Source organism: Sphaerodactylus townsendi, linkage group LG08 (assembly GCF_021028975.2).
Source record: "Sphaerodactylus townsendi isolate TG3544 linkage group LG08, MPM_Stown_v2.3, whole genome shotgun sequence".
NCBI classification, from domain to species: domain Eukaryota; kingdom Metazoa; phylum Chordata; class Lepidosauria; order Squamata; family Sphaerodactylidae; genus Sphaerodactylus; species Sphaerodactylus townsendi.
Genome location: NC_059432.1, coordinates 33966448 through 34020680, shown reverse-complemented (window position 1 = coordinate 34020680; position 54233 = coordinate 33966448). Strand labels below are relative to the sequence as shown.

The window sequence follows — 54233 nt, the reverse complement described above, 5'->3', positions numbered from 1 at the left end:
TGGCTGCACTCTTGGTTTTTTTAAACTTTCTGCATTTTACCAGTACTCACAAGTGCATTGATAAAACACAACAAAGAACCAGTTTTCATGTGGCTATATGTACTATTTCACCAAGACATTCAGGATGTGCTTTTAATGCGATCACTGTTATTTTTAAGTTGCTCAATTATCTGAATTTTTTTTTTGGCAGGCTGGGTTTTCTAATTAATATCTTTTTATGAATTTGGTTCTATTTGATAAGCTGCTTCAGACAGGTTCCCTGGAGAGGAGACATACAAATTTTCTAAATAAATAAATATGCATTCTCCCAATTTTTTCTTAGTGGTAAATTCTCTCCATTGTTTCCTATTAGAAAATAGGCAGATTAGTCAAATAAGCAAGGGGCTTGTTAACTGCAAGCAAGCCCAAGGAACAAGCTACCTTCAAAGCGCTTAGTTGCATGCTTAATCAAACAATTTTTGTGTTTTAAATTCCAGGGGCATAGTTCCACTGGAAGTTCTCTGGGGCAAGCCCCATCGAAAAGAATGGGGGAATACTCAGTAGAATATGAGGGCCTTGTTGCCCTACCCTTCATACCCCTCTTTATTGAAATATGTACTAGCACAAAGAACCTGGAGAACTCCCTGATACCAGACTTTACATTTCCTTTGCCTCTAGATACTATCTTCTTAACAATAGATCCTTTCCTAATGACAAACACCTCAGCCAAATTTGAATACATGGGCATAGACTCCAAAGAGTAACTCTGTATAGAGTCATTCAAGACTAACACTGATACAATCAAGAAACAATTGGCTCTATTATCGCAACCCTTAGAAACAATAGGTGAGCCATTGATTAGCTCAAGCCAGCAATCCCAGCATGGGAAACCCCAAAAGATCCAGGAAAACGAAAACAAAACTTACTAGCTCCCACCCCTACCCGCGCAGAAGGGTATAAAAATACAGTGCACCCTAGACTCAGCGCTCCTTACTGGCGAAACCTCTCTTGGTATAGTTGGTTTGAGACACAATATATCGTCCTTTGCTTTGTTCCCATGCTGGCATAGGGATCCTTACCTTCTCCCAGACTTCTTCAGCTGAACTTAGGTTAACGTATAAGCCCCCTGCTCCCCCTCCTAATCTATCATCCAAACTATCTTTTCCTCACTGCTTATATCACTTGGGAACTGTGTGTATGCTTCTTAACATCTCACTGTATGATTGTTTTGCAACAAAAACTTATAAAAATATTTAAACTACAATTTGGTCTCTTTTGCATTCTCTGTAGAATGGTTCAAAAGCCGTTTCTGGTATAGCTGTCTAAAAGATCCCACCTAGCCTGCCTCTCGCACTGCCAAGCTGAGTTATTTCCCCCATTGCTACTTCAAAAAATATATTCCAACTGTTAAGCTAGGTAACAGCCTCTTGGATTATTCTTTCCTTGCAAAATGTGTTGGATCCAAAATCTACCATTTTTTCAGGAAGGTACATTTTTACACTGGTAAACTAGAAAGGCCTTATAATATAGGTGTAATATTTCAAAGATGTGGAAATTAGAAACCTGGAACACCCTACAGATGGCCATAAGTTGGCTGTGACTTGAAAGGTACTTTCCACCCCCAAAATATTTTCTGCAGTTACATGCTCTTGTCCCTAGATGGCCTCATAGTTCACCCCTTAATTTCTATAAGATCACAAAAAGTGTAATGGAGTTTGACAAAAAAAACCTGATGGGTTTAGCAGGCAACCATCTGTTTTATCATAAATAAATGATACATGATATTTATACTGTGTGATGAGGATTATTTTGTGATGTGTTTTACTGATATGCACACATGCTCTTGGGCATTTGTAAATCATCATAAAAACTCTTAATCCATACATTCATGTAAAGATTCCTTTTTTGTAGTATTCCTGTGCATACATCTTTGTGAAATACTGCAGATAGAAGAACGTTGATGCAATCTTGTCTTTTGTTTGCTGTGCTTTATCAACAAACTGAAACAAGTGAACGCTGCAGAAATTGCATGGTCAGTGCTCTGTAGAGAATGTGGAATTAAACAGACAATTCCTATTTCATCGGTGCCCCTTCAGGACAACTGAAATGGCCAAACTGAGGGATAAAATCAAATGAAAAAATTCCTGTGATAAAATCAGTGAAATAGCTAACAGCAGAAGCAGTCTTTTCCTCATATAGCCTTCCCTTTCGCCTCCCTTCGGCTGGAAAAGCCATTTGGCTTGATGCCTGAGAATGCTCCCAGCCAATTGCTGCAATGTTAACCATAAATGTAAATGAATTTCTATCTCAAAGTGGTTTTCCCAGATCCTTGATCTTAGCCGTCAGACTTCCCTGCTCTCTGAGTGCTACACTCTCTGTTCTCCCAGTCTTTGTGTATAGTGAGTCCTGTTCAAAAGCTCTGAAGTAATTTCTGCTCGGAAATGATTTTAGGGTTGCGTAAAAAATGTCCTGTTTCTTTAATAGAAAAACTTGGAGATTTGAATGTGGAGCCTGAGATTGTTGGGTTTTAGGGAAGGAAGGGGTTGTGGTGGGTATAACGACATATATGGAATTCATAGTGCAATATATACAACAAGACCAGAGGCAGGAACAAACCAGAATCAAAAAACCATGCTGAGTATAAATCTGCAAGGCATATATTGTGTTTATATTGTATAGTAAAAAAAGTGATAATTACATTATATATCAACACAAGTAACACATACAAGAATTATTAACAAATACTTATGCACTATATATATAAAGGACAGTGGATACTATCATAAGGGGAACTACAACAAGGTCATTGTGTAACCAATGTTCAACGTGTAAAGACCGGGAGGATTCTTCATTTGTATTTTTCATATAATCAAGATTCTTAGGTTGTTTATTACAACAGTCTATAGGTTGAACTAATCATGTATTCAAGCTAGGAGCTCTCAGCCACCATATGGAGATTGGCAACTCTAATATGGGAGAATGGGTAGTTGACACTTTCCATGGCTTGGAGGTAAATAACAAGACTAGTAAATAACATTCCATTGAGCTTTTATCATTTTATTTTTGCCTTTATTTATTGTACTTCATTTGTGTGCTTTTTCTCCAATGGGAACCCGAAGTGGTTTACATCGTTTTCCTCTCCTCCAATTTATCCTCACAAAAACTCTATACAGGACTGCACCAACATGGTGTAGTGGTTGAAAGCAGGTGGACTCTAATCTGGAGAACCGGGTTTGATTCCCCCCTTTTCCACCTGAGCAACAGACTCTTATCTGGTGAACTGGATTTGTTTCCGCACTCCAACATTCCTGCTGAGTGACCTTGGGCTAGTCACTGTTCTCTTATTAGCCCTACTACTTCACAAGGTGTCTGTTGTGGGGAAAGGAAGAGAAAGAGGTTTGTAAGACGCGTTGAGACTCCCTGCAGAGAGAAATGCTGGCGATCTAAGTGGATGTGGTGGATCATTATTTTTCTTCTTTGCTGCTTCAAGACCTCCTCACCACTTAGGCGGATTCTGCACGGGCTAAAAACAGCAGTGTGAAAATGGCATTAAATGGTTTACACCATTTTCACACCACTGTTTTTGGCCCATGTGGAATCTGCCTTACTCTTTCTCAAGTGGGTCCTCATACAGTGAATGTCATGAAGTTGCCAAAGGCAATCAAAGTGAGCTAGAGTGAAAACAGTGCTTCCTGGACTCGTTACAGGAGAAATCTTAGTCATTCAGGACAACATTGCCTCTCACTTAATCAATCAGGTGAAGCTATATGTGTTTCTCTCCATGAATGGAGCCCCTTTTCCATTCACTACTCCTCTTCAGACATCACATTCACATAAACTGGGAGTCTACCAGTCATGTGTTTCTGGAGTTATGTATTCCCCATATGCACTCAGTACTTGCAGTCACTGCTTTGTGTGACTCGGCCAATGCATGGATTTCCATATACATGCAGTTTTCACATACTCTATGTACATTCATCATTTTGTATGAATTTGGTAATGCATGAATTTTCTATAAAATGTTGTTTATGCATAGAAAATGCATACACTGCCCAATCCACATAAAGCAGTGACTGTGCATATTGGGTGCATCACAAGGACTATGTGGTCCTGATATACACAACTAGCAGGTTCTCAGTTTGTGTGGATGTGATGTCTAAAAGAGGTCTCCTGTCTCTTGTGGTGAACCTTGTACCCTTTATCCTTGGCACTGTGGGAATAACATACTCTCCACTGTCCTGACTCCCTTTCTATTTACAGAGCTCAATGAAAAAGTCATTACACTTAAGAAGTTACCAAAAGAAAATGTTGGTTTTTTTTCCTTGAAGGGAGAACCTTTATGAAGTGTTGACATAGTTCTGTTGAATTTAAAGTGAAGACACATTTCTGTTACTTTCCACTTCCTGTTTTCTTCAACATGTCTAACGAAGGCTTTCGTCCTTACTGTTAGAAAGGCTGCGTACTTTGCATTTGCACTTTGCAGGCACAACGAGCACTTTGGCCACAGCAGTAAATCAAGTTATTGGAAGAGTCTCTTACTTTTGCTTTCTTTTGCAGTACTCTTGTACTGTTTCTCATAAGACAGTTTAAAAGTCTCCAGGTAAGCTTTAGTGAGGAAGATGAGTTTGGAAATCCTGCTGCTGGTTGTGAAATGAAAGATCATTTCTGATCAAAAGGGAGATGAGACCTGTTTAAAACAGCAAGGCCAGCTCATTCAGCAAGAATCCAGCTGTAAGGAGTCTCAAAACAGCTCACAAACTCCTTCACTTCCTCTACCCACAACAAACACCTTGTGAGGCAGGTGGGTCTGAGAGAGTTCTGAAAGAACTGTGACTAGTCCATGTCACCTAACAGGCTTCTAGTGTAGGAGCAGAGAAATAAATACAGTTCACCGGGCAAGAAGTGTAAAGAAGTGGGGGATCAAACCTGGTCATGTAAAGAAGTGGGGGATCAAACCTGATTTTCCAGATTAGAGGCCACCACTCTTAACCACTACGCCATGCTGATTCTTTGGGGAGGGAAGGGACCTCAGGGGTATAATGCCAAAGAGGTCCATTTTAAATTACGAGGAATTTCTAGCTGTTGTTAGGGTTTTCTACCTGCAGGGTCGCATTTTTAAGATAGTGCCGTCAAACTTGCAGGATGACTTCAGGGGAGTATCCTAATGAGACCACCCAGGTTTGGTTTGGTGAAGTTTGGTTTAGAGGGTCCAATTTTATGGACTCCCAAAGAGGTAAGGTCCACCTCTTACTGCCCCCTGAAGCAAAGTTTGGTGCTTTTATCCCAGTGGGAACTCAAATTTTATCCTCACAACAGCCCTGTGAGGTAGGTTAAAGTGTGTGGCTGACCCAAGGTCACCCAGCAAGTTTCCATGGTTCCTGTGGGAATTCAAACCTGGGTCGCCCTAATACTAGTGTGACACCTTTAACCAATAAATCACAATGGCTATTTCAATTATAATTTCAATATGACCCTTGGGGCTTCATTCACTGCTTCATGGGCCAGTCAGAGCCATTGTGGGTACTTGCACAACAAACAGGAAGCTGGAATTGCATAATCCTGAGGTACCTCAATAACTTGGAAATCTACATATATACTTTTATCCCCTGCTTCTCCGAGGAACTTGAGGCAGCACATGGTACCTCCATTTTATCCTTGAACAGTCCTGCAAGGTAGGTTAGTAGACTAAAAAAAAGATGACTGGCTAAAGATCATCCATAGCTAGATGGGGATTTGAATCTGGTTCACTGAAGTCCTAGTCCAGCACTCTAAGCACACCACCACAGAGGCTCAGAAACAGGATAGTTTTTAGAACTGTAGCGGCATGCAAAATAAAACTATCCATGCAACAGAAGGGGGGGGGGAAGCATGCCTTATCTGCCTCTCTCTGAGGGTGTCGGGTTTGCAGGCACCCCAGAACAGAGACACATTTTAGAGTGCAAAGAAACATGGGGATCAACATATGCCAGCACCATGGACAGCTTTCCTCCCTGCTGCCACTGATTCACCTGTAGATGGTGACACATTGACTTGTTTCATTTTGGCCTGCAGGAAAATGGGGACCGGGGGGGGGGGGCGGGGGGGAGGAAGCAGGTTGGAATCATGATATGTTTCTCATCCCTATGGGCATAGAGAGAAGGTAGTAGAGAGGCCAAGCATGCCCTCTTTCCACACTGGTGTGGCAAACGGCATAATCCAAGTTATGGCAAAGAACCAGAGAAACAAGTCATAATGTAATAATGTAATAATAATAAATAAATAAGTCCATGCTAGAGGAAGGGAAGCAGAAGCAGTACTGTTTTCTGGAGCAAGCCAAAGGGGAGAAACTCCTTCCCAATTGTTCAGTAATTCAGAATAGCCGCTCTTAACCCCTATCAATGCAAAGCTGAGTGACCTGAGTTAGTCAAAGCATCTAGCGGCTTTTTCCTCTCATCATTCCAGATCTGATGATTAGCCTTGTAAGGTCTAACAAGGTGCAGAATAGTACTACAGTCTGCTCAAGACTTGAGCTCGATCATGACAGAAGTCAGTTTCAGGTGGCCGACTCAAAGTTGCTTCAGCCTTCCATGGTCAGTAAAATGAGGACCCAGCTCGCTGTGGGTAAAGTGCAGATGACTGGGGAAAGCAAGGGTACGCTAACTTGAAAACATAGTCTGCTTAGTAAATGTCATGATTTGATCTCAACCCATGGGTCAGTAAATAACCTGGTGCTTGCATAGGGGATTACTTTTACCTTTTAAGGTACATCAATAACATTCCTGTCCTTTGTCAGGCAGAGGATGAGAGATTGGCAGCTTCTTAAAGAGAGTGGCAGAGAAGATGGCGCAGGGCCTGCCCAGAGACCCATTCCCCAGCAATGGAAACTCCAGCTTGATCACCATGCGCACCAGAGTTGGCAGTGACACCTGGACTTGTGTCATGTTCCCACTCTTCTGGAGAATTGTTGGCTCCAAATAAACTGATGGGCTTCAAGCCGTACCTGAGCAGTAATTGCTGAAATTGGATGGGTTCTCTAGCTGATGAAGGGGATAAATAATAACAGACTCTCCAATCCTCAAACCCTTGAGGTCTCTTTTTGGCCTTGTATGAAGTTCCCCCACCGCACTTTCAGCTCAGTCAGACAACAGTAAAAATAGCTGATGCTCTCCACAAACACACTCAAAGCCTCATTCTGTTGAGTCCATCTGTCTAGACTGGTTTTGTTTCCTGAAGAACTATGGTTCTCCAAGGCCTCAGAGTAGGAAGAGTTATTTCCCAGCACAGCAAGTTTCTCTTCCCCTCCCCCCACAAAAAGACTCAAGCTTGTGCATATTCCAACTACCAGCTATTCCATACCACAAGCACATTATCTGAAAAATTTTAGCTTTTGTCTGACAAACTCAGATTTCTAGTCCTCATGGCAAAACTCAAATTTCTAGTCATGGCAAAGTTGATTTTCTGCTTTTTTAAAAGTTTCCTTGTCTACCCTTTGTCAATTCTACAGCCACAATTTAGGGAAGACCAATGAAGCTATCCAACCTTTATCTACTGATTTATATCAAACCCAGCCTGCTTTTGTGGCTTCAAACCATGATTTTCAGTGCTCACATTTGAGGGTTAGCAAGTCACTGTGTTATCACCACCTCACTAGAAAATGTTGGCAAGACACTGTTCACAATTGTTGTCAACAAAGGAAAACAGCTTTGAAAAATAGAAAGTATCACAGCAGGCATCCAATAAAACAGACTATAGTGGGGGAAGTAAATTTTGTTTAAGATTAAAGCCCCTGTTTATTATTCCTTTAGCAAGCTAACAGGGCTACACCCCATGGAAGTTGGGCCCCTTCCGCACACGCAAAATAATGCATTTTCAAACCACTTTCACAACTGTTTGCAAGTGGATTTTGCCATTCCGCACAGCTTCAAAGAGCATTGAAAGCAGTTTGAAAGTGCATTATTCTGCATGTGCGGAATGAGCCTTAGTGAGATAACTGTAATTTACAGTTAGGGAGTACCCACCACCCTTCACCTAGAGAACTTACAGCCTCTCTGCAGGCCAGGGAGGGCAGGGCCCAGTGCTGGATGGCCCAGGCAGCCAGCTTGGGTGGGCATCATGGTGGTAGGCTGGCTATCGGAGGGCAGGAGCTGACCAGCTGCTGTGGTGCCCGCTGGAGCCACCTGTCAGAATCACCTACTGCCAAGCACCGCCCCCTGCTTCCCTACAGGCTTGCAAAGGTAAGTGGGGTGCGGGGGTTGCACTGGGCACCATTTCTCCCTAGTAAGCCTCTGGCTGGAGGGCCATCTGTCAGGAGTGCTTTGATTGTGTATTCCTGTAAGGCAGGGGGTTGGACTTGATGGTCCTTGTGTAAGGTGACCAGATGGTCACCTTTGTGGTGGAGCTAAGATAGGGTAGGGCTGACGTACGCTGCCTCTTCTGCGATGTAATGCACGCGCGGCCACAGGAGTGCCCCAGAAGGTGGTGCGGCAGCCTCCCAAAAATCGTAACAATGGAAATAACCCGTGGGACGCGGGGCAAATTGTGTGAAGGCAGGACTGTCCCGCCAAAAGTGGGATGTCTGGTCAGCCTATCCTTGTGGTCTCTTTCAACTCTGAATCTATGATTCTGTTCTATGATTCCATTCCCAGAGCACATGCAGAATCTTTGTGCTGTAGCCTGTCAAGGAAGGGTCATCTGCTGACTGTTGCATATGTAACAAGCACAGCATGGGACATGTTACTGGAGCGTGTGCTCCTTGCCCGAAGCTGCCTGACACTTGTGCTCTGCCCCAGCAGTCTTTCAGCAGTTATCCTGCCATGTATCTTGTGTTTATATTAAATGCAGCTGAAGACTCCTCCTGTGCTGCAAACAGCAGAATGGAATGCACACATGGAAGAGACCCAGGGCAGTTTTGGCCACCCAGATCAGACAGTTTTGTGCAGAAGGCCCTATATGGTCTGTTTGACAGAGGGAAAGAGATGGAGCCGGGGTTTGCTCCTTGTTTGGGAAGCTGATGGGAGGGGAACTTGCTAAGGAGATATATAACCAGGGAACTTTCAGTTTCCCAGCGCACCATCCCAGAACAGCTCTCCCCAGCCAAGCACTGACAGGGTAAGTGGGCAGTGAACCAACAAGGTTGGCTGAGCTCTCCAGAGTTTCCTGAAGGGTTTAGGCAATAAATCTTTTCCTTATTGTATTAAGTATGTCACTGTCTGAATTCTTCTCATGCTGCAAGAAATGACTACCAGATAGTTCTAGGCAGTGTTAACTCCAGTCTAGATCCACTGATTTCAGCTACTAAATGAAGTCACTCTGCCCAGCAGGATGGTTTTGTTTACTGTTTGCTGTTTATTTCAGTGGGGCATGGTATGCACTTGTAGGCTGCAGTCATGTTACCAGATATTCTGGACTATAAGAGCAATCTTGACCAAGTCTACTTAGAATTCTATTCAGCTTTATTCAGCGGGCCTTACTCCTAGGAAAGGTAGAATTGTGCTTTGAACCTCACCAATCTCAATGGGGCTAACACTCATGCCGGGGTGTGCTGGATTGCAGCCTTTTCCCCTTTCTTTTAGATTCCAAATGTACTTTTCACATGCTTAGCTCCTTTAAAAGTCTGGTTCATTTAAATAGGATGCGTGAAGCATTGAAATTGATGGGGGTTAACTTTGGCTTGGTTGTTCTTTTTTGTCTTTTGTCCTCCATTTCTTGTTTATTTTGCAAAATGCAAGCGGTTATAATGTTTACAGGCTATGAAATTTAGAGCTGAGATTTGGTACTGGCCTGTTTCTGTTGATGTACTTCACCTGTGTTATACTTGACGGTCCGAGATATGTGGGTATTAGGAATTTCTTTCCTGGGTGGGTCTTAGACAAATCTGAAAGAGACTCTGACAACTCTGTTGTGGAGCTTTTGTTAAATAACACAGAGGCCATGCTCTTGGAAAAAGTAGCAAAATTTCTTTTACAAGTGACAGAATTTTCTAAGTAACGTCCAATGCTAGATACAGTTTATCTGTCTGTGTTTTGAATGTACTTTTGATTTGTACTTCAGAAATGTCTGTAATGCTCTGGAGCCTATTTTAATATGCCTAATAAAGGTTGTTGTACTGTATTGTACTTCACCTGTGTCATTCTGTCATTAACACACCTTTCAAAGCAATCTTTGCTGGGAAGTGTTCTTTCTCACCGGTTTTGGCACAGATTTGTCCCTGATATTCTCTTTTACTTTAGATAAAGTGGATTTGCTCTTGCATGAATTCACTTCTGTGTTGCCTACCTAATTTGATTTTGACAGATTTTCTTCAAACCTACCTTAGTCTGAACAAGACTTCTGAATTGGGCACTTGCCTTTTTAGTTCCTAGCTCACACTACTCAGGAGTAGGAGCTGCATTTATTTCTGGCTTCAGAGTAGGAGGACCTATGTAAACTTGGAGGGCAAAAGTTTTGCCTTGCTTTTAGGTATTAGGCAAAGTATATGCACACTACTGGTGCTACACAAATGCATAGTGGAAAGTCATTGCAGGTAAGCAGGGCAGATGATTTCCAGTGCAATATAAAGACAACTGCACAGTTGTCGGCACTGTTGGTTTTCTTCTAAATCATGGTGAATGTAATTTAGAATCTCAAGCATGAGATGTGCTCACTTGAGATTATGGGTAGATTTACAACATTTACCTTTCTTTCAGGAAGCACAACACACTTCTCTCTTTTCCCCACAGTGACTGGGCCAAGATCACCAGGCAGGAATTCACTGCTAAGTGAGGACCCAGTGGTCCTACATTCTGACCTTTTCAGAATACTACATGATAGCATAGTCCAGGGAAGATGACTCCTTTCCTGGAAATAGTTGTCAGCATGATGCAAAGGAGACCACCTCTTTGTGTCTTGCTTTTTGTGGTGCTGTGCATGAAAACATCTTTGTTTGTTTTGCCCTCAAGTCACAGTTGACTTAAGATGACCCTGTAGGTTTTTTAAGGCAAGAAATGTTCAGAGGTGGTATGTCATTGCCTGCCTCTGCACAGCAACCCCAATGTACTTTGGTGGTCTCCCATTCACATACTGACCCAAACTGACCCGGCTTAGCATCTGAGCTCTGCTGATATCAGACTAGTCTGCCCTTCAACATTTACATTGTTTCTGCTGCTCTGACACAAACAATAAATGTGGCTCCTACTCCTCATTACCTACAGGGGACAGGTGAGTTTCTGTCCCACTCTATGAAGTACATACCTGTAATTTGAACTGTTTGAGGGAGGTTTCTCTGAGTACCACTCCAGTGTTTCATCATTACATGAATGATATTGTTCTCTAGCATGTGATTTTGTGCTTGCTGATTTAATTCACGCATAGGCACAGTTTTTATTATTATCTGCTTTTAAAAAATCTCTTGTGAACTATTTCTTTTGTCTATCATTTATTGAGAGGGCTTCTTTATTTGCTTTCCCCTTCTGCTAACTGAACATAACAAGCTACCTTAGACAGAGTTGGCATATCAAGATCAGTATTTTCTGCACTGGCTGGCAGGGGCTGTGTGGGATTTTAGATAGCATATTGCTTATTAATTCATTTTAACAGGAGACAGTGGTGGATAGAACCTAACGTCTTCTGGATTCAAAGCACATGCACTATCACTGAGCCATGACTGAATGGCTGTTTGACGAATCTTGCAGGTTTTTGCCATGTCCCACCTCCGTCTAAGGGCACTGCAGACTCAGAGCCTGCTCTGTAATGTCATGTTACCTCTGGCATTCTTCCTTGAGGGAGGTTTCTCTGGTCACCTCATTTCAGATTTTTAAGAAAAGAACAAAGACCCTTCCCCTTTCTCATAACCTCAGTTAGCATCTGCCACTGATATACCATATTGTTATAATCCCACCCTTCCTCTGGGGAGTTCAGCACAGTAAATATGGTTCTCTCTTCCCTATTTCATCCTCACAATGACCCTGCAAAGTATGTGAGTTTGAGAGAAAAGTGGGTGGTCCAAGATCACCAAGTCAGCTTCATGGCAAAATGAGAATTTGAACCTGGTCTTCCAAATCCTAGTTTGTTCCCCCACATGGTCTGTAAGACTTGATGTTAACAGTAGAATCCTATGCATGCTTTATTTTGAGTAGTTCCACTGAACTTAATGTAGGAAGGGTAGATATGATTGCAGTCTAATTCTTGCCTTGTCGATTACTATGCTTGTTCTTCATGTGTTGACTTTTATGGTTTTAAATTGCATTCTTCAAATGGTAGGTTTGAAGATTTTTTTAAAAAATGTATTATTTGATATTAAAAGTTGTGCAAGCAGTCTGTTCACGTGAAGGTTGGATAAAAATATCAGAATTCACCCTCATAATACATCTCTGTGAGGACTTGCTGGCAGTGTATTTCCAAGGAATCTTGCTTGGGCAATACTGTGCTGGGGAATGCAATGTACTGAAATCAGTTTTAGAACAAGAGACAATTAGCTGTTAATTGCATCACTTAATTACCTAGGGAAGATATGCACTGCAGGCTGATTGAATCAGCTACTGTACATTCTCTTCTCTGCTCTCTGAAGCATCCTCAGTCTTTAAATCATAGCTTGGCTGGCACCAGAGGAAGCTCTGATTTCCTCTGATTTCTGAGCTTTGTTACTAAATATGGCTTTCCTGTAGAGTTCTTCATGCTCGGACAGAAATGCTGTGTTCCCCCTCCCCTCCTTGCTCCAAGGATTTTTTTGGCTCAGTTGACTGAGTTTGAGCAAAGCCCCTTGACCTCTCCAGTTCCATTCCAAAAACAGACTTTTGACAGACTTTGTTTCCTAATTTGGAAATGGTTTGTTCCAAACAGGCTTGAGGCATTCATGTAAGTTCCTGGGTCTTAGAACAAATGCTTCCATAAAAATAAAGTTATTGTTTCAAACATTTCTTTTTCAGTAAAAAAGTTATGATTCTGTAATTGAGATTAATTTGACCCAAGAGCTTCAGGTGAGCAACAACATATTTTCATTTTATTTTGTTTTTCTAGAAACTTTCTGAGAGGATTGTTAGGTGGTAAGGGGCAGGGGGGAGGAAGAGACCTCTCAATTGTCCCAAAGTTTCCTGCTTAAGATCTTAACATCCTTTATGTTAGGTGTGCACCTAAAAATGTCATGTGTGGATGTGACAGACATTGCAAACATGAGCACCATCAGGGAGGCAGGCTTAGCTACATTTGACAGTGACAACTCTTGGTTTGCCAGCTGGATCACATAGCAAATACCCTGAACTCTTTGCAATAGGTTATCCTGCTGGCCAACATTAACACAGAGACATCCATGGAAGAACATTGAGTTCACTGATTCAAAAGTTGCAATCCTATGCTTGTTTTCTTGGGAGTAAATTGAATTCCATTGGTCCTACTTCAGAATTAATGTGGAGAGGATTTTGTTGCAAAGTATTTCTTCCCTTTCTTCAGAATCTATTCACTATTTTTTCAGGTGAGATGAGGTGCTGACATTTTGGCCTCAGTATAGCCTTCTGTGGAAGCACGTCTTTATATAAAGAACTAATGCAATCAGATCCAGATGCAAGACCCATTGAGCCCTTTGAACGCCAGCGAAGGTCTGGTATTAAGGATGCAAATAATAGTATCAGAGTGTGCCATTAATGGTGATATTTAAATGAGCTGGAAGGTGTGTAATCCATGCAAATAAAGAATGCTTAAAAAAAGAATCTTGAAAAAAATTATCCAAATTAATCAGATTTATCTTTTTAAATACTCTGGTTGACTCATTGTGAGAAGAAGCACAGTTCAAGAAGCACAGTTCAAGTCAGTACCGCTGAAAAACATTTTCAGCCATCCTTCTCACCTCTAAGGTTTTAGCAGGCATTATCTGCATAGTTTCAAGTATATATTCACAGTCATAAGGATGAACAACTAGCATTTTTTTTAAAAAACAAGCTGCTGGAATTCTGATGAGGTTAAACTCTGTGTGGCCTACTGTTTTACGTTCTAGAATTGCTTATTATTTTGTATGGTCTTCTTTTTATAAGACTGTAATTGTGTGGAGGGTCTCAGAAAGTTGCTATAGAAGATGTGTGAAGAAGAGGACAGCACCGCATTGGTTTGCGACAATGGCTCAGGACTTTGTAAGGCAGGCTTTGCTGGGGATGATGCTCCGAGAGCTGTTTTTCCTTCCATCGTGGGACGTCCCAGGCATCAGGTGAATAATTTGTTCTGCTGTTTGATTACTACTTCATAGAGTAAACAGGATAGAACCATAATGTTTAATGCAGAGGAAGATTATTTTTTCTGACATTGCAGTCATTGAGTTCTCTTCAGTTACCACTTGGTAAACAAAACTGATTCATGGTAGCTTATGGTTAACATCACCATTCTCAGATTATTTACACCAGGCTCATCCAGTTAAAAGATACAATTTTCTTACTCATTTTCTTGGAAGTCAGCCATCTTTTGTTGAAATCTGTCCACTTTTTCCTTCTGCCGGAGTCAAACTAATGTACACATAGCAAATATTTCAGCACTTGTTTAACGAAATGGGGTGGGTAACTCAGGTCAGTTTATTTAGTCAAGTTTAAACTAGTGAGAACTAGAGCAACCTGACTTGTGTCACCACAAGTGCAGTTGACTGTAGATATGAGTATGAATTCTGGAAATATTGGGGGCTCTTACTAAATGACAATGAAATTATTTATTTATTTATTTATTATTTTAATTTTTATACCACCCTATCCCCGAGGGGCTCCGGGCAATTAACTTCACAGACTCAAGAAGCCCCACAACTACAGAAGGATCTAGAAATCACAGTGAGGGGATTTTGTTTGTACCGGCTAGGTGTTCTGTACAACTTGCTCCCATGTCAATACTGTAACTGAGTCTAGTGCTGCATTTTTCCTAGAGTTTCATAATTATTGGAGCATCCAGCAGGCTTAAACAAGTGTCCAACATTGTTAAGAACTAACACCATTTATTGCATCTTAACCCTTTGTGAGTTAGAAGTCACTTAATTAGTTTGTGTTAAGGTGACATTGGACTCTGATAAAGAATTAATGGAATATGTAATTCAATTATTTAAAAAGAACTCTCACTTTGAGAGTATAAACTAGGGTATAAAAATCTTTAACAGCTGGGTATAAATTAGTAGGAAAAGTGTCCTGTTCAATGTTTGTCACTAGATGGCTCTTTTCCCATTTGTGTCTCTGACTTTGCCTCCACAGAAGAGGAAAAAGTGGTGTTATGGCTAAAATGTTTGTTAATAATCTATATTTAATGCATATTTTTGTCCAGCATTGCATTAGGCTTGTTAGATGTAGGCAGTTTGTCAGTATCAGGTTCTTATCTATGATGAAAATAAAATCATTGATCTGCATGGCATTGGCTTTGATTTTGACTTTACTTACTGCAAAGCCTGAGGGAGCCATCTTTATTTTTCTTTCGTATTAGGGCGTGATGGTAGGAATGGGACAGAAAGACAGCTATGTAGGTGATGAGGCTCAAAGCAAAAGAGGAATCCTGACATTGAAATATCCCATAGAGCATGGAATCATCACCAACTGGGATGACATGGAGAAGGTATTTAAATTCTACATTTGAAGTTATGCAACAGAAAAGGATCCTGGCCAAACTGTAGTGAAATCAGTGTTTGTTTAATTGCCTTTGCAAAATCAGGATGTTTTCCTAATTTGTTGAGCAGTCTGCAAGCTTTCTAGTGCATGTCTTCTTGAGGCACATGACATATTATACACAGGTGGCAGATGCACACATAGGTACAAACAGAAAGAGGGCGACAGACAGAAATTTCACGCTCAGCTGTAGATGAGATTAACAATCTCAGCATTTATCTTGCCATTTGGAGAATGCAGCTCTATTGGGGAATCATATTCTGAGACTGAAATGATGATGGTGTGGTTAACTACAATCGTGTAAAAATGGCAAAGAATAGGTATCATTCTACAGCATGGGCCTGGGTGAGTTATGGCAGATTCATGACCCATGGTGAAGATTGTAGAACTTGGAAGGGAGAGAAAGAAGGGAGCATGGTATAGCCCTGTGGTGGCGAACCTATGGCACTCCAGATATTCACAAACTACAATTCCCATCAGCCCCTGCCAGCATGGCCAATTGGCTGTACTGGCAGGGGCTGATGGGAGTTGTAGTCCATGAACATCTGGAGTGCCATAGGTTTGCAACCACTGGTATAGCCTGATCTTATCAGATCTCAGAAGATAAGCAGATCTCAGAAGATAAGCAGGTCAATACTTGGATGGGAGACCACTAATGAATGTAATGACAAATCATTTCTGCTTCTTGCTTGACTAGAGAGCTACTCCACTGCAACTTCCTGGCACAGGAGGGAGAGAGAGTTAAGAAATTAAAATGGAATTTCAGAATGTTGTAAATCACTTTGGAGACCTGATGATTAAAAAGTGGGAAATAATAAATGTAAATCACTTTGGAGACCTGATGATTAAAAAGTGGGAAACATATTTTGATTGTTATTAATGACCCCATATGTCACACTGTTCCACTGGATGTAAAATGTTGGCAGGTTTTTAAAAAAATATCTAGATGTTCCACTATTGTGACAGCTTCAGAAATATTGTCAAGGGATGGTTGTGGAATTAATTATCATGAGGTCTGATAAAAATAATAACCCCCTTGCATTTTACTACAGATTTGGCATCATTCTTTTTACAATGAGCTGCGAGTTGCCCCTGAAGAACATCCAACTCTGCTTACAGAAGCCCCATTGAACCCCAAAGCTAACCGAGAGAAAATGACACAGGTAAATGGTATATTACAAGTTTTAGTTTTTGGAAGGGTTGATGATCTGATTTTGGTTGTTTTGCACTGTGTATTTGGGAAAGTGATCCCATTCATGCTTCAGTTCTGTGCTGGCATTTTCTCTGAGCTGAGACGTGAAAACTACAGGTTATTCCAATAGTCCTAGTATCTTATTTCTTGCTTGGTTAGTTAGAATATAGATAGTTATGAAATTCCTGCTATCTGAATTTTCTCCAGTTTTTTTTAAATTGCCAGAGTTCAAGCCTTGGCACCAATGAGTTAGCCATTATTCCATTTGGGCAGCCCGTGGGGGGTGGTGGTGGTGGTAATCAGCAGCTGGGACCCCCACACTCCCTCCCAAAAAGCATAGGTGGGAAGGAGAACCAGTTTGATGTAGTGGTTAACAGCAGGTGGACTCTAACCTGGAGAACTGGGTTTGATTCCCCACTCCTCCACATGGGTGGCAGAGTCTTAGCTGGTGAACTGGACTTGTTTCCCCATTCCTACATTTCTGCTGGTTTTCCCCATTCCTACATTTCTGCTCAGTCCACCTACCTCACAAGGTGTCTGTTGTGGGGAGAGGAAGGGAAAGGAGTTTGTAAGTCCTTTTGAGTCTCCTTACAGGAGAGGAAAGTGGGCAGTGGTGGGATCCAAAAATTTTAATAACAGGTTCCGATGGTGGTGCAATTCAAACAGTGGTACCGCCGCACACACGCACCTCCAGTGCCTATTGGGCAGGGAGGTTGCTTTAGTAACCCCTTCTCAGCACTCAGAAAAAATTAGTAACCACTTCTAGAGAAGTGGGGAGAACTGGTTGGATCCCACCTCTGAAAGTGGGGTATAAATACAAACTCTTCTTTTCCCTCTTTTCTCCCCTGGGAAAGCCCACAGTGGAAAATGGCGTGTACCACCATTTTTGGTGGAGTCAGTCTGTGCTGCTGAAGAGAAGTGTCCCTGGGCAGAAAATCATGTACGTTTCATTGCCTTGAAATCTCATCTCTGTCTGAGGCTCATTGTTCACTGAGCCCCACTACTGCTTTTCCTTCTTTGATTGGTAACCTTGGTTACTTTGATAGCCATGATTTCTTCACTGGAGCCAAATGTTAATGTAGATTAATGACTCCTTAACATACTTTACTGGCCATTACAGTCAGGAAGTTGTTAGGAATGATAAATATTTCTAAATGTTTCATTTAGATGAAGTGGAGATTTCAGTTCATGTTTTTAAAATAATGGCATAGCTACTTATATAGGTCTCAGACAAATCCAACTCTCATGTCGTCTCCTGAAGAATTCTAGAAACTACAGTTTGGCAAGGAAGAGGGAATACCTGTCAAACTACTTCGATTTTGTCTTGTAAAATATGTCCAAAGTGATGGGTGGTATTCTTATTCCTCATGAAAGTCCTTGCCATGAATTACAACTACTGAGACTTCCTTGTTAGTCATGATTTGTACTAATTTCTGCAGTGGATTCATCCTGCATTTACATTTTTACTCTCTCAGGATATTTAGAATTTATTGTTTAGAAGGACCAGAAAAATCAGTGAAACTATGCTGTCAATAAATGCTGGAATAGGTCCCGTTATTTTGTCAGCAGCTTTAATATAACAGAGATCAAACAGTAAACAGAATGCTCTGCTTTTCTTTGTTTCACTATTTTTCAGATTATGTTTGAGACTTTCAATGTACCAGCCATGTATGTCGCTATTCAGGCTGTTTTGTCCCTCTATGCCTCTGGCCGTACAACAGGTAAGGGTAACTGGTTTAAAGACTTTTTTAAAAATATGAAATAGAAAATGGATATGACAGTCCCCAATGCTGTTATTTTTGTGTCCTCTAAAGGGATCGTACTTGACTCTGGCGATGGTGTCACCCACAACGTGCCAATCTATGAAGGTTATGCACTGCCTCATGCCATCATGCGCCTGGACTTGGCTGGCCGTGATCTGACTGACTACCTCATGAAAATCCTAACAGAACGTGGCTACTCATTTGTTACTACTGGTAAGGAAAATATTTGCTATCATGTTTTGCTCAGTGTGTCCTATTTCTACAGTTTTTGTAGTAATTGTTTTTAAAATAAATTGTAGTCTGTATATTTGAGCAGTCATTTTCAAATGTTCTATTTTCACTGTTTCCTTTTCGTCTGAGGGATCTTTGTATATTTTATTCTTGGGCATATGATCAATTCATGTGGAATGTAGTTGTAATGCAGGACACAGCCATAAATTCTCTCATGCTATTGCAGAGGAAGGTGAATGAGTTGCCTTACCTGCAAGTCACTGAGGAATTTTTTGTGGGTTTAAAATAAGACCAGAGTTCCTTGAGACACATTCTGATCCCACCTGCATTAGGAGCAAGAATTGGCTTTGATGCAGAGATAATCAAATTCAACATGGATACATACAGATAATAACATACACATGGATCATACTGAGATGAAAAAGTACGCTCCTTTTTAATGTTTATAAATTTATTCTTGAAATGATAATTGTGCAAAACAATATTTGGTTTGAAAATCAGTTGGTATACATTTCTATTGGGCAGCCCCATCCAAGGGGCCAGGCGCCCAGCTTCAGCTGCCACATTGCTCCTGGCAGTGTGGAAAAACTTGCAATGTGAAAAGGCCCCCCTGCAGCTGGGAAGCCCCCATTGTGCTTAATGGACCTTATGCCACATTTTTGGTGGTGTAACTCCCTAAGCCTGGACTGCTAGTGTAATGGCAGCAATGGCTGGGAGGGAGTTAACTAGTGATGGCTCCTCCCTCAGCCGCATCCCTAGACTGTCCCTGCTACGGTGGCACTGGCCATGGGAGCATAGGACACTGGTGCTATGTCCTGCTGCTGGGGAGGGCTACAGTGGCTACATGCCAACAGATTTGCACCTCCACTGGACAAGTGCCCCAAGGAAGGCAAATCCACCTGTGCGGCTGCACACCACTCCCATTGGTGGATTCAGCCCCCCCCCCCTTGAATGGGGCTATAAGAAACCACACTATTGTATTCATTGCTCTACCACTAAATTTAAATATCCAATTAAGAGTTTCCAACTTTCTTCTTCATATTTTATGTTCCTAAAATATTTCAGCACAGTGAAATTTACAATTCAAAAGGATCATTACATTTTAATAATACATTCTCTTTTATTAGGAAGTGTCTGGGTCTTCCAATGTCTAGAATAATTTCAATGCAATGAAGAAAAAGACAACCCTTCCTTCAGGTTTCATCAAAATAATTAGCATTTATTGCTTATCCTACTACCTAATTTAGATAACCTCAAAGATGCTGATCTTTGATGGGCAACCTCGCCCCCCCCCCAACCCAAAACTACTCTCAGTCTGAATGCCATTTTTGAGTGTTTGACAACATGCTCACAAAATAGAATTGCCAGCCCCAGGTTGGCCAGTCCTGGGAACATTGGATGTGGCAACAAGGGGTGGGGTGGGGGATAGGGACTGCAGAATTTGGTATTGCACACCGCCATGACGCCATTTCAGAGTTGGTGTCTGGAAACTGGTTTTTTGCAAAGAGATTTGAGCAATTTCCTACAGCATCATTTAATGCCATGGTGTAGCGTTTGGCAAGAACCTGGAAGTAGAACTGTGTGACACAACCATGCTCCATCAAACAGTAGTTGAAGCCTGGGGGCAGGTAATTTCCTGCCATATGCAAGCTGATTATCTGTGTACACATAGAGATGTCCTATTGGCTTCCCATAAATTCTATACCATTCCCACCATGTCACTCCCCTTCTTAACTCTTTTTCTAAAAAGAGGGCACCTGCTGTGAAGAATGGCTCTTTAAACAGAGAATGGACTAGCATTGATTTCACTGCATCCAGACACACAGCTAGGAGGTGTGTGTTCAGGTCTCCTTTGTGCTTGTGGCTTCTGGGGTCTGCATGAGGAAGTCTGCTTTAGCGCCCTGAATGGAATTGGCAATTATGTTTCTCTGTATGTGAAAAAGAAAGCTTGTGTTCAAATTATGTTCAATGGAATGGAAACTGTTTTCTTCCTTTCTGCGTTTAAAACTTGGTCATGCAAAATCTTTGGAGGTTTTAGTTTTGTACATTGGTCACTGGAAAATATCTATTGGTTTGTAAAGTTTTGAGCAACAATTGAAAATTAAAGGGCAAAAATCAGAATATTTTGTGAATTCAAAATGTTTGTCTCAAGAATGGAAACTGACATTTTATTTTTTTTAAAAAAATCTGCTTTTAGTACTAAGCAGAGGTAGGATCCAACCAGTTTTCACCACTTCTCTAGAAGTGGTTACTATTTTTTTTCTGAGTACCGAGAAGGGGTTACTAAAGCAACCCCCCTGCCCAATAGGGACTGGAGGTGCGTGCGTGCGGCGGCGCCACTGTTTGAATCCCACCACCATTGGAACCTGTTATTAAAATTTTTGGATCCCACCACTGGTACTAAGGATTAAACAAATACCAAGATAAAACCACATCTTCCTTGGTATGACTGAGGAAAATAGAAGGTGTTGTCATGTACAGATCTTTATTTTTAATCTCCTCTACAGCTGAGCGTGAAATTGTCCGTGACATCAAAGAGAAGCTCTGCTATGTTGCCCTGGACTTTGAAAATGAGATGGCTACAGCTGCTTCTTCATCCTCCCTTGAAAAAAGCTATGAGCTACCTGATGGCCAGGTGATCACAATAGGGAATGAGCGTTTCCGCTGCCCAGAGACTCTCTTCCAACCCTCTTTCATTGGTAAGATAACGTGTATTGCCCCTTTGCCAGTTATGTGACCATTCTTGCCCTATTTGGTTCTGAAACTTAGCCTCTTCATCCTCCCTAAATAGAGCTCCTAGAATCTTCTTCAGTTTCTGCTTAGTTCGTATTCTAGATTTATCCAACACATATAATTCTTGAGCAACCATTTTAGGTTCTCAATTTATAGGTGTTGCCACCATAAATACATTTGACAAGGAGCCAAAAGCCATTCATAATTACAATACTTGTTTGACATATATAAATCAACTACAGAGTTGATTATAAGTGCCCACACGAGATTAAGAAAAACTAAGGATGCTTCTGAAATTTTCCTTATCCAAATTTATCCTTGGATTTTGGAGCTTTCAGATTAGATGGTCTTATTTAACATGTGGAATCAATGCATTAGAAATCTTCCACTGTTCCATTTTTTGAGTTTCAGATACAGATTATTTCGAGGATATAAAAATCTCTTATTTTGCTGGAAGCTGATAAAAATATAAGGATGTCCTTATTCTTTTCACAGCACAGTTAATTTTTTAAAAACAGACTGTACTCTTAGGCTGAGATGAACTGGGGAAGGAGAAGACCCATTTACTCATTCTTTGGTGAAGGGAACTCAAAGGGCAGCAAAACTACGAGCACCTTCTTGTTGTGTCCCACATAAAAGGTGCTCTTCCCTATCATTTCCTGCCGATTAGCCACTGTATGGAACAAGTTTAATTTTTCTGAACTGTCTTATCATGGAAACAGTGATGTTGCCATATAGCCAATAAGATTTGAATACAGAATGACATCACTGATGGCAAATGAAGTGAACTTTGTTGCAAATGCTGGACTTTTGTCTCTAAGTGTAACAAGTTCATTGCAGGAAACTAGTTCCCCAATTAAGTATTGTATACACTTATAGCTCAGGTTTTGTTTTCCTCCTAACCCTGTGTGGTGTTCTCATAATTTGCAGTTCAGCTTCAGTATAGTGTATTACACGCAAGTTGCTTTTCTGCATGTTATTTTTTAATTAATCGTTGAAACCCAGTGAGGCATTTGTTACATTGTATTAAATTCTTTATTAAGGTATTTTTGACTACAACTTAATTTTGACCAAGATTATCATGGCTGTATTGGTAATTTAAAACACACACACCAGCAAGTAACATTTTTAATACTCTGGAGTAGAAATTCTTCATTTTGATCTGAGGGTATCTCACAAGCCTTCCACGTAACAGATTTGCTGAAACCATTACAGGCATGGAGTCTGCTGGCATTCATGAAACCACCTATAACAGCATCATGAAGTGTGACATTGATATCAGAAAGGACCTTTATGCAAACAATGTACTTTCTGGTGGCACCACAATGTACCCTGGCATTGCAGATCGGATGCAGAAGGAGATTACTGCCCTTGCACCCAGCACTATGAAAATCAAGGTACCACAGAATTTTTCATTATTGTTCAAAGTGGCAAAGAAAGCTAGCTGTAGAGAGGCCATTTTAGTATTATATTTTAGTATAAGTGAGTCATTACAATGCCACCAAGTTCATTCAGAAATAGGGTCCTGGAGCATTGTGTGTAATGCTAAAGCAGACATCTTGTTCCCAGAAAAATTGGGAAGTTTGAATCTATTGGAGTACTTAGTAGGCCAGCAATAATGATTATTGTGATTAGTTACTATATATTTTTTTTCAAATTAAAAGGTATCAGATGGTTCCCTTTATCTTTTTTTTAACATTAAGAAACATCTGACTCATTGTGATCCATACTGGGGTTTTCAAGCAAGAGATATTTAGGTGTTTTGCCACTGCAGGTCTCCACATCACCACTCTAATAATCCTTGGAGGTCTCCCTTCTAAATATTTGCCAGGATAACCCTATTTAGATCAGGTCAACTTATTCTGGTCAGACTTCCCCCAGGTTTTTGAGGTCTCCTTAGAAAACAAGCCCAAAACTGAATTATAAACCTGACCACATGCGTACACTTTTCACAAGTTGAAATATAGCATATTTAAAGAAACTCAGGCCATTTCCGCAAGGCCACGCTGGGGGTTGGGTCGGCATACATGATGCCGACCCAACCCTCCCAGGACCGTTTGAATGAACGGTCCCGGAAACTATCGGGAAGACGGCGCAGCACTGCCCTGTCACCCGATCGACTTACCTTCCCTGCGACCGTCCGGCGCGTCGCAGAGGCCAGAGGACACCCCCCCCGCCCAACCACTCTGGAGTCGCAGGGCAGAGGGGGCATGTCCCCAGGCCTCAGCGACGCGCCGGACGGTCGTAGGGAAGGTACGTCGATTGGGACGGGGGGAGGGATGGCGCCTTCCAGCCACTGCTGTTCGCACGGCAGCGATTGGAAGCCGCCGTTTCCCAACAACGTTGCTCGCTGCGCCCCCCATGCGAACAGCTCCCTGGGGACAGCATTTTTGCCGTCCCCAGGGCGCTGTATTTGGCCCGTGCGGCAAGGGCCATAGTTTGGATCCACCAGAGCATTTCCACAGATGAAAGGATTTCTACCTGCAGAGTGCATGACCCCTCAAGTGCTGCTTATTGAGGATCACACAGGCATTTGGAGGGCTCCTTACGCTGCAATAGGAGTAAGGTCATGTACGCGTGTAGAAATTCCTCAATCCACAGAAACATACAGAGGGAACCAAGCCTACATGGTGACTTCCTTTTGTTGAAGCTTACCTTGATCATGCTGAGGTTCCAGGAGTAGTTCTCCTTATCTGTGTCAGATGCACAAGAATGTATAAATAAAAATTCCTTCTAGCATTACAAGTTTCCTCATGGGGGCAACTTGCGCAACACTCATGAATGAAAATACTTTATGCAAGGCAGTCCAGGGTAAACTGCGGCACAACACATCGGCAAGAATTTTTATGTATCTCTTTCCCCCCACTCCAGATTATTGCTCCTCCTGAACGCAAATACTCTGTTTGGATTGGGGGATCTATCCTTGCTTCCCTTTCCACCTTCCAGCAGATGTGGATCAGCAAACAGGAATACGATGAGGCCGGGCCATCCATCGTACACCGCAAATGCTTCTAAATTTCCTTTTCTTCTCTCTGTTCCTCTCTTTGAGCACATTACTGTGAATGTATTCAGGAATAATAGCATTCGTATATATCTTCATTCCAAATACTTTCATTATGATGTATGTTTCCAATTAGATGAATGTGTAATTTGGGAAGGGAGGGGGAAAGAATAAATCTTAAAATATTATCAGATAAGGTTTTTGCACAAATAAAAATTCCCTTTGTCTTCTCTTATTTTAAGAACTGCAAATTCTTTCCTTATGGAAAAAATAGAGTTCAGCCCAACAGATATGAACAGGACAAACTAATTCTCACTGCAAAGTCAAGGGCTGGTTTACCAGACATGAAAGCTAAGTAGAATGTTCACATTCAAGTGGACTGTGGAATATCATATACTACAATGACAAATGATGGAGCTCTGTTGTTGGCATGCCCTCCTCTGAAAAGAAGCTGGTTGTCCACTGCTGTAAACATGAAGCTGGACTAGATGGACCCTTAATCTGATCCAGGGCTCTTAGGTTTGTTCTTGTGACAACTGTAGGGATTGATCCTAAGAATAGACAAAAAAATAGTACTGAATGCTTCCTGTGAATAAAAATGCACAAATGGATCCCCAAAAGGTAGATTCCTGGTGCAGAAGAAAGTTCGGTAGGAAGATTCAGCTTCATTAGTGCTCTTTGTAACAACTTCTGGTATAGTTCATACTGGGGTGGGAGCTATTATTTCAGGTTTGGGGTTGAAAGCAGTGCTTTTTGATAGGACTGAAAGCTATTTCGGAACAAAATATTTACTATGAGAAAGATCATTCAAGTAAGTCTTCAAGATGTGTAGTTGACAGTACTGCTGTGTGGACTGACTCTTAACATTTCGATCGGAAACTCAGAATGAACTTCGATACATTTTTTATTTGCAGTCTTCTTTCTGATCCTTTGATAGTTTTGCTTGTGACCATTTTGAACAGTTGATCACTGCAATCAAAACAGGTAGTAAGTTCCAGGATTTGCTCCAAATTTTTTTTTAAATGGAATATTTGTGTTCAAATGCTACTCTTCCAATTACTCTATGCTTCTTGCTTTATAGGAAACATTACTCAGCTGGAAAACACTTCGTAATGAGTCAATAGGAGTTGTCTGTTTTACTTGTAAGTTCCTCCATTTCAGCTTCATTCTTCTGTGCAGTTCTAAATTGGTACTGCGCAGGCCAGATGGTCAGAACAATTTTGTAGGAAATTTTCTGTAGACGCTAAAGAGAGGCCCTCTCTGGTCCACCGCATGCCATTGACCATTTTCAAGCTAAAATGGACATGTTCTCTGGGGGAGATGCTTCCTTTCCCTAGCATTCCTGAGCTAGGGACTTGGAATATTTAGAAGTCTTAAGAAACTGTCTGTTTTCCATGGTGCTTATCTTAATCCAGCAGTAAAACCATCCATAAAAAGATGTGTAGCTGAAAACTGCAGTTAAGAAAAATCTTGAACGTAGAAAGATCAGAAGAGTATAAAAATCCCAGAACTGTCACTGTTTCAAGTTCACTTTATTGTCATATCACAGTATTTCAGAATAAACAACAGATCCTGAATAAACAACAGATTCTGATAAAATGCCACCGTGAACTCTGTCTTGACAAAACAACAAAATAACCTCAAAATGGGAAAGGGTAATAAATATCAAATTATTAAATCTAAAATGTACAAATATAAAATGTCGGTAATTTTTGGAAAACACTGTAGTAAAACCTGGCAGCCGTTGTTCTCCTTTGGGCATCTGTTTGGGAAAGGCTTTTCTTCCTCCATTCATATCACCTCAGATCCAAAACTGTTATTTTTACATCTTTCCCAATGACATGGTTGCAAGTCTGTCAACAAAACAATCAAATTGGTCAAAGACATCTGTTGGTTGGGAATCAGCTGCAGCTGAAGTCAATCAAGAATAAAATACGTAACAGGCAGAACAGAATGATGGCTTGTTTCTTTGAAAACATGGTATTTATTCAGTGGCTAGTGCTGTCCCTTTCAATGAGAAGTGTTTTCTTTTTTCTGGTTCATCCCCACTCCCCCAAGTTATAAGATTTGTGCTTATTTCTTCTCCTCCCTCACTAGTTCACTACAGCTAGCTACATGGAGCAGTGGGAAGAAGAAACAGAGCTCACACGCCCTCTCCCTTTCCAAAGGCAAACTGATAGTACAACCCAAACAAAATCCAACATTCATGTTTTGAGATACTATCAATAAGTCATTATTTTCAGTAGTGCTGCCATTTGTATGACCTTAAAAATAACTACTCAGTGACAATACATGTTTATGTTTTAAAATACACGTCCTTAACCCAAATGATGGTAGCAACATGTTATCCTTACATTAAACATCCTAGGGTCTTTGGTATGAGGATGGAAGCCCTTCTTTTTACAAGCCGAAACTTCCAATATGCCAGCATTAGTAAGCCTGAAGACTCCAGTGCTAGAAAGCAAAGAATAAAAGTCATTTGTGAAAAATGGTGCTTTTCGGCATTCTGAAAATATATCCACAGATCAGCCAGAATCATAATTAAAGATGCACATCTTCACAATTCACTATGGCCCCTTCTGCACACGCAGAATAATGCATTTTCAAACTACTTTCACAACTGTTTGCAAATGGATTTTGCTATTCCGCACAGCTTCAAAGAGCACTGAAAGCAGTTTGAAAGTGCATTATTCTGTATGTGCGGAATGAGCCTATGTATGAATAGTCAAATGTGGGCCTTTAAAATGCATAACGAGCAGATATTTCAAATCAATCTCATTCCTAACTACTGACACATGAAAAAGATTTGAGCGAAGCGGCACCTTTCAGACCAACAAAGTTTTATTCTCGGTATAAGCTTTTGTGCACATTCACACTGCTTCAGACATTGAAACATGACTAACCCAATTCCAAGAAGCTGCTTTAAAGGAAGCGGTGGTGCACAAAGCAACATCAAGAGGCTCAGAATTATCCAGCAACACCCTGCTTGGATTTAAGAAGCCCTATAAGTATCTTACTGTATTGTGCTGCAAACACAGAATTCTGCTTGACGCAGGGAGGCAGGTGGCTTGTTTCATCAGTCATCACTAGTATAATCCTACATAGAGTTGCACTTTTCTAACAGCCAATATTACAGAGGCCATGGGTATGACCTGAGGCCACCACTACAATTTTAGAGAAGAATTTAACCATTTAGAAATGCTGCAAGAGGCTAACCATGATAGGGTTTGCATATAGAAGGACCAAGTGATCCTGTCGTTGCACTGGTGTCTTTTCAGAAGCCAAATTCGGTCCCTCGCAGCATTTTAAAATGGCCAGATTCTTCTCTAGAATGCCATTGGCAATCACAGGACAGACCCATGTGAGGTGTAAATTCTAGCTTGGCCCCAAGCTGACTGACTTCAGTGAGCTTAGAAGAGTCTGCTTACAATTGCGCTGTATATATGGATCATCTCCATGAATTGAAGAAAGACACTTATATGGTCCAGATGCATTACAATTAAGATCTAACTGATTTTTTGGCATAGTGGGAGGCAGAATCATGGACCCCCCCCCCCCCCCCGGCTGCAAATATTATAGGCATGTTCTAACCAACTGCTTCAATAAAACTAATTTAAAATGCACAGAATGTATTGGAACAGGTTCTGCTGTGAAAAATACTTTTGCATAAACAAATCTATGTTTTTATTGAAGGATTTCACTAATGAAGTAATTGTCAGTCAATTTATCACTTTTTTTTTTAAAAAAGCAATCTGTTTTTTAAAAGTGAAATGCATATTATACAAATTCTAATATATGGGGCCTTTTAAGATACTGAAGGAAAGAAATTCAAAGGACCTGTACCCTCAGTGGAAGAACGCAAGTTTTGTATGCAGAGTATCTCAGATTTAATTCCTGGTATCTTCATTTACATGATCTTAGGTAGCAAAATTGGGAGAATTCTGCTTGTTGAGGCCTTAAAAGAAACACTGCCATGCACAGCAGGTAGTACTGGGCTACAGGACCAATGGACTGACACTGTATAAAGCAGCTTCATATATTCTAAGGTTCAGGGAATGGAATGGTCAATCTCAATATTTTTTTTTTAATTTCTGAATCACGTTAGTGCACTAGAATTTTAAAAAATGCCTTATTTTGCAGCCTTTTCCCCTAAAATAAACTTTCATGGCAGGGCAAATACTTCGACCTAAGCAACAAGCACTCAAGAGAGGAAGGTGTGGACAAAGGAGACAAACTCTTGTTTTTGTCTTAGACATTCTGCATTCAAAACATGTGTTCTTCTGCTGAAGGTACAGGCTCTATGAATTCATTTCCTTCAGTATCATAAAAGGAGATGAGTCAGCAATGACTCAGTACACTGAAGGACATAACCTAGGGTTGCCAGTATCCAGGTGGAGGCTGGAGATCTCTTGGAATTATAACTCATCTCCAGACCATAGAGATCAGTTCCCCGTGGAGAAAATGGTGGCTTTGCAAAGTAAACTAAATGGCATTATACTCTTCCCTTCTATTCCCCAACCCTCAGCTCCTCAGGCCCACTGTCAAAAATATCCAGGAATTTCCCAGTCCACATCTGGAAACCCTAGCTACACTAAAGAAATGAAGAAGGGTAAACAAAAAGATCTCAATGAAAGTCTATCAATGCTAACTCCTCCACATGTAGGGATAGCCCTCCCAGTAGTTTTTTCCCCCTTTCCTGAATAGAATTTCTATTGGGACAGAAAATAAGATGATAGATTTTGAAGTTTGAGAAATAACCACAGAAATCTGTTTTCCAACATCACTCAATATTATTAGTCAAAGCTTGTAGAATGCAACCAGAAGAACATTAATTCAAATATTATATAAAATCGAGACTGAGAAATATAGTAGCCTGCCAATGAAATATCACAAAGAACTAAAATGGGTTCAGTTTTTTTTCTCTCTTTTCACCTTCACGTTCAAAAAGTGATTTCACAGGTGACTTGCCTATATAAAAAATAGCTATTTGAACATTACTTAGATAAAGAACTCACTCATTATGTTTTGGTGAACAAACAATTGCAATAGCCTCCGGTAACATTAGCTGATAAGAACAATGTGTATGAAGATCAACACTAGATAAGAATGCGGTCTGTGTTGGATGTGTCTACAAAGGAAAAAAAGGAAAGCTATGCACAGTGGACATTTTTTTTTCTTTTTAGTAGTCAAGGTTAAAATATCATCAAGGAGAAATCATTAGTATATGGGTTTTCTAAACTGGTCAATGAAGGAAACCATTTACATCAAGACTCTCTGAAGTTGAAACCTTGAAGTCACAGATAGGTCCTTTTTTAAAGTGTTAAGAGTAACCAGGAAGGAAAAAATCCTGAAAGAAACAGAAAGGACTTTTGCCTACACATCTATTTCTGGAAAGGGGAACAGTACACACAACTAAATTTTCAACGTGAATTCATTTGGCTTAATCAGTTTCTTGGAGTGCACCCAGAAGCATGTAATTTGAACAGAAAGCTCAGTATAGAAAAATATTTTTAAAAGACACCTTGGTTTAGGGTCTTGAAACCCTGGGAATAAACTTTCTCAAAGTTCGAAAACAGAAAAGCTCCATAACCATACAGGTCTTCCACTGATGGATCACTGGATCCAATTTATTGGCCAAATCCCCACTGCCAATTAATCCCGGGATACTCAACCGAAATATCCAGGTTGCACTAATAACTCCCCACAGCTGAACTGGCGAACACAGATTCATTGTGGTTCCGGAACCCCCCCCCCACCCCTTATCCTGTGTTTTTCCTGAACCTGCTTGTATGTGAACCTTTTAAAAAAACACGTTTCCAATCCAGATCGGTGGGGAGGTTCGGGGGTCTAATGTGGTTTCAAATTTCCCGCTGTAGAGAGTGACGCAAATGCCTTCCAGCCAATCAGAGTGCGGTGGGCTGTGCGTGATGCGTGCGCAGCCTTTTTTTGTTTCGCGTCAGCTGAGTCTATCGTTGTAATGTGTGAACGAGAGAACATTACTTGCTTAAATGTGTGCACGAAAGAACCGTACTCGCTTCAACGTTAGCACGGGTTTTTTGCGCAAAAAAACAAGTTCCCACCCCAACAGCCAATCAGGGCGAGGAAGGAAGAGCCTCTGAGCAGATCGCGTATTCAATCGCATGGCAGTAGGGATTGTTGCACTGTTTGAAAACATGACTGAGATGGATGTCCTTATCACACACACGGCACGGTGGGGAGAGTGAAACCTCGATGAAAAGATGCCGTTTCTTTTGAAACCTGGTTGAATCTGTATTTAATTTTCAGTGGGGATTCGGCCATTATTACCAATGGAAATGTGATTTAAGATCACTGTTGGAGAAAGTAAATCACACAAGTGGTATGTGACAGCAACTGTGTGATGTGGAAGAATTTTTATTATTGTTTTGGCAGGGTATCTTGCCAATTCAAGTGCAGAACTGCTCAAAGCACCTCTTTAGATGTATTTGAGTTGAGCTGTGTGTTATGGATGCGTCAACACAATCTGATCAGCACGTCCAGGATGTAACACACAGATCAATACTATGTATACCTACTCCTGTCCATAAAGGGGCATAGCAGAACAACCAAATGCATCTTGTAAAATATGACTGACTAGCTGTGGTTCTTTCCACCATAGTTTCAGTGACAGGACCAGGAAAAATCACACCTATATTTGAGAGCTGTCTCCCCCCCACCCCCACAATTCAGATAATAGTATGTTTGTTCGTTTTTTAAACCTACATACTTGCTCTCCATTCTTAGCACTTAATTAGCTGTATACTTACATGGATCCAGCCTAGAGTAAGGAGATCATGTTGGTCTTGAACACTGAATAACTCTTCTACATTCTCCACGTCACAGTAGTCTGGCCCTGCAGACTGTTTTGGTACTATTACATGAGTAATAGTGAATTCATTATGTGTCTGTAAAATACAACAGTGGGAAGATAGGTTTTTGAACAAGTAACTTTAACTTTCACAACTTACTGTCTGTATACACTGGCATAGTTGTTACTAATGACTTCAGTGAAGCTGTCCTAATTTATACCAGCTGATGCTTCATCTCAATGATTCATCACAGCAACAGACAAAATAGTAACAGTGAAGTTAACACAGTACATATAAAAATACACATACAAGTCCCATCCCCCCCCCCAAAAAGGATGCTTATATCTGTATATAGGACATCAGCATTGCTCTTTTATTATGTAATCCTGAACACTTGGGAAAAACTCCTTGACCTCAGTGGGATTTACTTCTTAGTAAACATACACAGAATTGCCCTGCATATTACATTTTACCTCCTTGTTAGATATAATATACACATGCAGCAGTTGTGTATCCCTCAGGTGCCAGACTGAACAGTTTATATTATCATCCATGTTTTACATAAAATATTTCAGCAGTGAATATTAGACATCAACATACCCAAACAATAGTAAATGCTATGTGTGAGAAGTGGATTAAAAAAACAAAAACAAAATATCCATTTTTCTGTAACAAAATTCCATTTGGATCAAATTCCATTTGAATGTTGTGGAAGCAAAAAAAAAAATCAAGAAGAATCTTGTAGGCACCTAACTGTACCGAAGGTGAATGGCAGCAGGGTAAATGCATTCCATACCTCTCACAGAATTAACTATTTCTGCAGAGAGGCAAGTAGTCAGATCTTAATTCAATAAGAATTTCTGCCCAACCCATACAAGCTATTTTACAGAAATCCAGTTATATGACACACTTACACTTCAAATCTGCTTTTGCTCTGATACCACTTCATTCTAGGAAAATACAGTATATTACAAGTGCCTTCCCCATACAAATGTGAAGGATCAACTGTACCAGTTTTCCACAGAGAATCCCACATGTCTCTATTCCTCTTACTGTATTTGCTTCTGCTAGCAGCAGAAATTTCTGACTAAGATATTTGGGTAGAACTACACTTCGCAGCCCTTCAGCCACATTGCCTGAAAAGGGGAGAGAAAGACAGAACAGTCACCTATAAAGAAATCTTACAGTAAAACACTTTCCTTAAACAATGTTGAACTAGAGCCTAACAGTTTTAATTGTCTGAGATGTAAACAATAGGATTTCTGTAGCTAGTTAATTTTTAATAATATGTGGATTTTTAATAATATGTAAAACTAGTGGGACCCGGCCACACGTTGCTGTGGCTTATTGTGGTGAAATGGGAAAGGAACAGTAGCAGCAAATTAATTGTAGAGGCCAGCAGTACGTGCTCATGGAAACACGCAGGCTGATACTGTGCAATGTCATTGATGTGTGGGACCGCATTCTCCCTCACTTCTTTTCCCTTGCATGGCATCCCTCCCCCTCCCTCCGTTCCGTCTCCCTCTGCTAGGGTGGGTGGGTCGTATGCAGATGCTGGGCCCGCTCCCTCCCCTCCCTTGCATGCCACCCCTCACTCTCTGTCCCCTCCCTCACTTCTCCTCCCTTGCACGCCTCCTCCTCTTCCGTCCCTTCCCTCTCCCTCTGCTGAATGTGTATGAGAGTAGGTATGTTGTGTGGTAGTAGTGGGTGAGGCACAGAGAGTGAAAGGTCCCTGCATGTGAGGGGGGGGGGAACCCCACCTGACATCTCACACAGCAACGTGTGTATGTGTTTCATGTCCACTCGAGTTATTGCCTATGTACTGTTTTCACTGCTCATGTCTGGCCATCTGAGCAAACATTCTAAGGGTGACAGTTACACACAGGCAGCTTCATGGCCTGGTGTGCCAGGAAAAAGATGTTTTACCTGGCTCAGGTGTGTTGTCTGACAGCGGGAGGTATGTAAGAACACAGTCGGGGGAATGAGTAAGTGTCTGTGAAATTTTCAGAGCGTTTGGGCCAGCAGGTGCGGGGTTATTCTCGAAGCAACAAACGCATGGTTCCATTTTTATATATATAGATGTGGTGCTAATCCAAAACATTTGTGCTCAAATGACCCATTAATGATGATTCTAAAATAGGAAATATTTTTAAAATAAAAATAGGATGGCAGTGTCCCACTTAGGAAGAAAGATGCTTGCTCACTCTGGACAGAACTCAGCGTAGCATCTGCCTTTATTGCCCGACTAATTGGAGGAGACCGTCCAGCCGAGGCTTCACTCTTGTTTGTTAACACAGTGGAGAAAGTATTGTTCTGATGTGCTGAAAGGCATGATGACAACATACTCCCATCTGTCTGCTCAGATGAAACAGATTTATCTTTACTTTTTTGATCACGGGCTAGATCTTGCTTCTTCAGTTGGTCTTCAAAGAACTGAAACTGCTGCTTTTCCAGCTGTTGCTGACGAATTTGTGCAATTCGCTTTTTCTCTGCTTCGATCAAATTCTGCTGCTCTAGCTTCTTCAGTAATTCAGCTTTGCATTTGTTCTGGAAAATGTGTTAAGCGGAGAGATCTAATCAACAACCAAAGACAAGGGAGCTAAGAAAGGCAAAATCCCATGAGTGGCATTGGCCTGTTTTGTATTGATTGTCCCTGGAGGGGCAGCATATAAATTTTCTAATTAAGTATACAAACAAACAGGACCACTGGGGTCCAAACCACATGCAACAATGACAGACCATGTCTTTAAATAGGGTTCTGCCTCAATCATTTGTAAATGGCCGATTACACACAGCAAGGTTCTTGCAACTACAAAAAGAGTTGGCCAGGCGTCTTTGTTTTGGGGCATGTTTGGCATTATTACCCACCACCCTGTTTGCAGCAAGGCAGGCATTACCCAACAGCTGACTTTTTGCTTGGGTCTGGGAGGGGGGATGTTTCATGGGCTCTCTATCATGGGTGCTTTAATTTTGAATATAATCTTTAATTTTTTATCTTTAATCTTAACAATGGATTGATATATCAATCTGTCAATCTACTGATAGATCGATACAACAACATAAAAAGTCAAACTATTAAAGAAAAGTCTTGAATATGGCATCTGTACACTTCATCTGAACACTGACGGTCTTTTACAGTAGGAAGTGAGGGGGGAGTAATGGCAGTATGCAAAATGAAAAATCCGAAAAAGGACAACATGAACTGCCATTGGCTAAGCACCCCAGGTTCACCATCATCTGTCTCCTGGTGAGCCATAAACCCAAGCATCAAGACCGATGGACTTTTCCTGGTGTGGTTTGGGATCACTGATGGCTTGTGTATAAAACTACGAGGATGGAGATGTCTCAGGTTGCTGATTGGATTGATCGACTAGTCTTATTATTGTCGAAGGCTTTCACGGCCAGAATCACTGGGGTGCTGTGTGGTTTCTGGGCTGTATGGCCGTGTTCTAGCAGCATTCTCTCCTGACGTTTCGCCTGCATCTGTGGCTGGCATCTTGCAGTAAACTTCACATGTATTATTTATTTATATATGTATACTTCACTTTTCTATGGTACAAGGACCCAAAACAGTTTACAACATCATTCTCCACTCCTCTATTTTATCCTCATAACAAACCTGCGAAGTAGGTTAGGCTGAGAGAGAACGCTGAGCCCAAGGTCATCCAGTGAGCTTTCATGGAAGAGAAGAGATCTGAATCTGGGTATCCCAGATCTTACTATGACACTCTAACCACTACTCTGTGAAGCCATCATTGTCTGTTTACATTTACCTTGCCTTGAATATATTCCTGATATTCTACATTGTATTTCTTTAGCAAGTCCTTCTTCAGTTCATCAGTCCTTGGAAATGCAATGTCCTTCAGTTTCTTAGAAGGGAGGGGAATAAAAACAAATAAATATTTTATAGATATGCATGTGAATACTTTACCTCCTCCATTCTGAATCATCAGATGGGCACCATATGCAACATCTATTACTGTAAACAAAAGGCAACACATTCATCCTCGTTGATATGTATCAGACATAGCTGCAAGAAGTGTGATACCATGACCATGGTGCAGTTTTAATGACTACCTGTGCCCCCCACCTCAAATTTAAAATATGCACAGGATGCACAGGATTCAGCAAACAGTCTCACAGCATCATGCCACAGAAAATCAAGACTTTTAGGCCTCAAATCAGAGCTGCAGATTACAAAGCAAACATGGGCTCTTGACAGTGAGGCAGATTATGCACAACGTGTTTGCTGAATGGTTGGGGTGAATACCCATCACAGCAAAAATTGTTGTACGGACATATTTCTTCAGGCCCCACTCTCACTTTTCATTCTCTCTACAGCAAGTGAGACCACTTCTAGAATGAATTTAATTTTGCTTTGATGCCAGAGTGGAGAGTTTTGCCAGTCAGGACAGCTTGCCCTGGACATGTACCCTCTGCCCACAGCCAGCCCTCCCACTGCTTTGCATGCCTTTCCCCTCCCCCCATGCTGCTGGCTCCTTCCTGCTTCTCTAAATGCACATAAGTGCCCAACTCCAGAGATTGATCTCTCTAGCTTTCAATATAAAATAAGAACAGAGAGGGGGTTTTGTGAGGCACAATACAAGCAAGACTCCACCCCACCTCCCACTCCGCTTCTGCCCTCCTGATGATTGGGAGGGTTTTTAAAACTTTATTTCAGAAAAGCAGTAGTGAGAGTTAGAGAGTGAGAGAGAGTGTGGAGGGGAAGGATGTGGGATGGAGAATATTAGTTCTAGTGTTCAGACTTTCCCAGGTAATGAGATCTGTGCCTTTAAAACTGCTGCAGGGAGGCAGTTCTGAGTACTAGAAAGACCCAAACCCATTTGAGGCTTCAGCAAGCAGCTATGAGGTAGGCATTGTGCTCCCTCCTCACATGTAAACAGAGAAATGCAAGGAGAGCCCTCTGAAAACCCAGTGCACACAGAACAGCCTTGAGGTAAGCATTCCATGGGTAATGGGCCTGAGTTTTTGTACTGCAATACTAGAAGGAGGCATTTACAAGGAGAATTGAAAAACAAGTATCAGGGCATTTAAACTCCATTCCTACTCCAGCTAAACAGTGGATAAATTGGGAAAATGAACAATGGGGGATTAGGTGGGGGATGGCATTTGCATCAACAAAGCTTGTTCAGAGATTTCATATTTTTCAGCAGTAAAAATATTAAATAATTCCAGAAATAATGAGACTCCAGGAAACACAGAAAACCAAGGTTTCACTCAAAGATAGACACCTGTACTCTAGACAGTCAGACAGAAAAAATATAATGGTTTTACATATCTCTTTAACTTTAATACATTTAAAGAAGAACCCCAACCATATAGAGCCTGCCAGCACATTTGGAATTCTGACATGTCATGATGGGTGTAGCAACAAGATAGCTGTTGTAGGAGGTGAAGCCAGTCACAAATTGATGGCCACAGCTAACTTCAGTAACATAGTACTGTAATGGCAGCAGTTCCCAAGCAACACTTGAGAAAATCTGTGAAGCCAATCAAATTTCTGATACTTAATCAGAATTTTTGCTGGGCAAAGCCCTACCAGGTCCCACCCACTTCCTAAGAACACCTGCTTGGCAGAGAAAAGGAGTTGGCAGGTGCAATGGAGTCCATGGACAGCACACTGGTGACCCCCCATTTGAAGTATCTATTATCATTTATGAAACTATGAATGTATAGTATGTTAGTATAAACCGAAATGTATCTTGCTCACTCATTTATATTATATTTGCTTCTATTCTAGAACAGAAAACAGATTTTTTTTTAGGGGGGGAGGTCTACTCAAAACAGAATCCTAAGTATTCTTACATAGACCTAAGTAGTACATGCTACTGAACTTATTATATACATGCTACTGAACTTATATACAAATAAATGTATTTAGGAGTAGAGTATCAGTTATGTATTCAGTATCTGATGTAATGATGTGACATTTTATAATTAATTTGCACGATTACAGGCTACATTATCATTTAGGCTGCAATCCTATGTGATGTTCAGTAAGATTTATGAGTAATCATGCCTAGGGTTACTCTCTTGTGAACACTACTAGTATAACTCTTCACTGGATGGGCTTAAACATGGGCCATATTAGGACCATTTTCAGGAAAATCCAGAGTTCTTTGGAAACTTATCAAGGAATGGCAAACAGTTTTCCTGAAAGACATGGCATACCATGCCTTACAAGAGAGAGATTGATGTGTTTTCAGTTGTAATCTCAGTTAATTTGAGTGATGATGAAAAGGACTGTATAGTGTTCTACAGTGCTCACTGCAAAGATATGCTCTAGGAGGTAAAATGTGCTGGCAGAAATACAAGGGTTCCTTATGTGACAAGCTGATGAGGAAAGTTTCCCTGAAGTAGCAAATGTAAAAGCCACTGTCCTGGAGCACTAGCGAAAGCTTATAATTCCTAGAAAGACACCCCCCTTGAAATGCCAGTTAAAAAAACAACTCTACCTTCATAATATCCTGTTTTTCTGGAACAGCACATTGCTGGTAGTCTCGATGACCAGGCAGCTTTTCTACAAACAAGCTAGAAAACAAAACACACACTTTGTCCCTGATGAATACACACAGTATCATTATGTTTACTGTTCCGAGACAAAACAAGTTGCAGAAATCATATGAGACCAGACACAGTATTCCTTTTTTGTTTTCCTTTTTTTGTATTCCTTTTTTTCATACTGGTTTTCTATACCTTTGCATGTTTACATTATGACAGTGCAATTCTACAATAGGCTCTCACAGAGCCTAATTGCACAATAGCTTTCATTCTCATGATGTTTAGTAATAGTAATGCCACTAATTCTAATGGAGCTATTCTGGAAAAGGTGGTTTGTCAAACACAGCCAATTCTGGAAGGTATTTGTGGTAACAGCTTTGTTATGGTATTTCCAGCTGATACAGACGACTGGTCTTTCGAGGTCAGTACTGTCAACTCTGACTGGAAGTGACTGTCTAGAGTCTCACGTAGAGGCATTTCACATCACCTATTATTTACCTGGGATTGAGCCTGGGGCATGCTGCCTGCAAAGCAAAAGGAACACCACTAAACCATGATCCCACTCTGCAGACAGTTTCTAGCCCTGTGTTAACAATAAGGCAAGGACTTGCATAGTCAGCAAGGAACTTGTATCTAAAAAGGAAGAACCTTTTAAGAAAGTATATCCAGATATTTTCTTTATGCTACAATTACACTAAAGTATGCAATCACTGGTTTTTAACTCTTCATCCACTACTATTCACAGAGTACATTTTACCACTGGATACCTCCAAGCCAAAAGTTTTTTTAAAAGATATATAAATAGTATTTTAATACATTTTTATTTGCACCAAAATAGCATTTTTTGGAGAATGTATTCCTCCCCTGTCTTTGTTGCCACTACACAGACTTCTCTGTGGCTATCTTTCCAGAATCTCATCACATGTATTTTGTTTTATAGATGGAGAATATTTTTGTGTATTAATTTTTTCCCCAGCGAGAAAATGAGGTATTTGTCATTGTTTGCTGTGTACCAGTTGCCTAGGGGAGAAATTTCTGAAGGAATACACATTATACAGTAGGCAAGCTGGGTTCAGGGTAATAACCACAATCTGTGATTCACACACTCAGAACCCAGGGTAACAACCACAATGAACTGTGAATTCTTTTTAATTGCCTCCATTAGATGTATTCACGCAACATGTGATTGGTGTTTGGAATATGCTGCCACAGGAGGTGGTGATGGCCACTAACCTGGATAGCTTTAAAAAGGGCTTGGACAGATTTATGGAGGAGAAGTCGATTTATGGCTACCAATCTTGATCCTCCTTGATCTGAGATTGCAAATGCCTTAGCAGACCAGGTGCTCTGGAGCAGCAGCAGGCCATTGCTTTCACCTCCTGCATGTGAGCTCCCAAAGGCACCTGGTGGGCCACTGCGAGTAGCAGAATGCTGGACTAGATGGACTCCGGTCTGATCCAGCAGGATAGTTCTTATGTTCTTATGTATTGGGTTGGATCATGACTGTGGCACGTGCAGAAAAGGGGATTCAGCCTCCCCAAACGTTTTACCAACACTACCAAAAATGCATTTTATAAGCATGACAATACCTGTGTTATTTGTGTCCTACAATGAAAACTGAATTCTAAAGAAATCTGAATTCCCTGAAATGAACGAATGAGAACTGCAAATTAATGGGGCCTGAAGTGGTCATCTGGGAAGACTCTTTTTAGCAGTCTGTGCGAACAGTATCCATTGGCAATCCTAAAATCTAACTGAAGTATATACAAACAAAAACCTGAAAGCAAATTCTTACGTTATAAACTTGTTATAGAGCACGAAGGCATTTTCGAGATTTCCTTCTTCAAGATATACAGATGCCATCCGCTCCATCTCCACTCCAAACCTAAAGTAACGTCGTGGAGTAATGTCTTCATTTATGGTGATATTACAGCCAAGCTTGCTTAAGGTACGTACACGTTCTTCTGGGGTCAGTGAAACATCTGTGTGGTCAGGCATGGCAGCTAACCTCTTCTGTAAAAATAGAGATCACAAGTTACATGTCAGTTCGATGGCTGACTTTGCTGACCTTATTCACAAATAATCTTATCCAAGCAACTCAAGGAAAATCTTGAGCTGCAGTTAGCTGCTACTTTTAGTTTCAGCAGCATTCAAACAGTTTTAATTCTGATGCTTCCAAGCCATTACAATAGAAGAAAATTACACTAAAAGCAAGATCATTTCCAGCTGCACACATATACACCAAACCACAATTTCCCAAAAGCTTCTTGTTATTAATGTGTTGTGAGTTATTTTTTTTAAAAAAATGCCTATTATATTACCTTTCACTGTGGTTCTTTTATTTTACATTGCATAAGGATGCAGCTAAATGCAATATTAACTGCTCCATTATTTTCATTTTACAGAAAAGAATGATGAATGAGGTTTGAAATGTGGTTCAGGCCAAAACAAGTCTTAATGGAAATAACTAGTTGATGTTTTCACATTGCCTTCTCCTCTTTCCCTCCTTCCCCAGTAACATCTAATAATCTGAAATGCATAACATGAAGTCACCATGCTGAGATTTTCTTCACCTATTTATGCAAATTTCAATCAATATAATGGAGTGGGAATACTATTAAGGCCAAACTACACGTGACATTTAATTAGCTCCAAAAATGAATCAATCTTCAGTACTTACCAAAGAACTCGTTGTGAATGGCTGGTCCATATTAGATTCTCCTTTCAAACCAACTTTAGTGTTTCTTCAGAGACCTTCCATCTAGCAACAAAATGAAAAAAATGTTGTAGTGGCTAAGAGGACAACTCATGAGCCACTGTATAAAACTGTATGCTGTACTTGAGGAACCATTGGTCTGATCCAGCAGGACTGTTCTTATTTTTTTTTAATTCCAGTTGGCTTTAATGTTTGTTTGTTTTCTTTGGCTATTCTACAGAATTGTTTAATTGCTTCTTTTTAAAGCAGCAAAGTCATTTGGTGACTTTATGCTGGCCTTTTTATTATGCTAGTTCTATTTTTTTTATTGATTGCCTGCAATTCCAAACAAAAATCTGTTCACAAGGTAAGCAACCACAATAAGTTATTATCCAACAAAAATTCTATAAATAAATTATATCTTCATGGTCAAATTCTCCCTCTCATTATGGTATTACATGAACAGTCGAATTCCAGTTTACTGCACAGCACAAATATGTAAAATATAAATTATATATGAAAATCATGCATTTTCTAAGGGACATACCAACCTATCAGGTGATTTTAGAACAGCGGTTCCCAACTTTTTTTTTTCACTTGAGTATCCCTTGGCAATTCATTTCCCGAATATTGTGCCCTCATGTTACTAAAACAATTATGTAATTTTTTTCACATATCCTCAACACTCTGGTGCGTACCCCTGGGGGTACATGCATTCCAAGTTGGGAACCATGTTTTAGAGGAATAATCTATATATATATAAAGCTAACAGTGACTTTGTTAGTCACGCCCTAACGCCGAAATGGCTGGACGGATCGCCCCCAAATTTTCACATGACGTTCCTCTCTGTTCTGGGCAGGTAGTCAAATCTTCAAATCGCCGAAAGTCCATACCTGAGCCAGGTAAAATGTCTTTTTCCTGGCGCATCAGGCCATGAAGCTGGTTGTGTTTAACTGTCACTCTTAGAATGTTCGTGCAGCCTGCCTGCCTGTGGCTTGAAGGCTTGGTATGAGGGCTTAGAATGTTCGTGCAGATGCGCAGAGATGAGCAGTGAAAACAGTAAATAGATAATACTGTTAGGTAATACGAGGGGAAGTGAAACACATACACACTTTGCCATGTGAGACATCAGGTGGGGTTCCCCCCCTCACACGCAGGTAACTTTCACTCTCTGTGCCTCACCCACTGGTACCACACAATACACATCCAGCTCATCCTCACACACCTCACTCTGCCCTCCCTCACATCCAACCACCACTTGCCCACTTCCTCACCCATATTTACCACAGCTCTCTTTTACTAAAAGCGAGCTGGAGTTTGCCTTTCTTCTAAGAAAATCTGCGGGGTGGGGGCGAACCAACACTACTGGCTCCACTTCTTTTGCACATGGACCTTTAAGAACCCAGGGAGCTGGCCTTGATCTGAGCACCTCACCACCCTGCTCTGCTGCCTGACTGGGATAGCCTCCTTGCCCCAGTTCTGCCTTACCCAAGCCAGGACTGTGCATGTCAACCAGCCTCACGGACAGCGGGATTCGCACTCTAGACAGTTCCGTTGTGGAATGGAAAGGGTTACCTTATACTAAAAAAACAAGACACCACCATATAAAGGGTTACCTTATACTAAAAAAACAAGACCCCACCATATAAATGTGAATTGAAAAGGGAAAGAGGGATTCCATTTGACCAACCCAAAAGGCTATGCGGGGGATCATTGAACCTGCATGGACATCTGTGTGGGTTGTGGACTGTGATGAGAAGGACAATTGCCACAGCAACGCGTGGCCGGGCCCTGCTAGTCATTAATAAAGCAGAATATCACTTGAATTTTAAAATGTATATCACACACTAAAAGTTTTCTCAAGTACTATTTCCTCTCTTAACATTGCAGGTGAAGAAATTTTGAACATATTTCAACTTCAAATTTCCATATTTCTTTTGGTGTATAAATAATAGCTGGGCTACTGTCCCCAGCAGATGGAAAGATAGAATTCACAGCAATCATTCACAAAAATGGGGGCATGTCTGACCTACACTACACCAAGTTCTCCAAAGATTTGGGGTCAAACACCTTTGGGTTCCTACTGCATGCAAACCATAATTTGCATGGATTAGTAATTATATGACGAGATAAGATGTCAAGTCTCATTCCTTTCATCATCTGCACAACTGACATATTTAGAAAAACAACTGGAAAGTAAATTTAAGTAATAAACCAGGGGTCCTCAACCTTTTTTGTGTCTGTGGGCCCCTTTGGAATTTGGACACGGCGGGGGGGGGGGGGGGGGGACAACCACAAAATAGCTGCCACAGGCTGGGTCAACCATTAAATGTTTGAGTTAATTCATGCATAACTCTTAATAGTAACTCTTCCGCATTTTGGGCACACTCACACTAAATCAGGCCATTGTAACATCAAGATCAGTACTGTGTATTCAGAGTGGCAGTAGCTCTTTAGGGTCTCAGGTAGACAGGACTTTCATATCACCTACTACCTGATCCTTTTAACTCAAGATACCAGGTATTGAACCTAAAACTTTCTGAATAACAAACAGATGCTGTACCACTAAGCTACACCACAAGGAGAAGCCCTGTTTAGCAGGATATCTTTTAAAATGAGCATATAGTTTAAAAATAGTTTCTTGCATACTTATTTTATACATGCAGTGAAGATCCTTGTGTTGTAGTGGCAGCTGTTGCCAAAGAAACTTCTTTTTAAAAAATGGCAAAACCAATGAGATATCCATTGACCAATCAGAAGCCCTTCTAGGAAAATCCCTACATGGCCCCACTCCCAGTATAAAAACACTTAGGAGTGATTAAATCTGTTGGCAGGCATTATGGCACCCACAGGCACGATGATAAGATCCCCTGTGATAAACTCTAAAATGTTTGTACAGATAGTTCTTTGCTATCAAAGATATACCGTATATACTCGCGTATAAGTCGACCCGCATATAAGTCGAGGCACCTAATTTTACCACAAAAAACTGGGAAAACTTATTGACTCACGTATAAGTCGAGGGTGGGAAATGCAGCAACTGCTGGTAAATTTCAAAAATAAAAATAGATGCCAATAAAATTACATCAATTGAGGCATCAGTAGGTTAAATGTTTTTGAATATTTATTTCAAAGAAAAACAGTAAACTGGCTCTGTAAGTGGAAAAGTGGGTCAACAAGAACAATATGGTATCAACAATAACTTTAAAAGTACAAAAACCTTAGCTCAACCAGCAACCAAGCTAAAACACAAGAGTTAAAATCCTCCAAAACTGGATTCCTCATCATCATCTGTATGTCCAAATGTAACCCAACTTAGATTTTAAGAGGGATATTATCAGAAATAGAAAATCTACTATTAGCTTCCATTGTAAACAATGGGGGATGGGGCATCCCCTTTGGGGGTCAATAACTTTGGATCCCCTGACCAAACTTCACCAAACCTGGCTGGTATCATAAAGAGACTCTCCTGATGAGACCAGCCAGGTTTGGTGAAGTTTGGTTCAGAGGGTCCAAAGTTATGGACCCTCAAAAGGGTAGCCCCATCTACTAATAGCTCCCATTGAAAACAATGGGGAATGGGGGCACCTCCTTTGGGGGTCCATAACTTTGGACCCCCTGAACCAAACTTTACCAAACTTGGCTGGTATCATTAGGAGTGTCTTCTGAGGGTACCCTGAAATTTTGGTGCCGCTAGCATAAAAATGTGCCCCCTGCTGGCTGGCAAAGTAAAAACACACAAAATTTTTTAATGACCTGCATATAAGTTGAGGGGAGCTTTTTCAGCATTAAAAATGTGCTGAAAAATTCTACTTATACATGAGTATATACGGTAACAAATATTGTCAACTGTGAATCTGAGTTCTGATAGCAGAACAATTGAAGTTCACTCTAGACCACCCCCACCTTTTTGAGTTCATGACACCTTTGGATTTTCCTAGGGTGTGGTGAGTACCACCCAAAATGGCTGCCACAGGAGACTGACCCACCTGAAAATAGCTTACTACAAGGATCTGGAGCCAAAACCAAAACAGCTGATACAGTAGGTAGAGGCAAATGGCATACTTCCCTTCTTATACCTCCTGGGAAGAAGGTAAGGGGAATGGAACAGCAGGCTTACTAAAGAATGTCCACCTGCTTACCAGTCTTCTTGATCCTCCAGTGAAAAACTTGTACATTTAAACGGGGGCAGTCAGTTACAAGCCCTCCCTTATAATGGGTCTGCCCACTGTACAGCTTAGTAGATACCAAGGGAAGTAGTGGTGGATGCCACAGTGCCGATGGGAACCATAATGAAAAACTCCGTTCTAAGTACCAGTAGGAATTACATGTCTAACAGATATTCACCAGTACCAAGATGAATTTAAAAGTTGATTTCAACTGAACTATAAATATGTAATTCCAGCATTTGCATTGATTTGGGGAAGTGGTTTTGAAAACGCTACTGCTGTGCCCTACATAGTATTGTCAGTTCCAGCCAGCACAGAAGCCTCCATGCATTCTTCTGTGCTGGTTTAATATTTGGTCATCCTGAGATGCCACCTCGGTGGCACAGTTCTAATTTTGTGAAGCCACAGAAATTCTGACACATGAACCTATATTTGTATTTGCTGATACAACAGCGGATAGGCTCAGGCAATTATGGAAGAACAGCAAAGATGACGTACAACATTGTAAGAAATATATTTCATCAACAAACATCTTCTGTTCACTTTCAACAGAAGTTGACTACCTTACTGACTCATACATTGAGGCCTATTCATTTCAGTGAAAGTGGAACTGACTGCCTAGCTGCTTTGGAACATTAAGTCAAAGGATAAGCTATTTATAGGATTATGGACAATAATCACAATAAAATCACTGTACTCTGAGTAGGAGACAACTGCGTCTACAAATCAACATGCAATCTTCACAAGCAACCAAGAATTAAGAGTCATTTCACTGTCACAATGCTGGCATTATCCGTTATGGCACTACGCAAACTCTTCCTAAAGTTGAAATATGGAACCCTTATTACCACACATATCTGACACAGTTGAAAGAGATCAAAAAGATTTCTCATTGCAAGTTCACCCCACACTGTCTTTATACTGAAGGAGAAACAGGTCTCCCAACCTCTGCAGAAAGGATAATTAGATTACTTAACGGCAAAACAAAATTACAGTTGACAAACAGATTAAAAAGTCAGTCAAATAGTAATCATTTAAAGCTTTATCATTAACAAAGAATAGTGGGATTTTTGCTGCTAATCAAAGCATTGTACTGTATAAGACCCCTAAACCTAGTAGTTTCCAAACGTTTCACAGAGATACCTCCTTCCCACACCAAATGCAACTGGCTTAGTGGCAGTCTTGACTACTGAGCACTTGATACCTCTACCACTAGAGAACTGCTTCATAATGTTTGCTTCCAAATAAATCCAGTGGTCTTATTCCTGTTTAGAGATGTCTTCAGGAATTGCACATTTCTTGATGAAGTCAGGTATTTTGCTTAAATGGGAAGGAGCAAACATTCTCTAAAGAGAGCTGCAGTTCCATGGGATACCGTTTTTAAATAATGATGTGTGGGTTTATGGGAACAAGCCTAAGCAGGTCTACTCAGAAGTAATTCCCTTGTGATTCAGTGGAGCTTAACCCCAAGAAAGTGTCCTCAGGACTGAGACCTAGGTGACCTAAGTTTTGTAGAACTCAGGAATAAACAGCCATTGCTTTCAGATGTTCCCAGACACAAGAAAGACACAGACTGCTGCTAACAAGGTAGCACTGGCATAGTAGCACTGGTGGGTACGGAAACCCCAGGCACTGCTTGGAGAGCGTGTCAGGCAGCCCAGAGCTTCAGGCAAGGGCAACTTTCTCGTGTGCAGGCCTGAGGCGTGGTGGCGCAGGTTGAAGGTGCGACTGTCCCGTGGGGGCATCCAATGAGTGTACCCAGAGACAGGAAATGGCCAAAGGACTGGTGCTGCACCACTGGAGCTACACCCTCTTGGGAGAAGGTGGCAGGGCCATGCCTCTTCAGGCACCTGGAATGAGACTGTGGCCCCAAACCTCAAGTGTGCTGCGAACAACATTCTCTCTGCCCAGACCCAGAGTAAACTGGCTGCACTCACCATGGGCAAAAGGCATTTGGCCACATCTGGGGCCCTCCTCCTTGTGAAGCACCCCTTCTCCAGTATGACTTATGGATATTGGAACCTCAGACACGTAGAAAGGTTGCTTGTGCCTCAAATATGATGAGTACCAATTGTTCCATAGAACCAACCTGTCACATTTGCATTCTCCAAGGAACTCTGGGTTTTGAGATTTCTCTATCACTGCATGCTACCCTCAGGGCTGCCCTGTGAGGTAGGTTCAGCTGACAGGCTAGTGTGAGTAGGAGGACTTCAGCACTGAACACTCTGGTCCAGACTCAACAGTAGCTGTGGCTACATCAACAGATGCCTAGCATAGGTTAGACCCCAGCTTCTTATTAAAGTTCCCTGAAAATGCCTGAAATGGGGGTGGGGGGTAGACAGGGAGACTCACACTTTTCCTGGAATAGACAGCAATGTTTGATACAACTGATCATGTTTGATAAGTTAACCAAGGCCTAACCAGAAAACACATGTTAGTTATATCATTCTGGCTCATGGGACATTTCCTATCCAACTCTTGGTTATGCCAAGCTGTGTATCACGTCATTCATTACACAATCATTTTCTCAGTTGAGTTTGTCAAAACTCCTCACAAGGTCATGTTTTATTTGTGAAATACATAAGTGTGTTTACAGTGACAGAAGCTGTTTTGACTTGCATTAGACCAAATACCAAGAAAAAAGTGTGGGTTCATGTTTATGTGTAGGGGGGGGGGGGCAGTAGGATGTGGCCCCTTGGGAACCAAAGTGGCAAAAGACCAAAATAGTTTAGGAACCACTGGGCTATACAATACCATTCTACATTCCATGTTTCTGATGCTAAATGTTTATAAAACTAACTGATTCGCTGCATATAAACAAAAATGACCGGAAAAACAGAAACCGAAACTAATTCCACTTTTATGAAATCTGACAAAAATAAATCAGGTTTGAAAGCGTTTATCTGCCTGGTGTTCTGTGGCAAGTGAAAGCGTTGTAATGTATTGCTGAAGGCTTTCATGGCCGGAATCACTGGGGTGCTGTGTGGTTTCCGGGCTTTATGGCTGTGTTCTAGCAGCATTCTCTCCTGACCTTCCGCCTGCATCTGTGGCTGGCATCTTCAGAGGATCTGATAGTAGGAAAGGAAAGCAAGTGGAGTATATATACCTGTGAATAAAGGTATATATATAAAGGCTACTCCTATTCAGACGCCCTCACCTACTGACCTTTACTCACAGGTATATATACTCCACTTGCTTTCCTTTCCTACTGTCAGATCCTCTGAAGATGCCAGCCACAGATGCAGGCGAAACGTCAGGAGAGAATGCTGCTAGAACACAGCCATACAGCCAAAAAGAGTTATATGTTTGCAGACCACTAAAGTACTACAACTTGCTTACATTGATATGTGAGGACTTGCTAACAAAGTTGAAGCCAAAGCCAAAGTTGATTAGTGATTTTAACAACACAAAGAAAGCATTAATGCACATGCTACCATTTACACAACACATATATCTTCAACTATAACAAATAATACCGAGTTCATAGTGACAACAGCAACCAATGAACAGAGTTAGCTCTAATTTTAGCTCTTATGAAAACATACGCTCTCACATTGTGATTGGCAGTAACTACTTGCATACAACTTTTAAAAACAATTATATGGTTCATTTTCTAAGTATTTTTACACAACTTGATTAGCTGCCTAAAGTTTTAAGAACTGCTCTCAACCCAGAACTTTGTTGCTGCAGCAAATAACAAAATACTGATGCAGTGTTCCTGAAATCCAACTATAATTCTTTCAAATTACATATAAATCAAACTGTCGGCACTCTGAAGTGTATATGCTCATTTGCCTACATTTTCTATGCCTGCTCTTTTCAAATTAGTTTATTCAGTCAGGGTTTCATTGTTGTCTAGCATTTTTCAGTCATCACCACCAACACCACCATCAAATGCATCCATATAAAATTTTTTACTCTTCCTAGTGTCCATTTCCAACTTTACGATGGCAGTGAGTTCCCGAACATAAAAATCAGAGCCTTCTGGATTACACCAGTGGTCCATCTATTCCTGCATATTTTTCACACAGCAGCCAACCAGTCACCCCAGAGGTCTAAAGTTTTCTGACTCTGTATTTGGAGACCACCTTCAGTCACCATGCCCAGTAACCATATATGGACCTCTCCTTCATGAATCTGTTGAATCTCATTGTAAAACCAGTGAAATCATAGTGCCCTTGAAAAATTTTCCCCAAACACTAAAATACACCATCTTGAAGTTTATTTCTTCTAAAAAGTGAAACAAGCAGTAAAATGTGTTCGTTATTTACAGTTCACCTTTCTACTAGGATTCAAGGTGGATTGCATAAAGTGAGTCAATACAATTGATAGATAGGATATTCAATGAACAACGCAACAGAAATGGGGGTTGTAGAACTAACCAGAAGACTAAAAGCAGAACTGAAGCAAAGCATAAGTATTAACATAACACATTAAATTATGCAAAATTTTCAAAGTAGGATCCTAGTTTCAGCAAGTTATACACAATAGTATAGACTACAGTTCCTAATAATTTATCAAAGAAACTGTGAAACGTTTAGTCCAGGGCAACTCTATTTCCTGCATAGAAAGGCCTTCTTGAATAATTCAGTTTTGCATAGTTTGAAGAAAGCCAGGAGAGTGGTAACGTTCCTGACCTCCTCAGACAGGTCATTCCATAACAACTGTCTGGGTATAGAAACTTTTTTTCCCCAAGTTCAGCTTTTAAATAAAATATTAATTCTATATTAAGCTTACTTCTGCTAGACAACTCTTGCTGAAAGAATTTACCCTTACTAATCTTCAGCTGCAACATGAAGTCATTGTGTGACTTCATTGTGTACGTTCAGTGGCATATTTCAACATACACTTGTTGATAGGCCTGACAAGCTAACAGCCCATCCAGATCAGGAGGGTAGGGAAAGCTCCACTCCAGCTTCGCCCCATCCTCTTCAAAGGGTTTTCCATGGCACGGGAAGCCAGAAAAAAACCCCCAGCCAGCAATAATCCCCCATAGGGGGATAACGAAGATATGCCACAAAAAGGGGGCGTGTCTCCAAGGCCAACTCCATCAGCACTAGGAGACGGGGTGGGCAGTGAAAGGTGACTACGGCCGGATCCACTGCCTGGCCCACCCCCATTCATGCTGGCTCAGCTTTATCCACCAGCGGTCCCCCCTCCTATAAATCAATTATTTGAAAATTTGACAGTTTTATTAATATTTGAACATATGACATATAGACTTATTTTTAAATATTTGTAAATCTTCTATAGAAGCTTATCTGCTAGATTTGCCACCACAGTTAAATTTTTGTCTCTACTTTATGTATACCTTTTATGTATACTTTTTAATTTTTCTTTAAATTCCATTTAGTTGCTGGACTTTGACTTTTTTCTCTTGAAAAAAATAAAAAAAATAAATTTGCAATATCTATGTGAACAACAAACTCCACACTTTCCCAGTAACAAAACATAAATATTTTCTTGTAACACTGAAATAGTTTTGTAAAAAATAAACTTCTTACAATTGTATCCCCATCCCTTCATGATGAGTTAAGGAGCTGAGCAGTGATTTGAATCCTGGGCCAAATTCATTCTATTCTATGCAACACAATGGCTCTCTCTAGTCAATGTTTATGATACATAGAAAAGATATTCTGCCTAAGGATAATTCCAGATGGGTAACTGTGTTAGTCTGCATCCGCAGAATGAAATAGGAACAGTCCAGGCCTGCATAGGTATCAAACTCGTGCCCCTCCAGATGTTATGGACTACAGTTCTTATCATGATGGGAACTGTAGTCCATAGCATCTGGAGGGCCGTGAGTCTGACACCTCTGGGCCACCATAATGACACACAAAATTTGATTTCTTTGTAATACAGTCTAAAGAATAAATATAGCTGCCTAAGGATTGAACATTCCATGTATCTGATATTTTTCATTGTTTCCTTCAAAACACACACACACTCTCTCCACCAAAGCATTTCAACTAATTACATATAGTTTCATTCTAGGCTCTGAAAATATATGCATCTAGTTTCATTTCAGGTGATCTTTTTTTGCCCAGATATTTCCAATCCTTGCCTCATGTCCACAGCTAAACACATCCACTTGAGTGCTATGTGTGACTCTATTCACATAGACACCCAGCAGATGGTTACAGCACCACCTGTTTATGAAGAAACGTCCAAGCATTCCTTCTCCTCAATGAATAAATGACAAACTACCTGTACATTGGTAGCTTATACTCCTAACATCTGGAGGGGCACGAGTTTGATACCTATGCAGGCTTTGTGGTGGTGGTGGTTTGGATCAGGGCCACAGCAATCAGAACTAGAAGCAATCAGAACTTCTTTCCTCTTAGGCCAGTTTCCCTGATTGAAATCCATACTATCTAGGCTTCTATTAGCTCCAATAAGGGGAAAAGGCAAGAAAAGGCTATAACAAACTCCATATAGTCTTGAATGCTGAACATTGAGATCCACAATTGGGAATTATACCTTTGTGTGCACAGCTCTACTCCAACAGGAGATGCATACATCCAGCCCATGGTAAACTAGTGGGATCAGTCAGCTTGGGTGAGGGAATTGGCCTGCTTCTTCATTATGCACCACCCTCAATAAATTGGCTGTTAATTATGAATTAACCTAAGAACAAATCTTTTGCTCAAATGGACAGTAATTTTCTACCTTCATGAAAAATTGGTCCAGTCCACAGAAAGGCAGTTACACAAGTTCTATGGAAATTGATCAGGCAAGTTAGCTAACAGAAGAAGGGCTGCAGGTATTATATGATTGCTACTAGAATGCTGAGCTCTATGTACATATTGTCCCACCTGAGCAATGAACCTGCTAGCTAAGTTTAGTGAGGCAACCCTCATTCACATCCCATACTATGCCAAATACCAATATTCACCAAACATATACACTGTTGAATCAGGCCCAATTCTACTAAGATAGGGCCTTAATTTTAACTAAATATCTCTGGGGCATGAGTTGTAATTTTATTATAGCCCTAAAATGTTTCCTGGTTCCATCACTAGAAGATACATACAGTGTGTTCATGGGAAAATATAAATATTTACTTTATAAAGCAGAACACCCATTTGAACTGGAATACAGTGTTTCAATCTGTCATTCAGCTTTATGCATTCAATTAAACCATATGAGAAAAAAAGTAGTCCCAGTATAATTTTTATAAAAGGAAATTTTTAATCCCTGGAACTCAGTGTTGCAATTTCCAAAACAGTAGTTGTTGCCTCACAATATCCTCTGCAGCCTATGACTTAATGGCATCTTTCACCTTGGGCTACAGACTTTTCTGAGATGATCTCATCAGAAGCTGCTTCTACCCTAGAACCAAAGCATCAATTTCAATCCCTAATCATATGAAATACTCTCCTTGGGGGGATTTAAAGCAAAACTCTCACAATATCTTTTACCTGATTTTTTTCAAAAAACCATTTTTACATTTAATTCTCTTATCAAGTCATATTATTGCAAGTAAGTCTGGGTTCACTTTTATTTATCAAAGGACAATATGTGATTCTAGATGATACAACACTATATAATTATTACCCTCCCTTCCTTCATTTTTTTGGTACTCTGGTCATGTTATTCATATTTATTTTTGTCATGCTGGGAGCATAGTCCTTCCCGGAAAAACGAAACAAAACCCACCAGCCCGAGCAAGCATTTTCACCTGACCTTGTGCATTGACTTGATTGCTTTTGACTCCAGAAAAGCAAAGACCTCATGATACATTCAAAGCCCTAATGATAGCAGCCATAAGTGCTGGTGAGATCAATAACACAGCTGTGAATCCGCTGAGAGAAGGCAAAGAGAAATCTGCAGCCTGAATGAAGAACGATCTGGCTGGAACAGAGATGCAGTATACCCTTGAGCAGATACCACCTGCCACCAAATGGAAGGGGAGCCTTTAGGGATAATATACCCCAGAACACTGTGAGATGACTGAATAGGCCCAGTCGATATTAAACCAAGGAGATGTGTTCCCATTCTACACAGCTACATCACCGTGACAAGTGGCGGCTGGGGAGTGGAAATCTCCGGCTCTGTAACAATATGAGCATTCCCTCCAACGGTACTTTAAACACCGCAACAGGGTTTCATGTCTGTCACACCCCCAGAGCCACCGTTTTGCTTGCTCTTCTCTCCCAGATCAGCGGCTCTCCAGATCTCAACACCAAAAGATCTCAACTTCGTCACAGCTGGCTTCAAAGAGGCTCCGCTTTCGGAAACGGAACGGACAGAGGAAATCCCCCCACGCACACACACACCGGCCCTCGCACCCGATCTTGCAGCTTCCTCATCGTTTCTTTGTAATCGCGATTCCCAGCCCTTGTCGCAAAGGAAGAAGAGCGCTCCTGGCAGCCGACATCAAGACTTGCAAACGCAAACGACCCGTTTCCACACGCTAGGAAGGCAGGAGCAATCATAGCCGGAGCGGGCGAGCCTTACGCCTCCCACGCTGGCCAGACACACGCCCGGAGAGCCCGGCACGCTTGGCGGGCCCAGAAGGAAACCGCCCAAGCCCCTCCCCGCGCGCTCACTCCCAGCGCCCCGTCCCTCCCCGCTCTTTAAGGCGAGCGCCGCTGCACCGCAAAGGCAGTCTGGGCTCCTCTCCTCTTGCAACTCAAGAAAACCTGACAGGTCGTTCACGGGAGGCTCGCTTACCACAAAACCCGCTGCAGCTTGCGTTGGAAGGATCATCCGCTGCTGCCGCCGCTGGTGCAAGCAAGCAAAGAGAAGGGCTGAGCTTGGCCCAGCGGCAGGAGCAGCCACCCGCCGCCTCTTTCCTCCTCCTTTCCGTAATCAGCCACAAGCCGCTGGGAGCCAAGCGTGAGCCGGCTGCCCTCGCGCGCCACCCGATCGAGGCCCCGCTTGCAGAGTCCCGGTTTCTCCCGGGGGGGGGGGGGCAGGTTGATTAGAGGGAGGAGCTTGGCTCCCCGCGCGCGCTCGCCCCAAGGCCACGGCGCTCGGCTGTGCCCTGCTGCTTTGCGCCTCCTCGAGGGAAATGCAAAGTACAGATGTGGAGACGGGGCGCGGCGAACAAGCCCGAAGCTGCTTGCTGTTTCTCTCCTGGGGAGAGTCCCTCGGCGCGCCCAGAGCCGCTGCTTATCACTCGAGGCTTTCCAGGATCCTTATCCAACCAGTAGGATGGAGAGGGGATGAGCCCAATTCAAGAGTTAGAAGGCTGGTGTAGACAAACAGGAGAGTAAGGTAGTAGGATGGGCTGCATCACTTCACACTGCAGGCAGAGAGCACGTTTTTTCAGTGGTCCCCTAAATAATTTCCTGTAAATGGAAAAATAGTACGATGTTCAATGAGCTAGCCTAGACTATTTCTCCCTGATGTGCTGATTTTTTTTTTTGCAGGGAATTTTAATGAGCGGAACATTAAAAATGTGATCTGCCCCACCTACAATCTGAAATGGTATTGCCCACTTTGACCACTTTTAGTGCACACGGTGGTGAAGAGGCAGAGGTCCCCCCATGCCTTAGTTTTAAATAAAACTAAACTGAAACCTGGCAGCATGGAAAATGCATGAAG

At 41.3% G+C, this 54233-nt stretch overlaps 2 protein-coding genes across 9 annotated transcripts; one reads left to right on the top strand and one right to left on the bottom strand.

Moving 5' to 3' along the window:
• The first annotated feature begins 9025 nt into the window (after positions 1–9025).
• On the top strand, positions 9026–25444 carry ACTA2 (actin alpha 2, smooth muscle). Its single transcript, XM_048506612.1, has 9 exons — positions 9026–9066; positions 13959–14128; positions 15370–15498; positions 16601–16711; positions 18377–18461; positions 18555–18716; positions 21242–21433; positions 22683–22864; positions 24339–25444. Exons 2-9 carry the CDS (start codon positions 14000–14002, stop codon positions 24480–24482), a joined length of 1134 nt encoding a protein of 377 aa, XP_048362569.1. The 5' UTR covers positions 9026–9066; positions 13959–13999; the 3' UTR covers positions 24483–25444.
• Positions 25445–25981: 537 nt separating this feature from the next.
• STAMBPL1 (STAM binding protein like 1) lies at positions 25982–53700 on the bottom strand. Of its 8 annotated transcripts, none has more exons than XM_048506606.1 (11): positions 53358–53700; positions 40498–40578; positions 39613–39830; positions 37772–37847; positions 35069–35164; positions 33500–33842; positions 32307–32431; positions 31254–31391; positions 29484–29596; positions 26823–26922; positions 25982–26321 (listed from the first exon to the last, which is right to left on the bottom strand). In XM_048506606.1, exons 2-11 carry the CDS (start codon positions 40525–40527, stop codon positions 26265–26267), a joined length of 1296 nt encoding a protein of 431 aa, XP_048362563.1. In that variant the 5' UTR covers positions 40528–40578; positions 53358–53700; the 3' UTR covers positions 25982–26264. The 8 variants fall into 8 exon arrangements, 7 of the variants coding, with proteins under 7 accessions (XP_048362563.1, XP_048362561.1, XP_048362567.1 ...); XM_048506604.1 differs by lacking the exon at positions 53358–53700 and adding an exon at positions 52698–53158; XM_048506610.1 differs by lacking the exon at positions 53358–53700 and adding an exon at positions 52698–53158 and having other exon boundaries at positions 32349–32431.
• Positions 53701–54233: the final 533 nt, after the last annotated feature.

What these genes read in the sequence shown, in the direction of transcription:
- ACTA2 (XM_048506612.1), top strand. Translation starts at nt 14,000, where the DNA reads ATGTGTGAAGAAGAGGACAGCACCGCATTGGTTTGCGACAATGGCTCA. An exon ending in TGGGACGTCCCAGGCATCAG is followed by an intron (nt 14,129 to 15,369) that starts GTGAATAATTTG and finishes CTTTCGTATTAG; the next exon opens with GGCGTGATGGTAGGAATGGG. An exon ending in CCAGCACTATGAAAATCAAG is followed by an intron (nt 22,865 to 24,338) that starts GTACCACAGAAT and finishes CCCCCACTCCAG; the next exon opens with ATTATTGCTCCTCCTGAACG.
- STAMBPL1 (XM_048506606.1), bottom strand. Translation starts at nt 40,527, where the DNA reads ATGGACCAGCCATTCACAACGAGTTCTTTG. An exon ending in CATTCACAACGAGTTCTTTG is followed by an intron (nt 39,831 to 40,497) that starts GTAAGTACTGAA and finishes CTATTTTTACAG; the next exon opens with AAGAGGTTAGCTGCCATGCC. An exon ending in TACGCTGAGTTCTGTCCAGA is followed by an intron (nt 32,432 to 33,499) that starts GTGAGCAAGCAT and finishes TCCCCTTTTCAG; the next exon opens with GCAATGTGGCTGAAGGGCTG.